The sequence below is a fragment of the Coregonus clupeaformis genome, chromosome 9, assembly GCF_020615455.1.
Source record: "Coregonus clupeaformis isolate EN_2021a chromosome 9, ASM2061545v1, whole genome shotgun sequence".
NCBI lineage: Eukaryota > Metazoa > Chordata > Actinopteri > Salmoniformes > Salmonidae > Coregonus > Coregonus clupeaformis.
Window position 1 is genome coordinate 5116715 of NC_059200.1, and position 72089 is coordinate 5188803.

Genomic DNA, 72089 nt, shown 5'->3' on the forward strand with positions numbered 1-72089 from the left:
GCTTAAAGTGGTCCTATGGACAGATACTCCAATCTCCGCTGTGGAGCTTTGCAGCTCCTTCAGGGTTACATTTGGTGTCTTTGTTGCCTCTCTGATGAATGCCCTCCTTGCCTGGTCTGTGAGTTTTTTGTGGGCGGCCCTCTCTTGGCAGGTTTGTTGTGGTCCCATATTCTTTCAATTTTTTAATAATGGATTTAATGGTGCTCCGTGGGATGTTCAAAGTTTCTGAGATTTTTTTATAACCCAACCCTGATTTGTACTTCGCCACAACTTTGTTCCTGACCTGTTTGGAGAGCTCCTTGGTCTTCATGGTGCCGCTTGCTTGGTGGTGCCCCTTGCTTCGTGGTGTTGCAGACTCTGGGGCCTTTCAGAACAAGTGTATATATACTGAGATCATGTGACAGATCATGTGACACTTAGATTGCACACAGGTGGACTTTATTTATCTAATTATGTGACTTCTGAAGGTAAGTGGTTGCATCAGATCTTATTTAGGGGCTTCATAACAAAGGGGGTGAATATATATGCACGCACCACTTTTCCGTTATTTATTTTGCATAATGTTTTGAAACAAGTATTTTTTTTCATTTCACTTCACCAATTTGGACTATTTTGTGTATGTCCATTACATGAAATACAAATAAAAATCCATTTAAATTACAGGTTGTAATGCTACAAAATAGGAAAAATGCCAAGGGGGATGAATAATTTTGCAAGGCACTGTATATGCTCCCACAGTTGACAGTGCATGTCAGAGCAAAAACCAAGACATGAGGTTGAAAGGAATTGTCCGTAGAACTCATAGACAGGATTGTGTCGAGGCACAGATCTGGGGAAGGGTACCAAAAAATTTCTGCAGCATTGAAGGTCCCCAAGAACACATTGGCCTCCATCATTCTTAAATGGAAGAAATTTGGAACCAGGGGAGGTGACCAAGAACCCGATGGTCACTCTGATAGAGCTCTAGAGTTCCTCTGTGGAGATGGGAGAACCTTCCAGAAGGACAACCATCTCTGCAACACTCCACCAATCAGGCCTTTATGGTAGAGTGGCCAGACAGAAGCCACTCCTCAGTAAAAGGAACACGACAGCCCGCTTGGAGTTACCAAAAGGCACCTAAAGGACTCTCAGACCATGAGAAACAAGATTATCTGGTCTGATGAAACCAAGATTGAACTCTTTGGCCTGAAGCCAAGCATCACGTCTGGAGCAAACCTGGCACCATCCCTACGGTGAAAACCTGCTCCAGAGCGCTCAGGACCTCAGACTGGGGCAAAGGTTCACCTTCCAACAGGACAACAACCCTAAGCACACAGCCAAGACAACGCAGGAGTGGCTTCGGGATAAGTCTTTGAATGTCCTTGAGTGGCCCAGCCAGAGCCCGGACTTGAACCCGATCAAACATCTCTGGAGAGACCTGAAAATAGCTGGGCAGTGTCGCTCCCCATCCAACCTGACAGAACTTGAGAGGATCTGCAGAGAGGAATTGGAGAAACTCCCCAAATACAGGTGTGCCAAGCTTGTAGAGTCATACCCAAGAAGACTTGAGGCTGTAATCGCCGCCATAGGTGCTTCAACAAAGTACTGAGTACAGGGTCTGAATACTTACGTAAATGTGATATCAGTTTTTTATTTCTAATAGATTTGCAAAAATTTCTAAAAACCTGTTTTGCTTTGTCATTATGGGGTATTGTGTGTAGATTGATGAGAAAAACAACAACAATTTATTCAATTTTAGAGTAAGGCTGTAACGTAACAAAATGTGCAGATTGTCACATTAAACATTGTTTATTCGTTTTCTGTTGTAATCTAATTTAATACTAAGTAGCACAGCTTAGTATTTTATTTTGTATTCTTGCATTTTGTATTTATTAAGGAACCCCATTAGCTGCTGCACATTAAGTGTGTTCCCTCAGGCCACTACTCTACTACCACATATCTACAATCCAAGATCCGTGTGTACGTGTGTGTAGAGTGTGTGTCTTATGTGTATGTGCCTGTGTGTGTGTCTCTTCACTGTCCCCGCTGTTGCATAAGGTCCCTGCTGTTCCATAGTATAGAGTGTGGAGCAGAGCTCATGGAAAACCACAGGTTCTGCTGGTTTTAGCAGTCAGTCATCTCAGCAGTTTTTACAGGTAGCTTCTATACTGAACAAAAATATAAAGGCAACATGTAAAGTATTGGTCCCATATTTCATGAGCTGAAATAAAATATACCAGAAATGTTCCATACACACAAAAAGCTTATTTCTCTATAAATAAAAAAAATCACAAATTTGTTTACAAACCTGTTAGTAAGTATTTCTCCTTTGCCAAGATAATCCATCTACCTGACAGATGTGACATATCAAGAAGCTGATTAAACAGCATGATCATTACACAGGTGCAACTTGTGCTGGGGACAATAAAAGGCCACTCTAAAATGTGCAGTTTTGTCACACAACACAATGCCAAAGATGTCTCAAGTTGAGGGAGCATGCAATTGGCATGCTGACTGCAGGAATGTCCACCAGAGCTGTTGCCAAATAATTTAATGTTAATTTCTCTACCATAAGCCTATGCCCTCCCAGGCCCACCCATGGCTGCGCCCCTGCCCAGTCATGTAAAATCCATAGATTAGGGCCTAATTTATTTAAATTAGATTTACTTATATGAACTCAGTAAAAATCTTTGACATTGTTGCATGTTGCATTTATATTTTTGTTCAGTGTAAAAACACTTTAAAAAATGGCTGTGTAGGCTTACCGCGTGACTTTTGATTTATTGATTCAATTTCCAATTGGCATCTAATTTACAAATTTAGACTAGCTAGAGGGTGACCTTGCACTTTCTATAACGGCCTTAACCTTCCGTGACATTTATCCTTGAAAAGGTACTGTATGTCTTATCTTACAAATCCAGGCACAAATTATATTTTGCATGTTTTTATTGATATGTCAACCACAAGAATAATTCTGGAAGAGGGTTAGAAAAGTAGGCAACCAACAAACACAAATGGAAAGCAGAACACTGTGTCATGTTGATAAAATAGTGATATGGCTTGAATCATTTAGAAAACGAACAAATTGTAACCAAAGTATTAAGCCACAATTTATTTCACACTAGTTTCATGAAGAGGAATGGGATTTGGAAAGAAAGAAAATGCAACAAAACAACCCTGCTGGTTTATCAAAATGTGGTGCAGTAAAAAACAACAACAGTCTCAACACAAAACATTTAAATATCAAGGCCAGTGTATGAAAAATATTTACAAACCCTTTTCATTAAATTGAACGAAATAGCAACAAAAGTACCAACAATTGCATAATTTGGTCTCACAGTAGACAGTCAAGTTTTCAGGCTGTCAAGCCACCGCTTGGAGAATTATAGCCACTACCTTGTTACAAACAACGAGCCAGCATGTGATTCCAACACCACCTGAAACACAGGCACAAGAGCAGGTGAATGAATAATCATTATATTACCAATTAGATACAGAGAGATATAGTCCCAGAGACCAGATCAATGTAATCTAACCTCATTTAAATAGGTAAATGTTCAAGATTCTCAAAATCACAGATCAAGCTAAACAACTTAAATCATAAAGATTTGACAAATCCACCGGCAGGGATTTAGAAGTGATCCATAGGTATTACTGTTCTTAGAGAAACAGACTTTATGATTTAAACAGAGCTGAGGAAACATCTGCTCTCTTTGAGCTTTAAAACAAAACAGACATTGAGTTGAATGGATTGAGTTGAATGGGTTGAATAGCACAAACACAATCCTCATTTACATCCATTACTGTTCAGTTATATCAACAGTAGGGGTATCTGCATACCTAAAGGAAGCTACAGGTGCAAAGTATTTGTATTTATTATGGATCCCATTTGCTGCTGCCAAGGCAGCAGCTACTCTTCCTGGGGTATAGCAAAATTAAGGCAGTTATACATTTTTAAAAACATTACAATACATTCATAACAGAATTCACAACATATTAAGTGTGTACCCTCAGGCCTCTACTCTACTACCACATACAGTGAGGGGAAAAAGTATTTGATCCCCTGCTGATTTTATACGTTTGTCCACTGACAAAGAAATTATCACTCTATAATTTTAATGTTAGGTTTATTTGAACAGTGAGAGACAGAATAACCACAACAAAAAAATCCAGAAAAACACATGTCAAAAATGTTATAAATTGATTTGCATTTTAATGAGGGAAATAAGTATTTGACCCCCTCTCAATCAGAAAGATTTCTGGCTCCCAGGTGTCTTTTATACAGGTAACGAGCTGAGATTAGGAGCACACTCTTAAAGGGAGTGCTCCTAATCTCAGCTTGTTACCTGTATAAAAGACACCTGTCCACAGAAGCAATCAATCAATCAGATTCCAAACTCTCCACCATGGCCAAGACCAAAGAGCTCTCCAAGGATGTCAGAGACAAGATTATAGACCTACACAAGGCTGGAATGGGCTACAAGACCATCGCCAAGCAGCTTGGTGAGAAGGTGACAACAGTTGGTGCGATTATTTGCAAATGGAAGAAACACAAAAGAACTGTCAATCTCCCTCGGCCTGGGGCTCCATGCAAGATCTCACCTCGTGGAGTTGCAATGATCATGAGAACGGTGAGGAATCAGCCCAGAACTACACAGAGGATCTTGTCAATGATCTCAAGGCAGCTGGGACCATAGTCACCAAGAAAACAATTGGTAACACACTACGCCGTGAAGGACTGAAATCCTGCAGCGCCCGCAAGGTCCCCCTGCTCAACAAAGCACATATACAGGGCCGTCTGAAGTTTGCCAATGAACATCTGAATGATTCAGAGGAGAACTGGGTGAAAGTGTTGTGGTCAGATGAGACCAAAATCAAGCTCTTTGGCATCAACTCAACTCGCCGTGTTTGGAGGAAAAGGAATTCTGCCTATGACCCCCAAGAACACCATCCCCACGTCAAACATGGAGGTGGAAACATTAGGCTTTGGGGGCTTTACTATTCTTAGGTAGGGGAATAACTTTTGCTTCCCTCCAGGCCTGAGGGCACACACTTTCTAGTAGGCTTAAATTGAAGATATGGCAAATAGGAGTGGCAATATCGTCCGCTATTATCCTCAGTAATTTTCCATCCAAGTTGTCAGACCCCGGTGGCTTGTCATTGTTGATTGACAATAATACTTTTTTCACCTTTTCCACACTTACTTTACGGAATTCAAAATGACAATGCTTGTCTTTCATAATTTGGTCAGATATACTTGGATGAGTAGTGTCAGCGTTTGTTGCTGGCATGTCATGCCTAAGTTTGCTAATCTTGCCAATGAAAAAATAATTAAAGTAGTTGGCAATATCAGTGGGTTTTGTGATGAATGAGCCATCTGATTCAATGAATGATGGAGCGGAGTTTGCCTTTTTGCCCAAAATTTCATTTAAGGTGCTCCAAAGCTTTTTACTATCATTCTTCATGTCATTTCTCTTTGTTTCATAGTGTAGTTTCTTCTTCTTTTTATTCAGTTTAGTCACGACTTCTCAATTTGCAGTACGTTTGCCATTCGGTTGTACAGTAGTGTAGGCTATATACTGTACAGTAAGTTCAGTTATCCTGAAATATCAGAGCAAAATCACCTAGCCAGTCCCTGTGCGTCTGAAATAGCACCCTATTCCCTATATAATATAATAGTCCCGTGTAGCTCAGTTGGTAGAGCATGGCGGTTGCAATGCCAGGGTTGTGGGTTCGATTCCCATGGGGGACTAGTATGAAAATGTATGCACTCACTACTGTAAGTCGCTCTGGATAAGAGCATCTGCTAAATGACTAAAATGTAAATAATGCACTACTTTGAAGAGTGTCCTTTGGTCAAAGGTAGTGCACTATATAAGGAATAGGGTGCCATTTGAGCCTAAACCCCTGCTGGTGTTAAAGCCCCTCTCAGGGCAGGTGCTGTAATCGGTTTTACCTGCTACTCCAGATGGGAAGGCCACCATTCGCTCTAGAGGAGAAATCCACTTACTGGGCAGGACCGTCACTGGGTCAGCATAGTACTTCCAGATCAGAGAGATCATTAGCACAGCCTGGGAGAGACGGAAGGGAAGGGGATGGGAGGGACGTCACTCTCTGCCACTTGCTCCCATTGGACTGTTCATCTGTCAGTCATCATCCACAGTCCCAAATCTCTATTAAATATTTGCATAGTTTCCTATTGCAAGATTGTGAAATAATCCTAGCTACTATGAAAATATACCAATAAATGTTTAAAAAAATAAAAAATAAATCAGCTCTAGGTCACTTACCTGCAGAATATAGTACACTATGTTGACGACCCATTTGATTTTGGTCTGCTGACCAGTTCTGGATTTAACTGAGGGAAGAAAAGAAAATACAAACTTCAGACAACAAACTGATGACTTGGTGTGGTTTCCCCACATGGAGACAATGTATCACAATGGGACTGTAAAGGCGTCCGCAGGTTTCCCATCCGAAACTGTTTGGAACAGTTTGTGCATATATTATGACGACATTTTGTGACGTTTTTGTTCGTTTTGGTCTTCGGCAAGGGTTTCTTCTGTTCGTGGACACAAAAACATTTGAGGCGAGCCGAAATCTACGCCCCTTCGTCGGTGATTGGTCAACAGTAGGGATTCTTCAGTGAAGTGTTTGTCATTCAACGAGAGACATTGTTTTCATGCACACTCGTTCGGTTCACCTAGCCGATTTCGGCTACGTGCCAGCTGAACCGAAGCATGCGGAAGGCAAAAGGCATCAGCTATGCTAGGCGAACCAAAATAGTGTGCTCACATACTCCCTTAAAAGACCTTCGCTTGAAAAACTAGAAAAAAGCAGCAATAGTACTGTTTGTCCATCTTGAGATGCCTTAGCCAGTATACGCTGCCTCAAAAGAGTCCGAATTAATCTAAAGATAACTCAAGAAATCGGTCATTAATTTTAAAGTTTTTGCAGAGATCTTAGTCGCACAATTTTACATCTAACTAAGATGTTTGGTGCAGTATTTGTCAAGTGACAAAATTTGCATGATTAGTCTCTCGTTGAATGACAACAAACACTTCATTACTATTGACCAATCACCAACGAAGGGGCATAGACTTCGGCTACCAACTTTGGCTCGCCACAAGAAAAACATTTGTGTGCACGAACAGCCAAGAAAACCCTTGCCGAAGACCAAACCGAACAAAAACGTCACTAAACTATCATCATAATATATACACAAACTTTTCCAAACTGTCTTTAAGGCCAGCAGGTGAGACTGTACGACAGCTGGTTAGAAGGGGTTGAAAGAGACAGAGTGACAGAGAGATCAGCAGAAGTGTTGCCCCTCCTCAAAGAAGCTTTGGTCAAGCCACTGGAAGTGTCTGACATCAAGGTCACCTTCATCCTCCTCCAGCTCTACCCTGAGGATTATGGGACATTTCTAATTCAAAACCCTCCATGGATTCATACCGATAGCTGCATTCACTTCATCACTATAGCCAACTACCCTAAAGATATGAAAACTTCTCCTGAAAATGATTTCCCTGTGCCATTGTCCTTGGATTATGAATTTGAAATGATAGGAGTGGTAGAGTTACTGTATCTGTGACTCCAGTGAGAACAGGAATATGCTACCAATACACATTTCTTTTAAGGGTAGAATGTGCTGTATGGGGTATAGTACGAACTACTTAAAATGGCCTCTACGAGTATATACAGTGCCTTCAGAAAGTATTTACACCCCTAGGCTTTTTAAAAACATTTTGATGTGTTACAGCCTGAATTTAAAATGGATTACATTTAGATGTTGTGTCCAGTGGCGGCTGGCCGATAGAGGGCGCTAGGGCGCCGCCCCCTTAAATAAAATTATTTTAAAAAATAAAATACAAAATAAATAAAAATAATAATAATAATAATAAAAACATCAGTATGTCAATATTTGTGTGTTTGAAATATGGAATGCACACAGTAATGTGTGTAAGATATGATAGAAAATCATATTCGCAACCTTTCCTCTGCCTGTCAAACGCCTCGTCAGCTCTGGGCGATACAGAAAGTGCCCCGAGGAGGCGGGTCTACGTAGCAGTTAAGCCAATTGCTAATTTAAGATATGAATGTATGACATAAAATGTAGCCAATCAGCGATCTTAAATCGAATCCAAGGAGGGCGATTATTTTATCGCCCCAAGCTCGCCCCTGATAAAATAAGGACCGGGCTCCAGTGGCGCCATTTTTACTAGACGACAATGGCGAGCGCAAACGTTACTCCTCCAAGACCCAACCCCTAACTCGGTGAAATCTCTCCTCCAAGATCCGTTTGAGAGGAGAACTTTGTCAGAGAAAGTTTGGGTGAAAGAGCTGGGCCCAGATCAACCTGACCTCTCAATCAGACAGCAGGCTAGCGAGAAAGGGAAGCAGTATATGCGCGGCTTCTCCCGTAGCTGGTACACCAGGAAGGCTTGGCTAGCTGGGTGCACTGATGCTAATGCTTTATTTTGCTTTCCGTGCTTGCTTTTTAAAACGACGGGGTCAGATTCAGCATGGACAGGTACCGGAGTGAGGGATATGAAGCACCTGTCAGAGAAGGTAAAGAAACATGAGAACACCAGGGCACACATGGACAACTCTGTAAAGCTAGCTGTATTAGGAAGGGTGAACATTGCTACGCAGCTGGATGACGGCCACAGGATTGCGGTGAGGAAACACAATGAGGAGGTGGATAAAAACAGGCACATTCTATCCAAAATTATCGATTGTGTGAAGTTCTGTGGGGCTTTTGAGTTGGCCTTGCGTGGGCACGAGGAGACTGACTCCTCGGACAACCCCCGGCATTTTCCGGGGCTTAGTGGATTTTGTTGCCTCCCTCGACAGTGTGCTGGAGGAGCACCTGAAGACAGCTACCGTTTTTAAGGGCACGTCAAAGACGATACAGAACGAGCTGTTGGACTGTATGCTGTCAGTGCTTAAGGATTACATCCTGGAGGAAGTAAAGAGTGCTGATTTTATCGCCATTCAAGCTGACGAGACGACTGACGTTTCCACCCACTGCCAGTTGGTGCTTGTGATACGCTACATCGATGCTAAAAGTAACGTCCAAGAGCGTTTTTTCGAGTTAATTTTGATCGAGAACGCAACCGCCGACACCATCGCTACAGCGCTGCTGGAGAGGCTCAGCACCATACTCTCACATGGACAAAAGGCCAAACTTATTGCCCAGGCTTACGACTGAGCAAGTGTGATGAGGGGAGCCACCGGCGGAGTGCAGCGTAAAATAGTGGATGTGTACGAAAATGCGCACTACGTCCACTGCTATGCACATCAGCTGAACCTCATCATGCAGCAGGCTACTTCACGCATCCCCAGGATCGGCACTTTCTTTTCCGACCTTGCAGGATTTTCTGCTTTCTTCTCCAGGTCTCCCAAGCGAACCACCGTGCTTGACGAAGTGGTTGCGCATAGACTCCCCAGAGCCTCTACAACACGGTGGAACTTCCACAGTCGCGCTGTAAACACTGTGTACGAGTACAGGGATGACCTCCTAACGTGTTTCCAGACCATCAGAGACTCTGGGAACTTTGATGCCCCGACTGTCAGAGAGGCGGGGGGCTTTGTGAGGATGCTCGAAGACGAGGCTTTCTGTTTTTTCCTGGCACTGTTCCACAAGATCATGCCAAATGTGGACATGCTTTTCAGCCAGCTGCAGAAGAGGAACATCGACCCTGTCTTCATTAAAGCACTTGTCCAGAGGTTCACAGACAGCATGCTAACAATCAGGTAAATAACTATATTTACTATTGGCTGATAAAGATGTTGTTAGAAAGATGAATAGTTCACTTACAACAGTTTAAAAGCCTAAATGTGTCTGGTCATCAAAGTGAGTGATTATCATAGAGCCGTCACAATTATATTTGTTTTAGTATTTTAAAAGGAAAGAGAAGACACAATCAGACGTTGATAATAATGCAGGAAAGTACTACACAGTTTGTAATAATTATTCAGGTGTCCACCAGGTCAATTTCTAGAAGAGGCCTAGTTGTTATTGAAGATTAACTTTATTGCTAAGTGCACAGCAGAACAAAATGATGTTGCATCCCTCTCACAAATGTAATAGAAAAAGGCTTTAAAACGTAATAACATCAGTTAATTATGTACATCACAGGTTAAAAGCAGTTACTAGACATAGTTTGTGTGTATATACACACTATCTGTCTGTCTGTCTGTCTGTCTGTCTGTCTTTGTCTGTTATATATATATATATATATATATATATATATATATATATAAAAGTCACTGGTTGTGTGTTGAGGGGGAATTACAGTGAGTTAAGAAGTCTGATTGCAAGTTATCAAATTAAACTTAATTTTTTGGACCCAGGGCCTCAATTCCCTCTTTGTGTGGGGACAGCGCATCTGACGAGCAGCAACAGCCCATCAAGCGACGGAGGATGCTGGGACCAGGAGAACAACAGAGGTTGGCTATAGAGGTAAGTTGTGATGTAATTGTCAGTGTTTCCCCCTAGAACTTTTTTCAGGCCTGGTAGTATGTAGCCAAAACCCTGAACAATCAGCACCTTGGTAATCATATACTTGAGTTGGACATAGGCATGTGTCAGTCAGGATCACTTGCATCAACATAGCTTAATTGCAAATTAAAGCTGATGATGTATCTTTTACAGGTATGTGATACCATCCTGAGTCATGCCAAAGAGAGGTTCTCCTTCACCCAGCACCTCATCAGCGCAACACTATTGCACGGAGAGTTGTTCCCACAACACAGTGTGAAGTTCCCCGATACAGCGCTTGAAACAACCGTGGAGGCGTACCCCATGTTGAACAAGGCCAAGCTCAAAACCGAACTGTCCCTCATCTATGAGAACAGTGAGTTCAAGGCTTGTAGTTGTGCAGTGCCCCTGTACCAGTTCTTCATGGAGAACAACCTTCAGAGCACTTTCACAGAGACTGCCAGCCTCCTCAAGATCCTCATCACCACACCCATGACAACTGCTGAGTCAGAAAGGTGCTTCTCTACACTGAAAAGGATCAAGACCTTCCTGAGAAACAGCATGACACAGGATCGCCTGAACGGCTCTGGCCATGCTCTCCATGGAGAAGAAACTTGTCAGGGACATTCCTGACTTTAATCAAAGGGTCATTGAGAGGTTTGCCACTCAGAAGGACAGACGGGCAAAATTCCTGTACAAATAAGATGACAGACACACACACACAGAGCAGCTCTGGCCGCATGTTTCTTTGTATATAGTTGACCTTAGCATAAAAAATCCAGTTATATATGGTACTCTAGAAAGTCTTAATAGTGTCTTTGCTAATATTACTGTATATATGTTGTTTTGTATCAATTAATTGTTGCAGTTCTGGAGCACATTAACAATTAGTCACATTTAGTATGATCATAAAATACTGTATGCTATTCTTCCAGTCAAAGGTTTGAGTTCATCCACTTGATATCCATTTCTATATTATACATCCTTTTATACAGTGTAAGATTTCCTATAAACTTTATAATAATTTCATGTTATTGTCCACTTTCCACTCTGTTCTGACAGCATGCCTGTTGCATTGCCTGTTTACTACCAATGGTGAAAAGTTCACTTTAAATGCAAATGAAAGGCTTGGGTTTGTGTAATATGTTTTTGTGTAAGAATGCCTCAACTTTTTAATATTGGCATTAAATAATTACTGAATGTTTCACTGAGCACTGCTGTCCTGCAGTTTGTGTTAAAATATATCGCGATGGTTACAGGAAAAAAAAAGTATGGCACAGCCCCACCGAGAATATTTTTCACCAGCCGCCACTGGTTGTGTCACTGATCTACAAACAACGCCCCATAATGTCAAAGTGGAATGATGTTTTTAGAAATGTTTACAAATAAATAAAAATTGAAAAGCTGAAATGTCTTGAGTCAATAAGTATTCAACCCCTTTGTTATGTTATGCGTAATGTACAAATGTGCTTAACAAGTCACATAATAAGTTGCATGTACTAACTGTGTGCAAGAAAGGTGTTTAACATTAATGACTACCCCATCTCTGAAGTTATTAAGTACACTTTGGATGGTGCATCAATACACCCAGTAATTACAAAGATACAGGTGTCCTTCCTAACTCAGTTGACAAAGAGGAAGGAAACCGCACAGGGATTTTCACCATGAGGCCAATGGTGATTTTAAACCAGTTACAGAGATTAATGGCTGTGACAGGAGAAAACTGAGGATGGATCAACAACATAGCAGTTACTCCACAATACTAACCTAAATGACAGAGTGAAAAGAATGAATCCTGTACAGAATAAAACATATTCCTAAACATGCATCCTGTTTGCAATAAGGCACTACTGCAAAATACAGTGGGGAAAAAAAGTATTTAGTCAGCCACCAATTGTGCAAGTTCTCCCACTTAAAAAGATGAGAGAGGCCTGTCATTTTCATCATAGGTACATGTCAACTATGACAGACAAAATGAGAAAAGAAAATCCAGAAAATCACATTGTAGGATTTTTTATGAATTTATTTGCAAATTATGGTGGAAAATAAGTATTTGGTCAATAACAAAAGTTTCTCAATACTTTGTTATATACCCTTTGTTGGCAATGACACAGGTCAAACGTTTCTGTAAGTCTTCACAAGGTTTTCACACACTGTTGCTGGTATTTTGGCCCATTCTTCCATGCAGATCTCCTCTAGAGCAGTGATGTTTTGGGGCTGTCGCTGGGCAACACAGACTTTCAACTCCCTCCAAAGATTTTCTATGGGGTTGAGATCTGGAGACTGGCTAGGCCACTCCAGGACCTTGAAATGCTTCTTACGAAGCCACTCCTTCGATGCCCGGGCGGTGTGTTTGGGATCATTGTCATGCTGAAAGACCCAGCCACGTTTCATCTTCAATGCCCTTGCTGATGGAAGGAGGTTTTCACTCAAAATCTCACGATACATGGCCCCATTCATTCTTTCCTTTACACGGATCAGTCGTCCTGGTCCCTTTGCAGAAAAACAGCCCCAAAGCATGATGTTTCCACCCCCATGCTTCACAGTAGGTATGGTGTTCTTTGGATGCAACTCAGCATTCTTTGTCCTCCAAACACGACGAGTTGAGTTTTTACCAAAAAGTTCTATTTTGGTTTCATCTGACCATATGACATTCTCTCATACCTCTTCTGGATCATCCAAATGCACTCTAGCAAACTTCAGACGGGCCTGGACATGTACTGGCTTAAGCAGGGGGACACGTCTGTCACTGCAGGATTTGAGTCCCTGGCGGCGTAGTGTGTTACTGATGGTAGGCTTTGTTACTTTGGTCCCAGCTCTCTGCAGGTCATTCACTAGGTCCCCCCTGTGTGGTTCTGGGATTTTGCTCACCGTTCTTGTGATCATTTTGACCCCACGGGGTGAGATCTTGCGTGGAGCCCCAGATCGAGGGAGATTATCAGTGGTCTTGTATGTCTTCCATTTCCTAATAATTGCTCCCACAGTTGATTTCTTCAAACCAAGCTGCTTACCTATTGCAAATTCAGTCTTCCCAGCCTGGTGCAGGTCTACAATTTTGTTTCTGGTGTCCTTTGACAGCTCTTTGGTCTTGGCCATAGTGGAGTTTGGAGTGTGACTGTTTGAGGTTGTGGACAGGTGTCTTTTATACTGATAACAAGTTCAAACAGGTGCCATTAATACAGGTAACGAGTGGAGGACAGAGGAGCCTCTTAAAGAAGAAGTTACAGGTCTGTGAGAGCCAGAAATCTTGCTTGTTTGTAGGTGACCAAATACTTATTTTCCACCATAATTTGCAAATAAATTCATTAAAAATCCTACAATGTGATTTTCTGGAATTTTTTTTCTCAATTTGTCTGTCATAGTTGACGTGTACCTATGATGAAAATTACAGGCCTCTCTCATCTTTTTAAGTGGGAGAACTTGCACAATTGGTGGCTGACTAAATACTTTTTTTCCCCACTGTATGTGGCAAAGAAATTAACTTTTTGTCCTAAATCAAAAGCATTATGTTTGGGGCAAATCCTACACAACATATCACTGAGTACCACTCTTCATATTTCAAGCATGGTGGTGGCTGCATCATGTTATATGCTTGTCATCGGCAAAGACTAGGGAGTTTTTTAGGATAAAAAGAAAAGGAACAGAGCTAAGCACAGGCAAAGTCCTAGAAGAAAACCTGGTTCACTGGGAGACAAATCCACCTTTCAGCATTACCATAACCTAAAACACAAAGCCAAATATACACTGGAGTTACTTACCAAGACAACATTGAACGTTCCAGAGTGCCTTACTTACAGGTTTGACTTGAAAATCGGCTTGAAAATCTATGGCAATACTTGAAATGACTGTCTAGCGAAGATCATTAACCAACTTGACAGAGCTTGAATTTTAAAAAGAATCATGAGCAAATATTGTACAATCCAGGCTCTTAGAGACTTACCCAGAAAGACTTAGCGGTAATCGCTGCCAAAGGTGATGCTAACATGTATTGACGCAGTGAGTTGAATACTTATCTAATCAAAATATATTAGTGTTTTATTTTTCCTTTATTTATTTGTTTCTTCCACTGTGGCTTGTGGAAGTGTTGTGCTGCTGAATGGTATTTTGTGTAGATTGTTGACAAAAAATTACTATTAAATCTAATTGAATTCTACTTTGTAACAACAAAATGTGGAAAAAGTCAAGGGGTGTGAATACTTTCTGAAGGCACTTTATCAGTTCCATTTGGACTGAATAACGGCCCTGTATTTGGTCGGCACTGTGGAAGTGGTGTGCTGCTGAATGGCACTTTCTTGAAATGGGCACGTTCTTGAAATGGAGCCCCTTTCCTTCCTCTCTCTTTTACTGTCAGGGGCTCAAGAGATTAAGCGGGAAAATGTTAAATGGTGAGTGACGTGAGAGAAAGCTGATGGCAACAGGCTGCAGCTGTGCAGATGCCCCCCAAGTGAACACTCGGAGCTATTACCCTCCCTCTTAACATACAGTGAGTGTACAAAACATTAAGAACACCTGCTCTTTCCATGATATAGCTTTCACCTGGTCAGTCTATGATCCCTTATTGATGTCACTGGTTAAATCCACTTCAAATCCGTGTAGATGAAGGGGAGGAGACAGGTTAAATAAGGATTTTTAAGCCTTGAGACAATTGAGACATGGATTGTGTGTCAAATCAAATCACATCACATTTTATTGGTCACATACACATATTTAGCAGATGTTATTGCGAGTGTAGAAAATTGCTTGTGTTCCTAGCAACCAACAGTGCATTAGTATCTAACAATTCACAACAACACACACAAATCTAAAATTAAAATAATGGAATTAAGAAATATATAAATATTAGGACGAGCAATGTCGGAGTGGCATTGACTAAAATACAGTAGAATACAGTATATACATATGAAATGAGTAAAACAGTATGTAAACATTATTAAAGTCTAGACTAGTGTTCCATGTCTATGTACATAGGGCAGCAGCCTCTAAGGTGCAGGGTTGAGTAACCGTGGTGGTAGCCGGCTAGTGATTGCTATTTAACATTCTGATGGCCTTGAGATAGAAGCTGTTTTTTTAGTCACTCGGTCCCAGCTTTGATGCACCTGTACTGACCTCGCCTTCTGGATGATAGCGGGATGAACAGGCCGTGGCTTGGGTGGTTGATGTCCTTGATGATCTTTTAGGCCTTCCTGTGACATCGGGTGCTGTAGGTGTCCTGGAGGGCAGGCAGTGTGCCCCCGGTGATGCGTTGGGCAGACCGCACCACCCTCTGGAGAGCCCTGCGGTTGTGGGTGGTGCAGTTGCCGTACCATGCGGTGATATAGCCCGACAGGACTATGCATCTGTAAAAGTTTTAGGGGCCAAGCCGAATTTCTTCAGCCTCCTGAGGTTGAAGAGGCGCTGTTGCGCCTTCTTCACCACACTGTCTGTGTGGGTGGACCATTTCAGATTTTCAGTTATGTGTACGCAGAGGAACTTTAAGATTTTAACCTTCTCTACTGCGGTCCCGTCGATGTGGATAGGAGCGTGCTCCTTCTGCTGTCTCCTGAAGTACACGATCAGCTCCTTTGGTTTGTTGACGTTGACGAAGAGGTTATTTTCCTGGCACCACTCCGCCAGGGCCCTCCGCTCCTCCCTGTAGGCTGTCTCGTCATTATTGGTAATCAGGCCTACCACTGTTGTGTAATCTGCAAACGTGATGATTGAGTTGGAGGCGTGCGTGGCCACGTAGTCATGGGTGAAAAAGGAGTACAGGAGGGGCTGAGCACACACACTTGTGAGGCCCCTGTGTTGAGGATCAGTGTAGTGGAGGTGTTGTTTCCTACCTTCACCACCTGGGGGTGGCCCGTCAGGGAGTCCAGGGTCCAGTTGCACAAGGCGGGGTTCAGACCCAGGGCCCCGAGCTTAATGATAAGCTTGGAGGGTACTATGGTGTTGAACGCTGAGCTATAGTCAATGAACAGCATTCTTACATAGGTATTCCTCTTGTCCAGATGGGATAGGGCAGTGTGCAATGCGATGGTGATTGCATCGTCTATGGATCTATTGGGGCAGTATGCAAATTGAAGTGGGTCTAAGGTGTCAGGTAAGGTGGAGGTGATATGATCCTTAACTAGCCTCTCAAACCACTTCATGATGACAGAAGTGAGTGCTACAGGGCGATAGTCATTTAGTTCAGTTACCTTTGCTTTCTTGGAACAATGGTGGACATCTTGAAGCAAGTGGGGACAGCAGACTGGGATAGTGAGAGATTGAATATGTCCGTAAACACTCCAGCCAGCTGGTCTGTGCATGCTCTGAGGACGCGGCTAGGGATGCCGTCTGGGCCGGCAGCCTTGCGAAGGTTAACATGCTTAAAAGTATTACTCACGTCGGCCACGGAGAACGAGAGCCTACAGTCCTTGGGAGCGGTCGCGTCGGTGGCACTGTGTTATCCTCAAAGCGGGCAAAGAAGGTGTTTAGCTTGTCCGGGAGCAAGACGTCGGTGTTCCCTTTGTAATCCGTGATTGTCTGTAGACCCTGCCACATACGTCTCGTGTCTGAGCTGTTTAATTGTGACTCCACTTTGTCTCTGTACTGACGTTTTGCCTGTTTGATTGCCTTACGGAGGGAATAACTACACTGTTTGTATTCAACCATATTCCCAGTCACCTTGCCGTGGTTAAATGCGGTGGTTCGCGCTTTCAGTTTTGCGCAAATGTTGCCATCTATCCACATTTTTTGATTTGGGTAGGTTTTAATAGTCACAGTGGGAACAACATCCCCTATACACTTCCTGATGAACTCAGTCACCATGTCCATGTATACGTCAATGTTATTCTCAGAGGCAACCCGGAACATATCCCAGTCCGCGTGATCAAAACAATCTTGAAGCATGGATTCCGATTGGTCAGACCAGCGTTGAATAGACCTTAGCACGGGTACTTCCTGTTTGAGTTTCTGCCTATAGGAAGGGACGAGCAGAATGGAGTCGTGATCTGATTTGCCGAAGGGAGGGTGGGGGGAGGACCTTGTAGCCATCCCGGAAGGGAGAGTAACAACGGTCGAGAGTTTTTGAAGCGTAATTACTACAGGCAATGTGTTGATAGAACTTCGGTAGCGTTTTCCTCAAATTTGCTTTGTTAAAAATGCCCAGCTACAATAAATACGGCCTCAGGATATGTGGTTTCCAGTTTGCACAAAGTCCAGTGTAGTTCCTTGAGGGCCGTCATGGTATAGGCTTGAGGGGGAATATACACGGCTGTGACTATAACTGAAGATAATTATCTTGGGAGGTAAGCACACACACTTGTCATTTGATTGTGAGGTATTCTAGGTCAGGTGAACAAAAGGACTCGAGTTCCTGTACGTTATCACAAATCACACCATGAGTAGTTAATCATGAAACATACACCACTGCCTTTCTTCTTTCCGGATAGTTCTTTATTCCTGTCTGCGCGATGTACTGAGAACCCAGCTGGCTGTATGGACGGGGACAGTATATCCAGAGAGAGCCATCATTCCATGAAACAGAGTATGTTACAGTCCCTGATGTCTCTCTGGAAGGAGATCCTCGCCCTGTGCTCATCTACTTTATTGTCCAGGGACTGAACATTAGCAAGTAATATACTCGGAAGCGGTGGTTGGTGTACACGCCTCCTGAGTCGGACTAGAAGTCCACTTCGAATACCTCTTCTCCACCGGCGGCGTCTTTGAGCAGCCTCTGGGATAAGTTAAATTGCCTTGGGGGATATGATCAAAGGATCGAATTTGGGAAAGTCGTACTTCTGGTCGTAATGCTGGTGAGTTACCGCTGCTTTGATATCCAAAAGTTATTTCCCGGCTGTATGTAATAATACAAAAAACGTTCTGGGCTAATAATGTATGAAATAACACACACAAAAAATATACAGTGAGGGAAAAAAGTATTTGATCCCCTGCTGATTCTGTACGTTTGCCCACTGACAAAGAAATGATCAGTCTATATTTTTAATGGTAGGTTTATTTGAACAGTGAGAGACAGAATAACAACAACAAAAAATCCAGAAAAACGCATGTCAAAAATGTTATGAATTGATTTGCATTTTAATGAGGGAAATAAGTATTTGACCCCCTCTCAATCAGAAAGATTTCTGGCTCCCAGGTGTCTTTTATACAGGTAACGAGCTGAGATTAGGAGCACACTCTTAAAGGGAGTGCTCCTAATCTCAGCTTGTTACCTGTATAAAAAGACACCTATCCACAGAAGCAATCAATCAATCAGATTCCAAACTCTCCACCATGGCCAAGACCAAAGAGCTCTCCAAGGATGTCAGAGACATGATTGTAGACCTACACAAGGCTGGAATGGGCTACAAGACCATCGCCAAGCAGCTTGGTGAGAAGGTGACAACAGTTGGTGCGATTATTCGCAAATGGAAGAAACACAAAAGAAATGTCAATCTCCCTCGGCCTGGGGCTCCATGCAAGATCTCACGTCGTGGAGTTGCAATGATCATGAGAACGGTGAGGAATCAGCCCAGAACTACACGGGAGGATCTTGTCAATGATCTCAAGGCAGCTGGGACCATAGTCACCAAGAAAACAATTGGTAACACACTACGCCGTGAAGGACTGAAATCCTGCAGCGCCCGCAAGTTCCCCCTGCTCAAGAAAGCACATATACAGGCCCGTCTGAAGTTTGCCAATGAACATCTGAATGATTCAGAGGAGAACTGGGTCAAAGTGTTGTGGTCAGATGAGACCAAATTGGAGCTCTTTGGCATCAACTCAACTCGCCGTGTTTGGAGGAGGAGGAATGCTGCCTATGACCCCAAGAACACCATCCCCACCATCAAACATGGAGGTGGAAACATTATGCTTTGGGGGTGTTTTCCTGCTAAGGGGACAGGACAACTTCACCGCATCAAAGGGACGATGAACGGGGCCATGCACCATCAAATCTTGGGTGAGAACCTCCTTCCCTCAGCCAGGACATTGAAAATGGGTCGTGGATGGGTATTCCAGCATGACAATGACCCAAAACACACGGCCAAGGCAACAAAGGAGTGGCTCAAGAAGAAGCACATTAAGGTCCTGGAGTGGCCTAGCAAGTCTCCAGACCTTAATCCCATAGAAAATCTGTGGAGGGAGCTGAAGGTTCGAGTTGCTAAGTGTCAGCCTCGAAACCTTAATGACTTGGAGAAGATCTGCAAAGAGGAGTGGAACAAAATCCCTCCTGAGATGTGTGCAAACCTGGTGGCCAACTACAAGAAACGTCTGACCTCTGTGATTGCCAACAAGGGTTTTGCCACCAAGTACTAAGTAATGTTTTGCAGAGTGGTCAAATACTTATTTCCCTCATTAAAATGCAAATCAATTTATAACATTTTTGACATGCGTTTTTCTGGGTTTTTACCATTAAAATTATAGACTGATCATGTCTTTGTCAGTGGGCAAACGTACAAAATCAGCAGGGGATCAAATACTTTTTTCCCTCACTGTATACAGTGGGGGAAAAAAGTTTTTAGTCAGCCACCAATTATGCAAGTTCTCCCACTTAAAAAGATGAGAGAGGCCTGTAATTTTCATCATAGGTACACGTCAACTATGACAGACAAATTGAGAATTTCCTTTCCAGAAAATCACATTGTAGGATTTGTAATTAATTTATTTGCAAATTATGGTGGAAAATAAGTATTTGGTCACCTACAAACAAGCAAGATTTCTGGCTCTCACAGACCTGTAACTTCTTCTTTAAGAGGCTCCTCTGTCCTCCACTTGTTACCTGTATTAATGGCACCTGTTTGAACTTGTTATCAGTATAAAAGACACCTGTCCACAACCTCAAACAGTCACACTCCAAACTCCACTATGGCCAAGACCAAAGAGCTGTCAATGGACACCAGAAACAAAATTGTAGACCTGCACCAGGCTGGGAAGACTGAATCTGCAATAGGTAAGCAGCTTGGTTTGAAGAAATCAACTGTGGGAGCAATTATTAGGAAATGGAAGACATACAAGACCACTGATAATCTCCCTCGATCTGGGGCTCCACGCAAGATCTCACCCCGTGGGGTCAAAATTATCACAAGAACGGTGAGCAAAAATCCCAGAACCACACGGGGGGGACCTAGTGAATGACCTGCAGAGAGCTGGGACCAAAGTAACAAAGCCTACCATCAGTAACACACTACGCCGCCAGGGACTCAAATCCTGCAGTGCCAGACGTGTCCCCCTGCTTAAGCCAGTACATGTCCAGGCCCGTTTGCTAGAGTGCATTTGGATGATCCAGAAGAGGATTGGGAGAATGTCATATGGTCAGATGAAACCAAAATATAACTTTTTGGTAAAAACTCAACTCGATCGTGTTTGGAGGACAAAGAATGCTGAGTTGCATCCAAAGAACACCATACCTACTGTGAAGCATGGGGGTGGAAACATCATGCTTTGGGGCTGTTTTTCTGCAAAGGGACCAGGACGACTGATCCGTGTAAAGGAAAGAATGAATGGGGCCATGTATCGTGAGATTTTGAGTGAAAACCTCCTTCCATCAGCAAGGGCATTGAAGATGAAACGTGGCTGGGTCTTTCAGCATGACAATGATCCCAAACACACCGCCCGGGCAACGAAGGAGTGGCTTCGTAAGAAGCATTTCAAGGTCCTGGAGTGGCCTAGCCAGTCTCCAGATCTCAACCCCATAGAAAATCTTTGGAGGGAGTTGAAAGTCCGTGTTGCCCAGCGACAGCCCCAAAACATCACTGCTCTAGAGGAGATCTGCATGGAGGAATGGGCCAAAATACCAGCAACAGTGTGTGAAAATCTTGAGAAGACTTATAGAAAACGTTTGACCTGTGTCATTGCCAACAAAGGGTATATAACAAAGTATTGAGAAACTTTTGTTATTGACCAAATACTTATTTTCCACCATAATTTGCAAATAAATTCATTAAAAATCCTACAATGTGATTTTCTTGATTTTTTTTTCTCATTTTGTCTGTCAGAGTTGACGTGTACCTATGATGAAAATTACAGGCCTCTCTCATCTTTTAAGTGGGAGAACTTGCACAATTGGTGGCTGACTAAATACTTTTTCCCCCCCACTGTATATACTGCAAAGTTGCTTCGGAGCTAGAAGCAGAGCTGCCATGTCTGTCGGTGCCATTCAGAGTGTGAATGGGCTACATTTACATTACATTTTAGTCATTTAGCAGACGCTCTTATCCAGAGCGACTTACAGTTAGTGAGTGCATACATTATGGCCCCATGTGGGAATCGAACCCACAACCCTGGTGTTGCAAACGCCATGCTCTACCAACTGAGCTACATCCCTGCCGGCCATTCCCTCCCCTACCCTGGACGACGCTGGGCCAATTATGTGCCACCCCATGGGTCTCCCGGTCGCGGCCGGCTTCGACAGAGCCTGGCTAGACAAAATATTTAAGTGCCTTTGAACGGGGTATGGTAGTAGGTGCCAGGTGCACCGGTTTGTGTCAAGAAGCTGCTGGATTTGTCACGCTCAACAGTTCCCTGTGTTTATCAAAAATGGTTCACCACCCAAAGGACATCCAGCCAATTTGACACAACTGTGGGAAGCATTGGAGTCAACATCCCTGTGGAATGCTTTCGACATCTTGTAGAGTCCATGCCCCGACAAATTGAGGCTGTTCTGAGGGCAACTCAATATTAGGAAGGTGTTCTTAATGTTTTATTCACTCAGTGTACATGTGCCTAGTCCCCAATAGAGAGATGGAGCAAATTGTACAGTAAAAAGTTTTCCCGCCTACTAAACCAGCTAAGAGAAGGGAGGGAAACAATTGGTGATATTCACAACTTGTGCAATACCTCCGCCATGTCTCATTATACTAATAGTGTTTATGGTAAATATTCTGTACATTGAATTTTGTGAAAATCAAAAAGTTTGGGAAACAATGCATACTTGTCTGTGTGGACTGTAGATTAATCAAATATATTGGTTATGTTGAATAAGGTGTTGTGTGAGGCCTTTTGGTGTAACATTTCTAGAACATGTACATACACGATCATAGTGTTGAGAGGGGTAGAGACAGAGACATAATGCCATCCACTATTACCATAAGTCTTCAACTTGTCCGTCATCTTGTTGATCTTGCGCTCGAGCCGTGCGTACCTGGCGAACTCGTCCATCATGTTGATGGAAGAAAGCTCCTTCTTCATGGCCTGAATCTCTGCCCTCATCTCCACCTCATCTTCCACATTCTTCTGGAAAACTTTGGACAGCTTCAATAGAAGAAGAATACAGCCAAAAATATCAATCTAAAGGTTTCTAAGCATGTTATACACGAGGTGCATTCTGATTCACTTTACTACTGGGCAGTGACTGGCTGGGGTAGCCTGCTTAACAGTGAACTATGCAGTAAGGTATCATCACAGGGAATTATGTTATCAAGCTGCAGGGTGCTAGCACAAAATAAGTGCAGGAATTAGCACTGATCCATGGCAAATTAGCCATGATAAGCTGTTCAGGAGTCTTATGGCTTGGGGGTAGAAGCTGTTAAGAAGCCTTTTGGACCTAGACTTGGCGCTCCGGTACCGCTTGCCAATCAGTAGCAGAGAGAACAGTCTATGACTAAGGTGGCTGGAGTCTTTGATAATGTTTAGGGCCTTCCTCTGACACCGCCTGGTATAGAGGTCCTGGATGGCAGGAAGCTTGGCCTCAGTGATGTACTGGGCCGTACGCACTACCCTTTGTAGTGCCTTGCGGTCGGAGGCAGAGCAGTTGCCATACCAGGCGGTGATGCAACCAGTCAGGATGCTCTCGATGGTGCAGCTGTAGAACTTTCTGAGGATCTGAGGACCCATGCCAAATCTTTTCAGTCTCCTGAGGGGGAATAGGCTTTGTCGTGCCCTCTTCACGACTGTCTTGGTATGTTTGGATTGCATCATGTTAGCTCCCCACTCATGCTGCACAGAAGTTAACACACTTGAATAATGCGACACAGCATGTAGAAATTTAACTGTTAATTACTGTTCGCAAAACAATGTCCATACAGGCTAGAACACTTTACAATGCAACAAGATACTGGTAGCTTCCAGCTTTGTAGGCTACCTTTCCTTGCTAGCTGACAGCTAAAGCTAACATTTACATTTTACATATTTAGCAGACGCTCTTATCCAGAGCGACTTACAGTTAGTGAGTGCATACATTTTTCATACTGCCCCCCCGTGGGAATCGAACCCACAACCCTGGCGTTGCAAGTGCCATGCTCTACCAACTGAGCTACAGGAGTCAAACATCAATTCACTACCCTAGTACTTTGTTTGTGATATTATGCAAACCATAACCAAAAATGCTTCAAAGCTTCTCTCTCTCTCTCTCTCTCTCTCTCTCTCTCTCTCTCTCTCTCTCTCTCTCTCTCTCTCTCTCTCTCTCTCTCTCTCTCTCTCTCTCTCTCTCTCTCTCTCTCTCTCTCTCTCTCTCTCTCTCTCTCTCTCTCTCTCTCTCTCTCTCTCTCTCTCTCTCTCTCTCTCTCTCTCTCTCTCTCTCTCTCTCTCTCTCTCTCTCTCTCTCTCTCTCTCTCTCTCTCTCTCTCTCTCTCTCTCTCTCTCTCTCTCTCTCTCTCTCTCTCTCTCTCTCTCTCTCTCTCTCTCTCTCTCTCTCTCTCTCTCTCTCTCTCTCTCTCTCTCTCTCTCTCTCTCTCTCTCTCTCTCTCTCTCTCTCTCTCTCTCTCTCTCTCTCTCTCTCTCTCTCTCTCTCTCTCTCTCTCTCTCTACTCTCTCTCTCTCTCTCTAAGATTATCTATAGCCTCTGTTGCTCCGATGGGCCGCTCCCCTCTTGCCTTTTGAATGACGTCATTACTGATTAAAGCGACAGAGCACATTTTTATCAAAGAAGCTACTTCTAAGTAAATGTTGTTGATCAGTACAACAAATAAGTCCCAAATGTAAGGGAAACAAATGTCACCTGTAGCCCCATGAAATCAGCCAAAACAAGCTCCACAACTTAATGCATTCACTTGTATTGTGGATAGGCCCTAAGCTACATCTTGATTTACCCATCTCAATAGAGATGTACCATTCAAATACCATTATGTTATGTATTTATATTGGTCAAAACAAAGTAAAATGTATTGTATAATTTATTAATGAATGCATACAATAATTGACAGAGCAGTAGCAGAGTTTATCTGTCTGGATCAAGTGCCATTCGATTACTTTAGCTAATATGCCTTTTTTTGTCAAGGTATCGAGTGTCAATTATATATTTTAAACCTGGTATCGGTAACTAAGTCAAAATGCTGGTATGGTGACAACACTATTTGCGACTGTGGCCTACTATGTGGGCAACACAGGATTTGGTGTTTGTGGATCTGACAAGATTTTACATTAGTTTAAATGGTGCTTATGGAGAAAACTCACTTGAATCCATATCACTTTGTCATAGCACTAAACCCATGAGATATGCACAGCAGACTCTGCTTGTCCATTATACATGTGATGTTATTTTCCAGATTTCAAACTCAAATTTACTACATACCCACATCTGGCATTTATCGTTATATCACGGAAATGTCATATTTTAGACTGCAAACGCTTATGGTGCTAAAAAGAGCAAGGGAGGATTGAGTCAAATAAACTTATAGCGCAGATGACATAGTTGTGGTGAGAGGGAGATGAGCACAGTCACCACCAGCCATTAAATGCCAGCGGGTCTTTGTCAATCTCTCCCAGTAGGAGAACGAACATCATGTCTCTGTGCTAAAATGTTACAGATAAACATGCCGACGCAACTTAAAAGTTTGAACACACATTTACCGGTACAACTGGGCTACAATTTCTAAACAATGTTACCGCATGAATGGCATACTCACATAGGAGGAAATTGAAGGTAACAACATTTTGACGAGGTTGCACAAGACCACAGACCCTAAAACCAGCAACCAGACGTACACAGTCGCCATTTTCCTTTGATTATTTACAATAGCCGTCGCTAGGGAAGCACACCCCCTTCACTTTCTACCCGATGTAGATTTTTTTTTTTTACTGAATATGTTGTATTTTTGCCTAGTGAAGTTGGCCTGTCTATTTATTTTCCAAAAAAATAGCCTACATGTATCAAAATAATGCATTATGTTACTTTTTATTCTGATCAAATGGGGTATTGTGTGTAGGGAATGTCTTCATATGTGGAGCTTGCCTTTTTAACCAACATTTTGGCAAAACAATATGAAGAGTGTGTGTCGTGGTTCCCCACCCCCTCATCGAAAGGCAAATAAATATAGATCTGATTGTTATGTAAAGATATACACACAGGTATCTCGCTATGATTTGAAAATGTGTTGACGACTCCTAAAGCCAATCAATGGCCAGGGGCGGAGAGTGGCTTGTCGGTCAGGTTAGTGCTATAATGAATTGAGAAGGGGGAGGGGGGGAATCCAATCCGGTTTGAGCTAGTTTTGTTCCAATGGAACATTAACGTCTCGCTACGCTGTAATAGAACGCACTGTTTGAATCTTATACCGAACAGTATTTTTCTTGCTCCGTTTTGGAACATTGCCCTCTTTTTTTCTTTTAACAAATACGCAAAACAGCCATGCCTAAAAGGAGCAAAGTAAGTAGAATATGTATTTATTTTTGTGTAATTTGATAGATAAAAACGCAATTGCATGAAATGCATTTCTTTTTGCACGTACAATTGTTTAAATGTAGCCGTAAATGTAAGTTGTTTTGGATCGCTTCGCTGCAACATTGTTGCACTGCTGTTGTGTGCAGTCAGGAGTTTAAAATGTATCACTCTGTTTTGATTTGGGAAGTGGCGGGTTTTCTTCGTCTTATCTCTTTCACGATGTGATTTTACTCTTCGAACATTGACTGGTTAAATGATTGGTGCTTAATATTTACCTTATCAGATCTATTGTAAATTGGGTGGGGGGGTTGTCACTTTTTTCATGGTGGTTGTTTAAAAAATGTGACATTTACCTATAAAGACAAAGAGGTGTAGGTAGTTAACTATGTCGTGAGATGGCTATTCTCCAGAAATAAAGTTGGTGACAATCTTTTAGGCAAATACGACTGCACTTATTGTAAAATAACATTTAATTGTAATTGCATTCCATGTATCCTTTTGACATAGTGCAATATCATTCATATATAATTTAGTTGTTGGGATATATGTTCAACGCACGGTGGGCTGTATGGTATGCAGAAGACTGCTTCTAGGGTTCTTCAAAAAGGGCACAAAGTCGTGTGTCATGGCTGCCCTTGTGAGGAAGACAAACACTGACGACGTTTTTCTTGCTTTGCAATATCAAAATTCATAGTTACAACGTAATCTGCTTAAAAGTTCACACATGCAACACGCTGCATCGTTTAGAATGTTTGATTGTGTGGTTTAATTTTGTGTGCCCTTCGTTTTGTTGTTGGTTCGAGACATTTCTGAGTTATGCAATGGCGATTCGTCGACATCACAGCGCCGCTCTTGTTGCTGGGGATTTTAGTAGATTCTGTAACCATTTGGAGAGTCGCTGAGGATCTCGGAGAGTTCGAAATTCGAATGAATGGCGGGAACGCACAGTAGACTGGCTTGTCGGCGTAGAGGAGGAGGACAGTAATGTTGCTTGGCAAATTTCCATATACCACTAGTGAATGAATGCGTCCGGAGGAGGCGGAGTCGGTATTCCCCTCTCAGTAGAGAGCACAAGCAGCATGGAGAAAATCGTAATTGCATACTCCTCGCGTCCGGTCTCCTTCTCAAAACCCATTGGAGGAAAAGGTCAGAAGGGCGGGACCTACGGCTTTTTCCATCCAATGGTGTTTGAGAAGGAGACTAGGGTCACGCAATTGAGATCTTCCCAAGGTAATAATCATTGGCAAGTCAATTGGTACATTACTTAAATGACTGAAGCAAGTTGAAACTATTATATACTGTATCTGTATTAGGTAGTTCATGACGTAAATGGAACAAACGAGCAGTTATATCTAGACTGTGCCCATAACACCATTGCCTCCTTACGCCCACTTTGGATTACACAATTTCCCTAATACTAATGGCATTTAAACTGACCCTCCCCCCAGTAAAACCCACCTAACACGGTTGCCCTGCTGAGCTGTCACTAACATTTGTCTCTCCTTTTATCACAGGCAAACGCTGATGCTGAGGCAGCAGAGGTGAGTGATTTAAGGTCTTATTCAAATATTATTTTATCAATGCACTCTCGCTGGTTCTTTAAGTATTTAAATGTTCAGAGTACAATTCCATTGCTTTGCCACCAGAGGTCAGCATCAACCCATGTCAAAATCTGCTCCAAATAATTGCTATTTTCTTCTGAAATATTTTGCAGCCCAAGAGGAGATCTGAGAGATTGGTAAACGTGAGTATATTACACACCTTTTTAGACACTTAAATTTAAGATACAGACAATTTCAGCTAAGAATCACTCGCTAAAACACCTTTAATTGCAGAAACCCGGCCCTCCAAAGGCAGAACCCAAGCCAAAGGTGAGGAAGTGCTGACATTTAACACATTGTCAAATGTACATTTAATAGTAAATTAAGTGCAAATAAGGACTGTTTCTTAACATATTTAAAATATATATAATATACACACACAGAAGGAGAAGGCAGTACCTAAGCCCAAGAAGGCTAAAGAGGTGAAGAAGGCCGCGCCTGAGGAGAAGGAGGTGCCCGCAGAGAATGGAGAAGCCAAAGCTGAGGAAGAGGTAAGGGGCTGATGGGATATGTAGGCATTTCCTCTTACAGATAAATGGAAAAAACAATATAATTGATGCGCATGGCATGAGGATATGGTGCTCTCAATTTTTTTGTGCTTTAAAAAAAATCTGCTATGTTTTGATTTTCAGGAACCAGCCACAGAAGAACCTGAACAGAAGGAAGAGGCAGCAGAATAACATATTTTATCAGTGCTCCCTATTCCTCTTTTTCTTGTACAATTCAGGGGAATATTTTTATCGACTATTTTCTAAATGCAAGTTTTTTAGTAGTTTGATTGTAGAAACACATTTTTTTATGAAACAACAAATACATTTGGAGACGGATTTCATCACATCCCACATTTTTACATTTCCGGAACAATTACGGTTATTGTAAATGTCAAAGGTTTTTATTTTTGCCGTGGGGAAGGGATGGGAATGGGCCAGGTTGCTGCATCAAGAACATGCAAGCACGTTGTTTACAGGATCCGGTCAAAACAGAGAGCTTGCCTGAGAGACTAACATTCCATAGGCTATATGAGGGACGGTATTTGTAACCTGTATTGTGTGGTGGGGATGAATTACTAAAGGGGCAACACATTGTTTTATTGTTTATAATGAGATGTTTTAGAATGTTTGTAAGCTGTGTTCCATATGTTAACTATTGTACTCATGCCATTTTTTAAAACCATTCTGCTTAATAAACCTATTCCCTAGCACTGGAGTTCCTCCCTATCAGGCTTGTGCATTGCGTGTATTTGGTTTTGTCTCTGTTCTGTGATAGCATTGCAATAAATGTGGACAGCTGCTGTTTAAAAGGTTTTCAAACTTTCTATATGCAGTGTGTAATGGTACATTGTGAATGGAATTCTGTGTTCTTAGCCAAGCTAATGACATAAGTGTGAAACATACCATTGATTATGGTTCCTTGGATGCTGAGAAACTGTACATCCACTTGAGCTGTCAAATACACAAACCAGCAATATTCATGTGGGTTTTGGGTATCGAGTACAGGTGTACAGTTCTTGTATTCTTTGTTTATAGATGTATCTGTGTCATGATTGGTATAAACAAACCAATAAAAATGTGGTTGTAATTGTTTGACCTTTTCTCATTGTGTGACAGACATACTATACAGTATTTAAGATATGATAGTTCTGATTGACCACAAATACATATTGCAGTAGCTAAAGAAGAAACCCATTCCAGTTCTGAGACTGACATGGCAACAGCTAGTATCTGTCGTCGATATGAAAAACAAAAATACATTATAATTTAGTTAAATAGCAACTGCCCCTAAAAAGCAACTTCTAGTTTTGAAAGTGGTCCATGCCTATGTCGCATCTATGAGTCAAACATTCATTCTAGTGTCAAAATTAACAACAACTTGTAAATAGGATAATTTTGGGAATAAAGTCAGTCTCGTCCAAAACGGAATGAAGGTTACCGTTAGTCTTCCTTGGGTTGGGTTTATTTCAATCCAGTCCACAGCAACACCCAAGTAATCATACATTTGGAGCCAGGGGCGGCCTGTTCAATAGGGCGATATGGGCGACGCACTGCCAAACGGGAAAAGGAAGGGATTTTTTTTCTAATCAATTATATCACGGCAACAGTAGTTATCAGTGTTGTAATCTATACGTCTGATCTGCCACAGTGCCACACTGCCACTAAATGTCGAATCAGGCTAAAGTCGTGCTTCAAATGGCTCCCCCCCCTTTTGGGGCGATTTCAGTCAGGTTGAAAATCGCCCAGAAGTCTGTCATAGACTCCCATGTAAAATCTATTTTTTTCAAATTTCAGAGCCTTCAATACAATCTCAATGGGTGTCTGTGGGCTTGCACTTACGCGCTTTCGTCATCGTTACGTAACCATGAACGTAACTGAGAAAAGAGCGGATTGTTTGAAAGAAGTTCCTTTTTGTCGGCGAACAAATGAAGATAAATTGGCAACGAAACAATTAGGACCTCCCAGACCAAATTTAATAATTCAACAGGTTTCTACTAAAGGCGGAAAGTCCTACACCCGAGGATTTTCCAAAAATTGGTCTGAAACGAAAAAAGACATTGCCACTCACTCAACTGGATGAGGGATACAGGCTAGCTGTCCGCCGCCACAACGATGAGGTTAGTGTTGATAATCACAAGTTTACTGGAGAACTGAGACCAAGTAGAGACTTTGGACAGGGTGGATATGGTATAATAAAGGCAGTTTATTCAGAGGTAAAGATATCTGGAATCGCGTTCACGGACCCGTTCGTCAAACTCTTAGGGAGCTATAAATTAAGCCCCATTACTTACCATATCAGATAAGAGAAATTGCTGCAGCTACATATATTTTACATCCTGGCCCTACATAGTTCACTATTTGCATCACTTACCAAAATATTACATGTGGTCATATATGCTTGGAAAGTGGAGATGCCATAGAACGTCAAAAAAGTAAACATTGCTGGAGACACATTGCCGTTTTGGAGAAGACATCGCGTTTGCTAGCGAAGAGATTTGTTGTGGCAAATGAACTTGGGCTGGGAATTGCCAGGAACCTCACGATAAGATATATGCATCAGCATTGCGAGTCTCATGATTCTATACGTATTGCGATTCGATACTGTGATTTTATTGCGCACCATATGTCTGTTGCAGAGGGATCAGAAAGCCATGAGAACGAGTTTTGATCAGTCATGGAAATAAAAGTGCTGAAAACAAATTGGCTCCCAATGTGAAAAGATTGAGAACAAGCTATGAAGGAACAATAATGGTGTTTTGGTGCAGGTACAGCCAACTAGCGCTAAAATATTGCGATATTGTCAATACAGTATATCGTAAAGTATCACTATGTAACTCGATTTCTTTCACCCCAATCCCTCAAATTAACGGATACGTGTAATAACTGAATTGTTTGCCCCACATTTAGCTAAGATGATTAGCTAGCCAGCTAAAATGTTTTATTTAGTTAGCAGTCGCGATCTACAATAGTTTACTGTCAATAACATGTCTCCAAAAATGACGTGGTGTCTCCAATTGTGTTGACATTTTACAATTGCGATGCGCATCCATGAGTATCCACTTTCTGTAGCTCAGCTGGTAGAGCATGGTGCTTGTAACGCCAAGGTAGTGGGTTCGATCCCCGGGACCACCCATACACAAAAATGTATGCACGCATGACTGTAAGTCGCTTTGGATAAAAGCGTCTGCTAAATGGCATATTATTATTATTATTATTATTATCTGAAGAGAGCCCCAAAACATTGTGTGCAGACATTTTATGCAATAAATGAAGTAGGTTGAATCTAGTAGTTCTGATCTTCTGATTGGTCCTGATGAGTTGGGCGAGGTCCCCTCCAGGCTACTGTCACTGTTGCATTGGCTCTGAGTCGGGTTCTCTGTCTTCAAATGTTCAGCCTAAGAGAGGGGATTTTTGTGTGTGTGTGTGTGTGTGTGTGTTTAACAGTGATGATGTGTGTGTGTGTGTGTGTGTGTGTGTGTGTGTGTGTGTGTTTAACAGTGATGATGTGTGTGTGTGTGTGTTTGTGTGTGTGTGTGTCCTCAGAGCAAGAACTCGTGAGTTGGAAGAACTGAGAGGCCTATGGCGTGGGTGTTGTCCTTGGCCACCTGCTGACAAGGCTGACAAGATAGGACCCTTTTGTCCATTGTTATTGGATAGGAACAGAACTTATAACCAGCTCCTGACCTAAATAGATCTTAGCACAACATTTTACTCAACATATCATATTCCATATTCACTATAACAAATATATTTACTACGACATTAGCAAGAACCGCCACATCCTCAGCTGGCTAATCCAGTGTGTGAAGTTTTGCGGAGTGTTTGAGTTAGCTTTGCGAGGCAAAGATGAAACTGAGGGCTCCACCAACCCTGGTAAGCCAACACTTTTGAGATCAGTCAATAAATGCTTCTGGTATTGACTTATATGCTGCCCCTGTCTTCATGTTGTTGCTGGACATATCTTTTTTAAAATGTGTGTAGGTCACCTAAATCATCAGAAAAATTGCCCCTCCTGAGAATTTTTTCAGGAGCCGCCACTGTTTGGAGCACAGCTGCACTTTGGTTTGACATTTGATATCCCTATGGGGCTAGTTAAGGACCATCAGTAAATTACACAATGTACATGGGACAATATTTTAAACTGTCAATAGCTCCACATTTCAATGACAACAAACCAACTATAAATTGTAGAAATGTATATTTAAATATTGAAAGCATTTAATGAGACAACTAAAGGATGTGCAACATGAAAATATTGTCCCATTTACATTGTAATTTATTGACAGCCCACAACTAGCCCCAGAGATAGGCTATCTAATGTCAAACCAACTTTGCCATGGTGGAACACTAGGCTAATGATGCTACTTGGCAAAAAAAGTTGGCTTGCTTTAGCTAGCCTAGGCAACTTGAAGACACAGACCTGGTTAGACAGTTTCAAGTTATCTAGAAGGGTGAGTGTCTGTCTACTGTTTTGGCAGAGTGAATGTACAACCCTTACTGAAAAAACAGGCTTCTGGCAAACAGTTAATGCAAATTTGCGGCATGCTCATATTTTCACATGCAAATTAGTTGTGGCAAACTGTTGCGGTAAATTTGCTGCCAGCTCATATGTTCACATGTAAATTAGTTTTTGGGAAAACTGTTGCGGTAAATTTGCAGCAACTTCGGAAAACAATTCTGGGAAACTTGTGGCGAACATTCTACTGTTTGCTGCAAATTTGCTGCAAACTCAGTATGAATATGTAAATTAAATCAGGTTTTTGGCTACTGTGTGTTAACAACATTGAAATGTATCTACATGAACCAAATCACATATAAACTTTAAATGAACTTACTTCTCATAGAAAAGACTAAACATAATAAATGTAGTAAATATACTAAACGTATTCAATGTCTTAGATAAAAACACATCTAATACAACTTGAAATCATCAGCATGGTAATGAAGAAAAGAGCAAAGTATGGATATTTCCCAAATACTATTTAATATTTTGATGTAGCTACAACATTTACATGAGAGAAATGTGAATACGATGGTGCTGTTGACCTTTAGGATGTTTAAAGGGCAACTACAACATTATTTACATGAGCCAAATGATAACTGAGCAATAGATTTCAACCAATCAAAGTTTAAAAGATGAACAAAATTATAATAATTAAAACAAAAGCTAAATCCAACCCAGTTCAGAACTATCGCCTTTTTGAGTGAACTTTGGAGATGGCGGCCTTGTGGAAGTCCTTCGTCCAAATGTTGTTGAATGCATGCACTGAAACAATCAGAAAAACAGAAGAATAAAAACAGGATACTGAAAACATTTTATTTTGGCATCTTAAAAAGGTAGAAATTGAGTTATGCCTAATATGGAAATTTATATAATTTTTCCAAAATTAATTAGTTACACAAAAAAATGCTGTGTTAAAAATAACCCAATTTGGGTCATTTCGAAAACCCAGCACTGGGTCAATATTGGTCAAACACAGCGCCTTGGGTTGAGCGCTTGACCCAGCTGCTGGGTTAACACAACCCAGCACATTGGGTTGGGGGATTGATCCAGCAGCTGGGTAATTGTTAATGTAATCCTTGGGTTACTTTCAGTGTAATCCTCTTTTTCCTACACAATCAAGATACAATTGTCACGTCCGTTGTGTAAAGGATCGGACCAAGGTGCAGCGTGGTATGCGTACATAGTCGTTTATTTCAAGAAACACCGACAAAATAACAAAATCCAACAGAACGTGACATTCAAGAGGCTAAACATCCAACGAGCCAAACAGAAACAAGATCCCACAACATAGGTAGGCAAAATGGCTGCCTAAGTATGATCCCCAATCGTGCCATGGATCATCACTGGAGGCTTCGTGCCATGGATCATCACTGGAGCCCGGCAAGTGCGGGGCACTGGCCCATGACGCACTGGGCTGTGGACACGCACCACTGGTTTGGTGCGAGGAGCAGGTACGGGACGCACCGGGCTGGCGATACGCACCACTGGTTTAGTACGAGGAGCAGGTACGGGCCGTACAGGACTGGAGACACGCACCACTGGTTTGGTGCGAGGAGCAGGTACGGGGCATACCGGGCTGGCGACACGCACCACTGGTTTAGTGCGAGGAGCAGGCACGGGCCGTACCGGGCTGGCGACACGCACCACTGGTTTGGTGCGAGGAGTAGGTACGGGGCGTACCGGGCTGGCGACACGCACCACTAGTTTGGTGCGAGGAGCAGGTACGGGCCGTACCGGGCTGGGGACATGCACCACTGGTTTGGTGCGAGGAGCAGGCACGGGCCGTACCGGTCTGTGAAAGCGCACTGGCAGCACAGTGCGTAAATCTGGCGCATAGCCTGGTGCCTGCACGGTCACACACTCCTCAAAGCGAGTGCGGGGAGTTGGCTCTGTTCTGAAACCTGGCTCCACCAGCCTCTGCTCTAAGGACTGAGCTCTCTGCTGCTGGAGGGTTAACTCCTCTCTCAGCTCCTCCTGTTGTCTGGCCAGCTCCTCTCTCCGTGCATCCACTGACTTCTTCTCCCTCCCTGTGTGCCTCTTGCAGCGCCTCCCTCTGAAGGGAGCTCTCCTGCTCTCTCTTAGCTAACAGCCCCCATAAGGTAGTTATCTCCTCTCTCAGAGTGCTGAGCTGCATGTCTTGGAGGGCCTCTATATTTAGCGGCCTCCTCTTCCTCCACAGTCAGCCCTTTCAGAGCCTCCTTCTGCTCCGTGTGCCCCCCAAAAAAATGATCTTGGGGCTGCCTCTCATGCTTCCTTCGCGGTCGGCACCGATCCTCTCCTGCCTGGGCTTCTTCCTTCACCCAGGGTCCTTTACCGGCTAATATCTCCTCCCATGTCCAAAATGTCTTCCCCACCTATGTCCAGGGTGTCTGCTCCTCCTGGCCACGCTGCTTGGTCCGTTGGTGGTGGGATCTTCTGTCACGTCCGTTGTGTAAGGGATCAGATCAAGGTGCAGTGTGGTATGCGTACATAGTCGTTTATTTCAAGAAACACCGACAAAATAACAAAATCCAACAGACCGTGAAGTTCAAGAGGCTAAACATCCAACAAACCAAACAGAAACAAGATCCCACAACATAGGTAGGCAAAATGGCTGCCTAAGTATGAACCCCAATCAGAGACAACGATCGACAGCTGCCTCTGATTGGGAACCACACCCGGCCAACATAGAAATAGATACACTAGAATGTATCCAAATCACACCCTGAACTAACCAAACAGAATACAGGTGATCTCTAAGGTCAGGGCGTGACAACAATGTTGAATGTCAAATAATTAATTTGTATTGCCTGCATTTCAGAACAGTGGCGGCTGGTGAAAAATATTCTCGGTGGGGCTGTGCCATACTTTTTTTTTCCTGTAACCATCGCGATATATTTTAACACAAACTGCAGGACAGCAGTGCTCAGTGAAACATTCAGTAATTATTTAATGCCAATATTAAAAAGTTGAGGCATTCTTACACAAAAACATATTACACAAACCCAAGCCTTTCATTTGCATTTAAAGTGAACTTTTCACCATTGGTAGTAAACAGGCAACGCAACAGGCATGCTGTCAGAACAGAGTGGAAAGTGGACAATAACATGAAATTATTATAAAGTTTATAGGAAATCTTACACTGTATAAAAGGATGTATAATATAGAAATGGATATCAAGTGGATGAACTCAAACCTTTGACTGGAAGAATAGCATACAGTATTTTATGATCATACTAAATGTGACTAATTGTTAATGTGCTCCAGAACTGCAACAATTAATTGATACAAAACAACATATATACAGTAATATTAGCAAAGACACTATTAAGACTTTCTAGAGTACCATATATAACTGGATTTTTATGCTAAGGTCAACTATATACAAAGAAACATGCGGCCAGAGCTGCTCTGTGTGTGTGTGTCTGTCATCTTATTTGTACAGGAATTTTGCCCGTCTGTCCTTCTGAGTGGCAAACCTCTCAATGACCCTTTGATTAAAGTCAGGAATGTCCCTGACAAGTTTCTTCTCCATGGAGAGCATGGCCAGAGCGTTCAGGCGATCCTGTGTCATGCTGTTTCTCAGGAAGGTCTTGATCCTTTTCAGTGTAGAGAAGCACCTTTCTGACTCAGCAGTTGTCATGGGTGTGGTGATGAGGATCTTGAGGAGGCTGGCAGTCTCTGTGAAAGTGCTCTGAAGGTTGTTCTCCATGAAGAACTGGTACAGGGGCACTGCACCACTACAAGCCTTGAACTCACTGTTCTCATAGATGAGGGACAGTTCGGTTTTGAGCTTGGCCTTGTTCAACATGGGGTACGCCTCCACGGTTGTTTCAAGCGCTGTATCGGGAACTTCACACTGTGTTGTGGGAACAACTCTCCGTGCAATAGTGTTGCGCTGATGAGGTGCTGGGTGAAGGAGAACCTCTCTTTGGCATGACTCAGGATGGTATCACATACCTGTAAAGATACATCATCAGCTTTAATTTGCAATTAAGCTATGTTGATGCAAGTGATCCTGACTGACACATGCCTATGTCCAACTCAAGTATATGATTACCAAGGTGCTGATTGTTCAGGGTTTTGGCTACATACTACCAGGCCTGAAAAAAAGTTCTAGGGGGAAACACTGACAATTACATCACAACTTACCTCTATAGCCAACCTCTGTTGTTCTCCTGGTCCCAGCATCCTCCGTCGCTTGATGGGCTGTTGCTGCTCGTCAGATGCGCTGTCCCCACACAAAGAGGGAATTGAGGCCCTGGGTCCAAAAAATAAAGTTTAATTTGATAACTTGCAATCAGACTTCTTAACTCACTGTAATTCCCCCTCAACACACAACCAGTGACTTTTATATATATATATATATATATATATATATATATATATATATATATATATATATATATAGACAGACAGACAGACAGACAGACAGACAGACAGACAGATAGTGTGTATATACACACAAACTATGTCTAGTAACTGCTTTTAACCTGTGATGTACATAATTAACTGATGTTATTACGTTTTAAAGCCTTTTTCTATTACATTTGTGAGAGGGATGCAACATCATTTTGTTCTGCTGTGCACTTAGCAATAAAGTTAATCTTCAATAACAACTAGGCCTCTTCTAGAAATTGACCTGGTGGACACCTGAATAATTATTACAAACTGTGTAGTACTTTCCTGCATTATTATCAACATCTGATTGTGTCTTCTCTTTCCTTTTAAAATACTAAAACAAATATAATTGTGACGGCTCTATGATAATCACTCACTTTGATGACCAGACACATTTAGGCTTTTAAACTGTTGTAAGTGAACTATTCATCTTTCTAACAACATCTTTATCAGCCAATAGTAAATATAGTTATTTACCTGATTGTTAGCATGCTGTCTGTGAACCTCTGGACAAGTGCTTTAATGAAGACAGGGTCGATGTTCCTCTTCTGCAGCTGGCTGAAAAGCATGTCCACATTTGGCATGATCTTGTGGAACAGTGCCAGGAAAAAACAGAAAGCCTCGTCTTCGAGCATCCTCACAAAGCCCCCCCGCCTCTCTGACAGTCGGGGCATCAAAGTTCCCAGAGTCTCTGATGGTCTGGAAACACGTTAGGAGGTCATCCCTGTACTCGTACACAGTGTTTACAGCGCGACTGTGGAAGTTCCACCGTGTTGTAGAGGCTCTGGGAGTCTATGCGCAACCACTTCGTCAAGCACGGTGGTTCGCTTGGGAGACCTGGAGAAGAAAGCAGAAAATCCTGCAAGGTCGGAAAAGAAAGTGCCGATCCTGGGGATGCGTGAAGTAGCCTGCTGCATGATGAGGTTCAGCTGATGTGCATAGCAGTGGACGTAGTGCGCATTTTCGTACACATCCACTATTTTACGCTGCACTCCGCCGGTGGCTCCCCTCATCACACTTGCTCCGTCGTAAGCCTGGGCAATAAGTTTGGCCTTTTGTCCATGTGAGAGTATGGTGCTGAGCCTCTCCAGCAGCGCTGTAGCGATGGTGTCGGCGGTTGCGTTCTCGATCAAAATGAACTCGAAAAAACGCTCTTGGACGTTACTTTTAGCATCGATGTAGCGTATCACAAGCACCAACTGGCAGTGGGTGGAACGTCAGTCGTCTCGTCAGCTTGAATGGCGATAAAATCAGCACTCTTTACTTCCTCCAGGATGTAATCCTTAAGCACTGACAGCATACAGTCCAACAGCTCGTTCTGTATCGTCTTTGACGTGCCCTTAAAAACGGTAGCTGTCTTCAGGTGCTCCTCCAGCACACTGTCGAGGGAGGCAACAAAATCCACTAAGCCCCGGAAAATGCCGGGGTTGTCCGAGGAGTCAGTCTCCTCGTGCCCACGCAAGGCCAACTCAAAAGCCCCACAGAACTTCACACAATCGATAATTTTGGATAGAATGTGCCTGTTTTTATCCACCTCCTCATTGTGTTTCCTCACCGCAATCCTGTGGCCGTCATCCAGCTGCGTAGCAATGTTCACCCTTCCTAATACAGCTAGCTTTACAGAGTTGTCCATGTGTGCCCTGGTGTTCTCATGTTTCTTTACCTTCTCTGACAGGTGCTTCATATCCCTCACTCCGGTACCTGTCCATGCTGAATCTGACCCCGTCGTTTTAAAAAGCAAGCACGGAAAGCAAAATAAAGCATTAGCATCAGTGCACCCAGCTAGCCAAGCCTTCCTGGTGTACCAGCTACGGGAGAAGCCGCGCATATACTGCTTCCCTTTCTCGCTAGCCTGCTGTCTGATTGAGAGGTCAGGTTGATCTGGGCCCAGCTCTTTCACCCGAACTTTCTCTGACAAAGTTCTCCTCTCAAACGGATCTTGGAGGAGAGATTTCACCGAGTTAGGGTTGGGTCTTGGAGGAGTAACGTTTGCGCTCGCCATTGTCGTCTAGTAAAAATGGCGCCACTGGAGCCCGGTCCTTATTTTATCAGGGGCGAGCTTGGGGCGATAAAATAATCGCCCTCCTTGGATTCGATTAAGATCGCTGATTGGCTACATTTTATGTCATACATTCATATCTTAAATTAGCAATTGGCTTAACTGCTACGTAGACCCGCCTCCTCGGGGCACTTTCTGTATCGCCCAGAGCTGACGAGGCGTTTGACAGGCAGAGGAAAGGTTGCGAATATGATTTTCTATCATATCTTACACATATTACTGTGTGCATTCCATATTTCAAACACACAAATATTGACATACTGATGTTTTTATTATTATTATTATTATTATTTTTATTTATTTTTTATTTTATTTTTTTAAATAATTTTATTTAAGGGGGCGGCGCCCTAGCGCCCTCTATCGGCCAGCCGCCACTGTTTCAGAACATACATCACAGCACGTCCACAATGTAGCATAATATACTTTTTAAAATAGCAAATTGAAACAAAGCCCTATTGTCTAAATATGTGTTATTTCATAATATACGATTTCATAAGATAGGACTGATTGTTAAAATTGACTTATAGTTCATAAACCTAACAGTCCAAACATCAGACTAAAGCCTCAGCTGAACTTGATGTGCACACAGATTGTAATCTGAGAAAAACAAAGCATGCGTGTGTGAGACATAGTCTGTTTTAAGTGGTATTAAAACAGATCTGTCTATCAGACAGTGCCAGAGCTAATCAATAGATTAGCACATTCACTGACACACTTCAGCTATCTTAGGCTATCTTAGGTGACAGCACACACACACACACACTGTTTTGCCATACAATAATGGTCTACATTTGGGTTGAGTCAAAACATTGTTACAATTGTAAAATATTACTTTTGAAGGTCACTACTAAGGACATGGGCTAATGACTCATTACTTAATAGCTATATTTCATTCATAAAGCACTTTTCACAATCCCCAAAATGTAACAGTTGTATTTAAAATAAATTGTTGTGATAGAATGAAAGAGTACCAGAATGCACTTCAGCCCAGCTTGAACAAAAAATGTCATTATATATTAATCATACAAATATATGAAGATTTATGTGCAACAGTAGTTGAACTAAAGGCAAACAAGCACATACCGTACAGTAGGCAAACATGCATTAAAACAAACAAAAAGTCAATTTAACAGAGCTATAAATAATGCCTTAAGAGCATATTAGCATTGGAATATGAAGGGGAAAGGGCCTACCTAGTCAATTGCACAACTGAATGCATTCAACCGAAATGTGTCTTCCGCATTTAACCCAACCCCTCTGAATCAGAGAGACGCTCATGGCTCATACATACACTACCAGTCAAAAGTTTGGACACACCTACTCATTCAAAGGTTTTTCTTTATTTGTACTATTTTCTACATTGTAGAATAATAGTGAAGACATCAAAACTATGAAATAATACATATGGAATCATGTAGTAACCAAAAAAGTGTTAAACAAATCAAAACATATTTTATGTTTGAGTTTCTTTAAAGTAGCCACACTTTGCCTTGATGTCTGCTTTGCACACTCTTGGCATTTTCTCAACCAGCTTCATGAGGTAGTCACCTGGAATGCATTTAAATTAACAGGTGTGCCTTCTTAAAACTTAATTTGTGTAATTTCTTTCCTTCTTAATGCATTTGAGCCAATCAGTTGTGTTGTGACAAGGTATACAGAAGATAGCCCTATTTGGTAAAAGACCAGGTCCATATTATGGCAAGTACAGCTCAAATAAGCAAAGAGAAACAACAGTCCGTCATTACTTTAAGACATGAAGGTCTGTCAATACGGAACATTTCAAGAACTTGGAAAGTTTCTTAAAGTGCAGTCGCAAAAACCATCAAGCGCTATGATGAAACTGGCTCTCATGAGGACCGCCACAGGAATGGAAGACCCAGAGTTATCTCTGCTGCAGAGGATAAGTTCATTAGAGTTACCAGCCTCAGAAATTGCAGCCCAAATAAATGCTTCACAGAGTTCAAGTAACAGACACATCTCAACATCAACTTTTCAGAAGAGACTGTGTGAATCAGGCCTTCATGGTCGAATTGCTGCAAAGAAACCACTACTAAAGGACACCAATAAGTGTTTCTTGCTTGGGCCAAGAAACACGAGCAATGGACATTAGACCGGTGGAAATGTGTCCTTTGGTCTGGAGTCCAAATTTGAGATTTTTGGTTCCAACCACTGTGTCTTTGTGAGACGCAATGTGGGTGAACAGATGATCTCCGCATGTGTATTTCCCACAGTAAAGCATGGCGGAAGAGGTGTTATGGTGTGGGGGTGCTTTGCTGGTGACACTGTCTGTGATTTATTTAGAATTCAAGGCACACTTAACCAGCATGGCTACCACAGCATTCTGCAGCGATACGCCATCCCATCTGGTTTGGGCTTAGTGGGACTATCATTTGTTTTTCAACAGGACAATGACCCAACACACCTCCAGGCTGTGTAAGGGCTATTTGACCAAGAAGGAAAATGATGGAGTGCTGCATCAGATGACCTGGCCTCCAAAATCCCCCGACCTCAACCCAATTGAGATGGTTTGGGATGAGTCGGACCGAAGAGTGAAGGAAAAGCAGCCAACAAGTGCTCAGTATATGTGGGAACTCCGTCAAGACTGTTGGAAAAGCATTCCAGGTGAAGCTGGTTGAGAGAATGCCAGGAGTGTGCAAAGCTGTCATCAAGGCAAAGGGTGGCTATTTAAAGAATCTCTAATATAACATGTATTTTGATTTCGTTAACACTTTTTTGGTTACTACATGATTCCATATGTGTTATTTCATAGTTTTGATGTCTTCACTATTATTCTACAATATAGAAAATAGTAAAAATAAAGAAAAACCCTGGAATGAGTAGGTGTGTCCAAACTTTTGACTGGTACTGTACATTGATCTATTAATCCACAAGAACACAAACACATCAAACACGTGCTTGCTCCTGTCACTTCTCACACTACATACAAGAGTATTGTTCAGTGGAAAAAAGACATGCTCGCAACAGTCTTACTGCGGGGGATTCTGTTCCTGGCAGCTGATACACTGTGGTCTATAGGAATTACCATGCTGGGGCACACAGTCTGGGAAAGTTGATATCAAACACATAATAGGATTTGAAGCACACATCCAGTGCCCCAAGCAATGTACCTTGCTCCAATGCCTGTCCACTAATGACTAAACACCTGTGAGCAGTCCCCAAGAGCCAACACTGTCACGATCGTCATATGGAACAGACCAAGGCGCAGCGTGATGAACAAACATACTTTAATTAGTTAAAGTTTAAACACAAAACAAGAAACGACTCGTGACGTCCAACGGTATCAATGACCGAACACGGAACAAAAACCCACAAACACAAAGGGAAAACATACAGTTTAAATATGGCTCCCAATCAGAGACAACCAGCCAACAGCTGACACTCGTTGCCTCTGATTGGGAGTCACTCAGGCAAACATAGAATTAAACAACCTAGAACCCCCAACATAGAAATAAACCACATAGAATGAACACACCCTGGCTCAACATAATGAGTCCCAGAGCCAGGGTGTGACAGTACCCCCCCCTAAAGGCGCGGACTGCGACCGCGCCTCAACTAAACAAAACAGGGGAGGGCTGGGCGGGCATACCTCCTCGCGGCGGTTCTGGCTCCGGCCTTGACCACCACCCTCCAATACACCCCCATAGCGCCCCTGGTCCAGTCTGGCCCGCCCGGCTGGAGCAGGACTGGACTTAGCAGGAGCGGTTAGCTTCAGCTCCATAGTGGAGCAGTTGACCGGTACCTTACCAGGCACCGGTGACCCAGGCACGGGTTGTGCTGGACTGACGACGCGCACCCCTGGCTTGGTGCGTGGAGGAGGAACGGGCCTTACCAGGCTGACGACGCGCACCCCCTGGCTTGGTGCGTGGAGGAGGAACGGGCCTTACCAGGCTGACGACTCGCACCCCTGGCTTGGTGCGTGGAGGAGGGACGGGCCTTACCAGGCTGGACGACTCGCACCCCTGGCTTGGTGCGTGGAGGAGGAACGGCCTTACCAGGCTGACTTCTCGCACCCCTGGCTTAGTGCGAGTGGCAGGAACAGGCCGGGCCGGGCTGGCGACGCGCACCGTATACTTGGTGCGAGTGGCAGGAACAGGCCGGGCCGGGCTGGCGATGCGCACCGTATACTTGGTGCGAGTGGCAGGAACAAGCCGGACCGGGCTGGCGACGCGCACCGTAGACTTGGTGCGAGTGGCAGGAACAGGCCGGGCCGGGCTGGCGACGCGCACCGTATACTTGGTGCGAGTGGCAGAACAAGCCGGGCCGGGCTGGCGACGCGCACCGTATACTTGGTGCGAGTGGCAGGAACAGGCCGGGCCGGGCTGGCGACGCGCACCGTAGGCTTGGTGCGTGGAGCAGGGACAGGTCGGGCTGGGCTGGCGACGCACACCGTAGGCTTGGTGCGTGGAGCAGGGACAGGCCGGACTGGGCTGGCGACGCACACCGTAGGCTTGGTGCGTGGAGCAGGGACAGGCCGGACTGGGCTGGCGACGCACACCGTAGGCTTGGTGCGTGGAGCAGGGACAGGCCGGGCTGGGCTGGCGACGCACACCGTGAAGCTTGGTGCGTGGAGCAGGGACAGGCCGGACTGGGCTGGCGACGCACACCGTAGGCTTGGTGCGTGGAGCAGGGACAGGCCGGACCGGGCTGTGGAGACGGATAGGAGGCCTGGAGTGAAGAGCGGCCACAACCCGTCCTGGCTGAATGCCTACCCTCACACACTCTGTGTGAGGCATCCGCACAGGACGTACAGGGCGGTGTACCCCTGGCCTGGTGGCCTTCTGGATCCGCCCCTTTTTTGCCTCCGTCAGCCCCGTCGTCCATGCCGTGTGCCCCCCCCTAAAAAATTTCTGGGGTTGCCTCTCGACCGTCCGACGACGACCCTGATCACGCCGTTGCTCCTCTCTCCGTCGCCTCTCCACTGTCTCACTCCATGGCCGGCGATCCATCCCGGCCAGGATTTCCCCCCAAGTCCAGGACCCTTTACCGTCCAATATCTCCTCCCATGTCCAGGCTGCCTGCTCCTGGACACGCTGCTCCTCTTTCGCCAGGGCCTTTCCCGGCGCTTCCTCCCATGTCCAGCCCAAGGGCTGCCCCTGGACACGCTGCTTGGTCGTTGCATGGTGGGTTTTTCTGTCACGATCGTCATATGGAACAGACCAAGGCGCAGCGTGATGAACAAACATACTTTAATTAGTTAAAGTTTAAACACAAAACAAGAAACGACTCGTGACGTCCAACGGTATCAATGACCGAACACGGAACAAAAACCCACAAACACAAAGGGAAAACATACAGTTTAAATATGGCTCCCAATCAGAGACAACCAGCCAACAGCTGACACTCGTTGCCTCTGATTGGGAGTCACTCAGGCAAACATAGAATTAAACAACCTAGAACCCCCAACATAGAAATAAACCACATAGAATGAACACACCCTGGCTCAACATAATGAGTCCCAGAGCCAGGGTGTGACAAACACAAATGGGTACGGTCTGGTCACCTCTGACTGGCACAGGTGCTCAACCATGTTGGTCCCAACCTGATAGATAAAAATCATTAAATTTTAGAATATGGATGGAGGCATACTGGCAATGCCATCACACACACACAATATATTTTGTATACTATAGAGCCATTTACACATCAATATAAACACCCAATCCCTGTTTGATGCCTTAATCTTCCATTCATTTGGGGCTGAGGCTAATAGGTTAATTTACACAACAATGTCTTGGAGTGTACAGTTATGCATAACAGATTTTGGAATCCTGTTCCTTTCATTCAAGGTTTACAAATACTATCATCTAATTGTCCCATCAATCTCCCTATGCCTATCCACTATTTAAACGTACAGGCTGCAAGTCAATGAAGGACTTTTTGGTCTCTTCAAAGCTGGGTCGGAATGTCTTCCTGCCAATCTTGTAGACTGGTGTTGGGAGGACCACCGGCAGAAGTCTCAAAGCAATGTCAAATTGTGTATCTGGAGAGAAGAATGTTTAGTGAATAACTTGATTGTTTCAGGCTAAAAATGAATGAGCATCTGAGGCACCACCAGCAGGGTCATTTCAAACTATACTTGCACTTCGATGAGAAGATCTTGGGTCTGCTTCTCTCGGCTGGCGAAGCAAAGTTTTTTGTCCTTGAAGACCACGATCCAGTTTTCAGAGTTTCTCTGAGCAGTCCGGATTTAAAATGGTCCTGAGCAATCTGTAGTAAAGCAGACAATTAATTTTTCATTGCAGTTAATCAACCATTAGGCTCCCGAGTGGCGCAGTGGTCTAAGGCACTGCATCTCAGTGCTTGAGGTGTCACTACAGACCCCCTGGTTCGATTCCAGGCTGTATCACAACCGGCCGTGATTGGGAGTCCCATAGGGCGGCGCAAAATTGGCCCAGCGTCGTCCGGGTTTGGCCGATGTAGGCCGTCATTGTAAATAAGAATTTGTTCTTAACTGACTTGCCTAGTTAAATAAAGGTAAAATATATATTTTTTAATTAGTATGGCAAAATCAATGGCATGTGGTTAATCAAAATTCTATCTAAATGAAAACAATACAAATCTAAAAGTAACTGCCATTGCCAATATGTAAAAATAGCCTACATAAAGCCAACAAATAAAAACAATGCAGCCCGCAGGTAGAAAATAAATATATGATACAAATATGATAAAAATAAATATCTTTCAAATCACATTGGCTACGCATGGTCTGTCTGCAAGGAACTTGAAACATTGTATCAACTATTAACTTGGTCCGGCCCAAAGCTTGTGCTAGCAAATGTACAACCTATAAAATATGATGTGTGCTAGCAAACTTGCAACCTATAAAATATTCTATGCCCTCAGAGTTTCCATGCCAGTGAGCTCCGGACAGACATACACAGCTGTAGGCTATTTGCACAAGGAATAAGAAGTAATCAGGTAGGCCAAATGTATGACATTTCCATAAATAAATGGAATGAAATAAACAACAAGTGTACCCGAGGTTGTGCGCTCTGCAAACAACGTGTCCACTCCCACAATGACAACGGTAAGACTGTAAAAAGCATATATTGAATGCATTAACAGAAATTACCGTAACCAAACAAACATTGTAGATTAGAAATTATGGGGCCTCCGAGTGGCACAGCGGTCTAAGGCACTGGTGCTAGAGGCGTCACTACAGACCCGGGTTTGATCCCGGGCTGCATCACAAGCGGCCGTGATCGGGAGTCCCATAGGGCGGCGCACAATTGGCCCTGCGTTGTCCAGGTTAGGGGAGGGTTTGGCCGGGGGGGCTTAACTTGGCTCATCGCGCTCTAGCGACTCCTTGTGGCGGACCGGGCGCCTGCAGGCTGACCTCGGTCGTCAGTTGAACACTGTTTCCTTCAAGCTGGCTTCCGGGTTAAGCGAGCGGGTGTTAAGAAACATGGTTAGGCGGGTCATGTTTCAGAGGACGCATGACTCAACCTTCACCTCCCGAGCCCGTTGGGCAGTTTCATGCGATGAGACAAGATCGAAAAGGGGGTAAAATACCAAATATGGTCATTAACGGTAAATGTACTATTGGTGAAACTGGTGTGCCATCACTGCGGCCTCCGCAATGGATTAGTCCACTCAGACAGGCGTGAATCAGATAGGTGTCTCGTGTGCCATACATAAAAACTCAGTCGACCAACAGCCTATGACCAAACAATCGACAAGTCGACTAAATGGGGTCAGCACTAGTTGATAATGAAGGGGGCTGTGCTTTCACTGGTTGGCTCTACTCTGTCTTTCTCACTCAAACACCCACACGAAGAGTGGCAACCCGTCAATCAAGGCAGTTTGAGCCCCACCTGTTTAGCAAAAAAATAAATATACAGTACCAGTCAAAAGTTTGGACACACCTACTCATTGAAGGGCTTTTCTTGTAGAATAATAGTGACAATGTCAAAACTATGTAATAACACACATGGAATCATGTATTAACCAAAGAAGTGTTAAACAAATCAAAATATATTTTATATTTGAGATTCTTCAAAGTAGCCACCCTTTGCCTTGATGACAGCTTTGCACACTCTTGGCATTCTCTCAACCAGCTTCACCTGGAATGCTTTTCCAACAGTTTTGAAGGAGTTCCCACATATGCTGAGCACATGTTGGCTGCTTTTCCTTCACTCTGCTGTCCGACTCATCCCAAACCATCTCAATTGGGTTGAGGTCGGGGGATTGTGGAGGCCACGTCATCTAATGCAGCACTCCATCACACTCCTTATTGGTCAAATAGCCCTTCCACACAGCCTGGAGGTGTGTTGGGTCATTGTCCTGTTGAAAAACAAATGATAGTCCCACTAAGCGCAAACCAGATGGGATGGCGTATCGCTGCAGAATGCTGTGGTAGCCATGCTGGTTAAGTGTGCATTGAATTCTAAATAAATCACAGACAGTGTCACCAGCAAAGCACCCCCACACCATAACACCTCCTCCTCCATGCTTTACTGTGGGAAATACTCATGCGGAGATCATCCGTTCACCCACACCGCATCTCACAAAGACACAGCGGTTGGAACCAAAAATCTCAAATTTGGACTCCAGACCAAATTACAAATTTCCACCAGTCTAATGTCCATTGCTCCTGTTTCTTGGACCAAGCAGGTCTCTTCTTATTATTGGTGTCCTTTAGTAGTGGTTTCTTTGCAGCAATTCAACCATGAAGGCCTGATTGACACAGTCCCCTCTGAACAGTTGATGTTGAGATGTGTCTGTTACTTGAACTCTGTGAAGCATTTATTTGGGCTGCAATTTCTGAGGCTGGTAACACTAATGAACTTATCCTCTGCAGCAGAGGTAACTCTGGGTCTTCCATTCCTGTGGCGGTCCTCATGAGAGCCAGTTTCATCATAACGCTTGATGGCTTTTGAGACTACACTTGTGTCACGACTTCCTCCGAAGCTGCCTCCTCTCCTTGTTTGGGCATGCTTCGGCGTTCGTCGTCACCGCTCCTCATCTCATCATTCCATTTGTTTTGTCTTGTTTATTACACACACCTGGTTCATATCCCTTCATCAGTACCTGTATGTATGTTCCCTCTGCCCCCTTGTCTTTGTGTGTGATTGTTTATTGTGGAGGTTAGAGAAGCTCGGTGGAGCTCCTTGTATTTTGTATTGCTGGGATATTTCCCTGTTTGCCTTGTTGTTTCCAGTGCGCCTGTTTTGCACACTGGAGTGTTTTGACGCATTACTGCGTAACTCTGTGTTTCGGAATAAATCCTATTACTCTGCGATTTACCCTCCTGCGCCTGACTCCTTCGAAATCACTCATCACAGAATCACACACCAAGACATGGAGTCAGCAGGAGAGGAGCACATGCCTGGAGTCATGGCGCAGGTCCGGGAGCATTCTACGATGCTAGCCAGCTTGGGAGAAGCGATGGATCGGGTTCTCCAGGTCGTCCAACGCCTGGAGAGGAGAGGACCCGATCTTTCGGGACCAGCTGAGCGACCGGATCCAGCCACCTACACCCCAGCACCCAGAGGGATTCATATATCCCGACCAAGGGTTTTGACGGGACAGCTGCCCGCTGCCAGGGATTCCTCCTGCAACTGGATCTATACTTCTCGACCATCAGCCCGGCTCCATCGGAGCGGGAGAAGGTGTCCGCCCTCGTCTCCTGCCTCTCGGGGAAAGCCCTGGAGTGGGCCAACGCGGTCTGGAGCGAAGGAGGAGCCGCGTTGGACAACTACGGGGAGTTCACTCGCCTCTTCCGGGCCGTCTTCGATCACCCGCCCGAAGGTAGAGAGGCAGGCGAGCGGCTGGCCCACCTGAGGCAGGGGACGAGGACCGCGCAGGACTTTGCCCTGGAGTTTCTTACTCTAGCAGCTGGGTCCAGGTGGAATGAGCAGGCCCTCATCGACTTCTTCCGGTGCCACCTGCAAGAGGACGTCCGAAGGGAGCTTGCCTTGTTGTTTCCAGTGCGCCTGTTTTGTCACCACGTTGTCCTTCAATCAACTGGTGGACATCTGTTGGCTTCTAGAGGACGTCCTGGTAGGGGCCTGCCCGTTTCACCCCCCCCCCAACCCGGATCACAAGATGATGGAGATGGTTGGTGCGGCGATCCGGGAGAGTGGAGGGTGACAGCGCCAGTGTCACTCTTGTGGCACGAGAGGACATTCTACTGCACGCTGTTCCAGCGTTCTTTTGGGTCTGGAGGCGGCAGGCAGGGCACTCTCGCGTCACCCCAAGTATTGAACACCCATACTCGTTGAGAGCCCTCTGCTGTGCACTGTACCCTACACATCCACTTCCCTGATTACACGGTAGTTCCCCAGTGTAAGGCGCTGGTCGATTCAGGCGCAGCTGGGAACTTTATGGACAGGTCGTTAGCACATAGTCTAGGTATTACATTGGTTCCCCTATCCATTCCACTCCCCATCAGAGCACTTTACAGTTGACCATTAGGGTCCGGGTTCGTTAGGTGTTAGATTAATTTGTATTTTAAGAATAATTACTAAAGGATTTCACCCCAAATACAGTATAAATGTATGAACGGTGTTAAGAGTTATAATGTAGTGGCAACCCACTAACAGAGGGGGGCGGGACTAAACATTCCAGGGTGAAGGGGACTGAGAAAACGGGTTAAAAAAAGCCTCCTAAAGGTGGGCGGAGCAAAGTGCCTTTGTGTGTCAAGGGGTATAAAGCTGTATGTCTGGGTTTTGGCGGCAGAGCTCTCCATGAATAAAAATACAGATCATTCTTGCTGGTTGTAGACCTTGAATCATTTATGATTAAAACCAGAGCCTTACAACCCCTGGTAATGATTCAAGCTTAGGTTGAATTAGAGATAGAAATTCTCATGACATTAGGGAAGTTACCGAACCAGTCACTATGGTTACACATGAGACCCATAGAGAGCAAGTCACCTTTTTTATTATTGAGTCTCCTGATTTCCCTGTTGCATTGGGTCTTCCCTGGTTAGCGCTACACAACCCCACCTTTTCATGGTCGCAGATGATTCTCACGGAGTGTCAGGGTAGGTGACTAGCTGTTTCCGTTGGTGCAACCATGGTGGAAAGTCCAGACACTACCTCCACCGTGTGCATTCCCCCCGAATACCTCGATTTGGCGCACGCATTTTCCAAAACGCAGGCGACCAAATTACCACCTCATCGGGTGGGGGATTGCGCGATAAACCTCCGGGTAGACATGGAGTCATGTGTATCCCCTGTCGCAGGCTGAAATGGAGGCGATGGAGACATACGTCTCCGAGTCCCTGCGCCAGGGGTTCATACATCCCTCCACTTCACCCGCCTCCTCGAGTTTCTTTTTTGTGAAGAAGAAAGACGGAGGTCTGCGCCCTTGCATTGATTACCGAGCACTGAACAAGGGGACAATATGTAATAGTTATCCTCTACCCCTCATTCAATCTGTGACCAAGTCAATGCATGGGGTGCGCTTCTTCACAAAATTACATCTCCGGAGTGCGTACAACCTGGTGCGTGTCCGAGAGGGGGACAAGTGGAAGACAGCATTCAGCACAACCACGGGGCATTACGAATACCTGGTGATGCCGTACGGTTTGATGAATGCTCCATCCGTCTTCCAGTCCTTTGTGAACGAGGTGTTTCGGGACATGCTTGGTCGCGGTGTAGTGGTCTACATCGATGACATTCTGGTGTACTCTGCTACGCGCGCCGAGCATGTGTCCCTGGTTCGCAAAGTGCTGGGCCAACTGTTGGAACATGACCTTTATGCCAAGGCAGAAAAGTGTATGTTTTTCCAACAGTCCGTCTCCTTCCTCGGATACCGCATTACCACCTCAGGTGTGGAGATGGAGGGAGATCGCATTTCAGCCGTGCGTAATTGGCCGACTCCAACCACGGTAAAGGAGGCACAGCGCTTTATTGGCTTTGCCAACTACTATCGGAGGTTTATCCAGGGCTTTGGCAAGGTCGCAGCTCCCATCACCTCTCTGTTAAAAGGTGGGCCGTCCCGGCTCCGCTGGTCTGCTGAGGCTGACAGGGCCTTCAGTAACCTGAGGGTTCTGTTCACCTCAGCCCCGGTACTGGCCCATCCCGATCCATCACTACTGCTCGTAGTGGAGGTGGATGCGTCCGAGGTAGGGATAGGCGCTGTCCTATCTCAATGCTCGGGCATGCCACCCCAAGCTCCGCCTCCGTGCCTTCTTCTCCAAGAAGCTCAGCCCGACGGAGCAGAACTACGACGTTGGTGATCGGGAGCTGTTGGCTGTTGTCCGAGCCCTGACCGTGTGGAGGAACTGGCTCGAGGGGGCGAAACACCCTTTCCTCGTCTGGACGGACCACCGTAACCTGGAGTACATCCAGGCAGCGAGGAGGCCGAACCCTCACCAGGCCAGGTGGGCACTATTCTTCACCCGGTTTGATTTTACACTGTCTTACATCCCGGGTATGAAGAACGTGAAGGCAGACGCATTGTCACGGCTGTACAAGGAGAGGCCCATAGACAACACCCCCATAGTGTGGGCGATGGACGCGGACATAGAGTGGGCGTTACGCACAGAGCCATCTCCACGTCAGTGCCCAGCTGGGCTGCAGTACGTGCCGTCTCTTGTCCATGACCGTCTGATCTATTGGGCACACATGGCCCCCTCCTCTGGTCACCCAGCTATTGGTCGTACAGTGCGCTTTCCTGACCGGAAAGTACTGGTGGCCTACCTTGGCTAAGGACGTGAGGGTGTATGTCTCCTCCTGCTCGGTGTGTGCCCAGAGTAAGGCACCTAGGCACCTCCCAGTGGATAAGTTACAGCCCTTACCAGTTCCACAACGGCCATGGTCCCACCTGTGTATTGACTTTCTCACTGATCTTCCCCTCTCTCAGGGTAACACCACCATCCTGGTCATTGTGGACCGCTTTTAAAAAGCCTGCCGCCTCCTTCCTCTGCCCAGTCTCCCCACGGCCCTGCAGACTGCGGAGGCCCTGTTTACTCACATCTTCCAGCACTACGGGGTGACAGAGGACATAGTGTCTGACCGAGGTCCCCAGTTTACATCCAGGGTCTGGAAGGCGTTCATGGAACGTCTGGGAGTCTCGGTCAGCCTGACCTCTGGGTTTCACCCCGAGAGTAATGGACAGGTGGAACGGGTGAATCAGGATGTGGGTAGGTTCGTGAGGTCCTACTGCCAGGACCGGCCGGGGGAGTGGTCGGTGTTCTTGCCATGGTTCTGGCACCGTGGCATCAGAGCCAGACCGAAGCGCTTGCGGTGGATGACTTGTTTTGGCGCGTGGAGGAGACGTGGAGCGCTGCTCACGTTCACCTCCAGCGCGCCGTGCGTCACCAGACGACCAACGCTGACCACCACCGCAGTGAGGCCCCGGTCTTGGTACCGGGTGATCGGGTCTGGCTCTCGATCCGAAATCTGCCCCTCCGCCTGCCCTGCCGGAAGCTGAGCCTGCGGTTTGTGGGGCCGTTCAAAGTCCTGAGGAGGATAAACAAGGTTACATATAGGTTATTACTCCCTCCAGATTACCGTATTAACCCCTCGTTCCATGTGTCTCTCCTCAGGCCGGTGGTGGCAGGTCCGCTCCAGGAGTCTGAGTTGCGGGAGGTTCCTCTGCCCCCTCTGGACATCGAGGGGGCCCCGGCGTACTCCGTCCGTTCCATCCTGGATTCGAGGCGTCGGGTGGTGGGCCTGCAGTACCTCGTGGAGTGGGAGGGGTACGGTCCGGAGGAGCGGTGCTGGGTTCCGGTGAGGGATATCCTCGATCCCTCCCTATTGCAGGATTTCCACTGTCGCCATCCAGCTCACCCTGCTCCGCGTCCTGCTTCCTACGAAGCTGCCTCCTCTCCTTGTTCGGGCAGGCTTCGGCGTTCGTCGTCACCGGCCTTCTAGCCACTGCCGCTCCTCATCTCATCATTCCATTTGTTTTGTCTTGTTTATTACATACACCTGGTTCATATCCCCTCATTAGTACCTGTATAAGTGTTCCCTCTGGCCCCTTGTCTTTGTGTGTGATTGTTTATGTGGAGGATAGCTAAGCTCGGTGGTGCTCCATGTATTTTGTATCGCCGGGATATTTCCCAGTGTGGCTTGTTGTTTCCAGTGCGCCTGTTTTGCGCACTTGAGTGTTTTTACGCATTACTGCTTAACTCTGTGTTTCGGAATAAATCCTGTTATTCTGTGATTTACCCATCTGCGCCTGACAACTTCGAAATCACTCATCACAACTTGAAGAAACTTTCAAAGTTCTTGAAATATTCCGTATTGACTGACCTTCATGTCTTAAAGTAATGATGGACTGTCGTTTCTCTTTGCTTATTTGAGCTGTTCTTGCCATAATATGGACTTGGTCTTTTACCAAATAGGGCTATCTTCTGTATACCCCCCTACCTTGTCACAACACAACTGATTGGCTCAAACGCATTAAGAAGGAAAGAAATGTCACAAATTAACTTTTAAGAAGGCACGCCTGTTAATTGAAATGCATTCCAGGTGACTACCTCATGAAGCTGGTTGAGAGAATGCCAAGAGTGTGCAAAGCTGTCATCAAGGCAAAGGGTGGCCTCAAATATAAAATATATTTTGATTTGTTTAACACTTTTTTGGTTACTACATGACTCCATATGTGTTATTTCATATTTCAGTGCTTTCTGTGGTGGTGGGGCAGCCAGCGGAAAATATGGAGCGTAGGGGTTGGTAATGTTTTTTAGTTGCGCCGTGATTAGCTCAGTGTTCTGTCACTCATGGGGATACTACGTCACTGCAAAATCTCAGGGGAGAGCTCGAAAATTCAACCCCTTGGGTGCTGCCATAGATATGCATTAGAAGCATCCATCCAAGAAGTGGCAAGGTCATTGGCCACAGATAAAATGACGTCAAATCACGTTATATCTACAGAAGCTTTGATTGGACTGATTATGTCAACATCATACTTTCAAAATCAAGCAGTCATCATCATGAATCAAGTAGAAAAATCTACTGGCAAATCCTTTTCAATCCTTGTCATATGAAGATAAATTATAGATGTATCAGTGCTCATCGACCATGGGACATAAACATTACACAACAAGTTGGTACGAGTCTTCGAAAAAGCCACTTGTAGGTCCCGGTATTCCTCCGGGATAGGGACGTTTAAGGCCTGGTCTGGACTTTCCATGGAGGTGGCACAGATAGACACCGAGAGACACCTCCCCTGGCCACTGACCAGTCTAGGAAATTACCTGCAGCACCTGAGTCCACTAGTGCAGGACCAGGATAATCCGGGAAGGTAACAGGGAGAAGGACGGGCTGGGTGGACAGAGAGGAGCAAGGCATGTCCATGCCTACCTATATTATTAAGGTGCAGGGGCGCTCCTCGGCCTGTCGCTTCCTTGCCTGGTTCTCCTTCTGGGACAGGTGTTCCAGAGGTGGTCCGACTCCCCGCAGTAGGAGCAGAGACCCTGTTGACGGCGGCATTGACGTTCCTCTGGGGGAAGGTGCATCGTGCCCACCTCCATGGGCTCAGTCTCGCTGGAGGTTCCTGGGAGAGACCCGAACCCCTGGGATGGGCGGCGACGGGCACGCAGGAGATTATCCAGGCAGATGGCCATGGCGATGAGCTGGTACAGTGTGAGGTCCTCATCGCAACAGGCCAGCTCGGTCTGGATGTCCGCCTGTAGCCAGCTGTGGAAAACCGTCAACAGGGCCTGGTCGTTCCAGCCAGTGGACACAGCCACCGTCCGGAAATCCAGAGCGTACTCAGATGCTGTCCTGGACCCCTGGCGCAGACGGAGGAGACGCTCACCTCCCTCTCGGCCCTCTGTTGGGTGGTCGAAAACGACATGGAAGAGTTGGGTGAAGCACTCATAGGACTGTACTTCTGGACGTCCCTCTCCCAGACGGCGTGCACCCACTCCAGAGCCCGGCCTGTCAGCACTGAAAGCACCAAGGTCACCTTGTCCCTCTCAGACACTGTCCCGGCATGACGTGCAAGGTGGATGTCACACTGCAGGAGAAACTCCCTACAGTGAGCTGGGGTGCCGTCAAACCGCTCCAGGAGGGGCAGGTGGACGTTGCTGATCGGACTGGATGATGTAGATGGTGGTGGGGTGGCTGGAACGACCGTAAGGAGCCGGGAAGGTGGAGGTGTAGCCTGCAGTTGGCGTATGGTCCGGGTCACCTCCTCCATGGCAGTCCCGAGGTGCTCCAGGCACGAGTCGCTCCTACAGCAGAGAGGTCGGGATGTCCTTCTGCCTCCTGTTTTCTTTGGTCGGTCATTCTGTCGCAAGTGTAGAGAGGAGTAGGCAGGAGGCAGTCGCAGGTTTAGAACTACAGAAATTATTAAAGCACCATAGCTTAAAGCCGGACAAAACCCACAGTGCAAAAATATAAAGTTCTCAGGAAATAGTAGGAGAGATTCCTCCTAGGAAAACAAGAAACATATACAATGACCGACAAAGACAAAATACAGTGATTAAGTGGGGATTGGAACCAGGTGTGTGTAATGATGACGAGACAAGTCCGGGGTTGATGAGTGAAGGGCGTTTGCCAGCAGCAGGTTCGGCAGCAGCTAGAAGGCCGGCGACGCCAAACGCCTGAGCTGGACAGGAGGGGGAGCGAAGGGTGGTGTAACAATAACAGTTTGTGGGCACCATTTGTCGCCTTTATAGTGCAATTAATGTATTGTTTAATCTTATGTTGTGTTGTGCAGTGGCTTTGCTGGCATGCACCTAACATTTGGGGGGAGAGTTTGCCCCACCAAGATTTACATGCTAAAATTGCCCCTGCACACGCACTGCCACACCCAGCCCCCAAGCGCCGCCCCCTTCTATTACAATGGTTTGATTTTCAAATCAAAACAATGAGAGGTCTCAACCCGAGAAAAAAAAAAATAATTTGAGAGAACCAATCCAATCCTGTTGCACAATTTATGAGCGAATATTGCATTAACAAACAGCCTCCTTTCCAGACCAGTGTGGTCACAGCTCTCCCTGCGCTGTGAGTCACTTGGGTCGCGTCAGCCAGGCTAGTTAATCACAGCAAACAGAATCAAATTCAAGTCTAATGTTTTTGTAAAAAAATTAATCCACCATGCCTGGAGTAACCCGCAGACGCGGATACTCTCTGACTATCTTGACTGTCTTGGCCCCATTCTGTCTGGTCCACTGAGCCCTCTGGATTGCGATCTCCTTCCTGTACTCCGCAACTTGGTTTGCCGGCCAGATGTCATCTGGGCTGCCCTATCACATTTGACTGTTGTGAGCACAAAGTACTCAATGAATGATACATTCCTTTTAATAATCAGTTTTCAAAATACACAACAAATCTTTCAACATATACCTGGCAAGACCTGGCTACTGCTCAAGCTTGGTGTGTCGCTTGGTGTGTCCACAGTCCTTTGTATGAGAGGTGCGGGGGGCTGCCTTAATGACATCCACGTCTTCAGCGCCTGGGGAGCAGTTGTTGTTAGGGGTTAACTGCCTTGCTCAAGGGCAGAACGGCAGATTTCAGTTACTGGCCCAATGCTCTTAACCGCTAGGCTTAACCGCTAGGGGGGAGACTTTAAGAGATAGTTTCACCCACATTTCTAAATTACATACTTTGAGGAGGGAAGGGTTGATAAGCCAGGTCAAATGGTTGAACAAAGGCAAGGGAGTGAGGAAAGAGCTAAATGAATAGGGGCGGCAGTAGCTTTGAGGTTAGAAAGGCAAGTCGATTACGGCGAGTTATCGGTTCGAACCCCTAGCTTCCTGCAGGGAGATCTGCAGCGAGTGATCCGGAAGTCAGAGGGTTACCAGCTACAATATCTCTGTATACTACCTACTGCTGTTGTGCCCTTGAGCAAGGCCCTTTACCCCTAAGTGCCCATGAGCTGCTCCCAGCCTGTGATGTGTGTGTTGTGTGTCAGGTTGGTCACTGTGACAGAATATCTGTAATAAAGCAAGTATGGTAAAATTAAGGCCAGACTATCTATGGTAGCTGTGCATGTAATGTACAGTATCTAGTCCCAAAGTGGCTGCATGGTTCTAAGATGATCTGGTGAAGTTAAGTCTTTCAGGTTTCCATTAAGGTTGTACTATTGGTTATCGATTACAATGTGGAAGACTTAGATGCTGTTTTACACAGGGTCAATGAAAATCAGTGTTTTCCCCCCAAAGCTCTGTCCCCACTCTCAAAAACGAATTTTTCAGTTTGACTTACCCTCAAACTTTGGAATCAAAGAGGACAGGTTCCACTCATTCATCGTTTCCTTTACAAAGCTGTCTATTGGCCTTGACCTCTGCATTTAAGTGCAGAAATTAAGAAATGTTAGAAACATAGCTAGCTAGTTATACTAACTTGGCTACATCAAACTTAAGGTAAACTCTAACGTTAGCTAGCTAACAGAATTTGCATCCATCCTCAACTTCACACGTCTGACTAAAGCTGCCACTGTCAGAAACCATTGAAAACCAGTACAGTAATGCTAGCTAACTCACTCAATCACTATGCAAGCATGAGATAAGCCTGACAAATAGCTTGATTAAATTAACCTTGATGAAGAAGTAAAATCCAGCTATGGTAATTTAGTAACTTATTTAACCTGAATGACAATCACACTCATAACTCGAAAGGTTTGTTACTTACCATTTTCACGGCTTTCAGTCAGACAAAACACCCTTAGTCTGTCAAATAACGTTAGCCGTTTTCCACTCAGTCGCACTAAAAGTCTTATAAGTTGCCACGTCTCGCCATTTGCTCACGTTCTGGTGGACTTCACGGGTTGGTGGAGGGAGGATTAACCCCCTGGCTGGGTCAAATATCCATAACCCAACCTTAATAACCCAGCACCAGCAACCCAATCTTGCTGTTTTTATAGAAAACCACCCAGCAATTGGGTCATTCAAACAAGCCAGCATTATTTTGAGTGTAACTTACATCTCAAACCCATACATGCAAGAAGCCTTGACCTGTCTGGTGCACACATATTTCTCTGTCCTCACTCAGTTTGATTGAAGGCTTCAATCTGTATTTCTGCCTTGTAACTGATTGCTTCTAGAAAGAGGGAAGGAACAACATATGATCAAGATGAGCTAGCAACTAGTTTAAAGCAATGAAAGATCTAATTGTTATGAGAATAATACATGCATTTCCTTACATTATCAATCATGAAGACAATACACTCAGTTATTACTAAAAGAAAGCGTTATGAGTGAGTGTTGATCCTCCTACCAATACAGCCTCTTCTAACACAGCGGGTAGGGTACATTATCCATCTGCAAAAGTGAAGTTTTGTGACACTAGCATATTGACATGCATATTGGTACTAAAAGACAGCAAAGTATTCACCTAAAAATAGTGTTTTTAGGCAAGTCATTAGTTAGCTAGCTACCTATCACATTAATTGTGCAAAAATATGATAGCTAACGTTAGCTAGCTAAGCGCTAGCCAGTCAGTGGTGCTGACAGATTGAAACTGGTATCAACAAAATGTGTTTCACTCTATCCCATAAAACATGACATTGCTAACTAGGCATCATTTAGCTAATAAAATGTTAACGTTTATTAGGAAGTTTAATTAACCAGACAACTTTGGCATGTAGCTAGCTAGATAGTTTGGCTTCCATTTTCCAACAGATTTTTCTAACCCCCCTGATTGGTCATCAACGATGACTGGTCTTGGAACTCATGTGTTCACCAGAAACTGATTCTGTTAAACTGTTAAACACCCACATTAAACCACCCACCAAAGAGAACTCTCATTTGGCTTCAGTCATGGCTGCTGCATTTCTTAATGACCAAGCCGAATAAACGCGGCCATATCAGGAAGTTCAGCCCCCCCCCCCCTTTAAAGACAGGTGTCAAATTCATTCCATGGAGGGCCGAGTGTCTGCGGGTTTTCTCTCCTCCCTTGTACTTAATTGATCAATTAAGGTCACTAGCAAGAAACTCCCCTCACCTGATTGTTTAGGTCTTAATTGGATTGGACACAAATTGAAAGGAAATAAAAAAACAGCAAACACTTGTCGGCCCTCCATGGAATGAGTTTGACACCCCTGTGAGGGAGCTCAGACACAGAACAAATACATTAAGTAGAGCTGCAAGGAAGGAACAATAGGCTAGCACATTCAATCATGTTGATCTAGCTGAGGTAGATACTCCAGGCAGTTGCACATAGGAGCAGATATGGATTTGACCTTTCACCTTTCCTGACCTAAATAGCAAGAGTAAAACTGACCTTAGATTAATATTTAGGGAAGATTTCCCTCTATACCTCGATGTTATGTGTATAGGACCCCAGTAAACAAAGGGGTATACTTTTACAGAGGGTTCCACTACATTCAGCACCATGGACAGCACCCACACAGAAGCACAAGTCTGACACTCAGAGCAGAGGAGCCCATCCTGCTCTGATCACTGTGCAGAGCTTGAGAATGTGATAGATCAGGATTCGAACCTATGCACCACAATACATTGTTGTTTGCCCACTGAGTTAAAGCCTAGACATTCACTCAGGGACTCCTCAGGTCTCAGGCAATGTTACTCAGCACTTCAGAGCTTAGTTCACTGAAACACTTACATTACTAGCAGAACATAAATAAAGATGCAGATATTTAACAGATACAGGATTGCAGGCCTACATGTATACCGCCGATATACTAGCAGAGGAGAGGCCCACCCCCTCAGTCCTCTAAATTGAGTTAAATCTAAGGAAATCTAATTTAGGGATTGAGCAAACCGAATAAGAGGCAAGGGGAGAAGTCAGGCCCCCAGTGTCCGGTCTGGAGCGTGAAGTCACAAGCTCTGCTGGTTGGCTACTGCGTAGAAACCTAGCGGTGGAAAAAACCCTGGTCTGCCCTAGAAAGCCTATGTAAATTACGTTAAAATGTAGACAGCGTTTTGGGCTCTAAAGGTTATGATCAAGTCCGATGCCCACTGTGAATTATTTTAAAGTTTGCTACAAATCGAGATATTTAATTAAATAGTGATCCATTCTGACTACTACATTTGTAGTCACACAGGACCACGTACTGACACAGACCAATCATGGGCCTATGAGGAGGCTCCCAGTTGACTCTCTCAGGCAGGATGATAACGACTACATCGACCATGATCCTTTGCTAGTTATGGCCACATTCACCATGATCCTTCGCAATTTTTTTCATTCAGTAATATGGCACACTTCAAATTCAAATACTTCCGGCTTCATGCACCATCGGGAGTTTTCCATAGGAATATGTGGATGACGCAAGCGCTATCTACTGGTTTTAATGTCTATGGGAGAAATGTGCGGGTCAAAAGACAAAACTGTTGACAGTCAAAATTTAAGAGTCCTGGCCTAACATACTACTTACCCGTCTTCATCTGCTGTTGTAGATAGCTTCTTAGTTCTCACCATAAACGTTAGCTAGCTACGAAAACAAAACCCAGGAACCCACAGCTAGCTAGCTACACACCCAATCCGGCAATATTCATTCTTCACAAGCACTCACATCCTTCTACACACACCAGACCAATGACTGTATCTATGAATGGACAAAGCCATTGGTCACGTGACACCATTCATTCCTATGTGAAGACTTAATAGAGTACCACAGTATGATTAATAATGCCCATAAAACTTAGCGGTCAAACACGGAAATGGTCTAAATAGTTTTTCTACCATTCATTTTTTCCCATAGGGGATTTTATACTTAACAAAAATATAAATGCAACACGAAAAGTGTTGTTGCCATGTCTCATGAGCTGAAATAAAAGATCCCAGAAATGTTCCATATGCACAAAAAGCTGATTTCTCTCAAATGTTGTGCACAAATTTGTTTACATCCCTGTTAGTGAGCATTTATCATTTGCCAAGATAACCCATCCACCTGACAGTTGTGCATATCAAGAAGCTGATTTAACAGCATGATCATTACACAGGTACACCTTGTGCTGGGGACAATAAAAGGCCACACTAAAATGTGCAGTTCTGTCACACAACACAATGCCACAGATGCCTCAAGTTTTGAGGGAGCGTGCACTTGACATGCTGACTGCAGAGCTGTTGCCAGATAATGCAATGTTCATTTCTCTACCAACGTTGTTTTAGAGAATTTGGCAGTACGGCCAACCAACCTCAAAACCGCAGACCACGTGTAACCACGCCAGCCCAGGACCACCACATTCCGACTTCTTCACCTGCGGGATCGTCTGAGACCAGCCACACGGACAGCTGATGAAATTGAGGAGTATTTCTGTCTGGAATAAAGTCATTTTGTGGGGAAAAACTCATTCTGATTGGCTGGGCCTGGCTCCCCAGTGGGTGGGCCTGGCTCCCCAGTGGGTGGGCCTGGCTCCCAGGTAGGTGGGCCTATGCCCTCCCAGGCCCAGCCAGGACTGCGCCCTTGCCTAGTCATGTGAAATCCATAGATTAGGGCCTCATTTATTTATTTCAATAGACAGATTTTTTTATTTGAACTGTAACTCAGTAAAATCGTTGAAATTGTTGCATGTTGCATTTATATTTTTTGTTCAGTGTAAAAACCCTTAAAATAAGGGCTGTGTTTCGTGTAGGCTTACTGGGTGACTTTTCGATAACTGTGTAAATCTCTCTCGGACAAGGTAACTTTGATCAATATATTTGCCTGTATTTACCCCCCCAAAAATGAAACGCTAATTAGCTGCTAATGTGGCTATCATACAGAGTTCAGAAAGTACTCGCACTCAAAACCATGAAAAGGAATAACCCAAGGAGGCCGAGATGCAAAAAATTTAATAAGGGCTGTGTTTCGTGCTCGAAATAATACAAAAAGTGAAAGTGCAAGGTGATCTATAAAAAATAAAAAATAAATGGAGCATATGTTTCTGGCCTTACGACAGCACTGGTGAAGGCATGAGGCCAAAAAACATATGCTCAGTTCCTTTTTTATTTTTTATAGAGCAGATTATAGAGCACCTTTCTATCATACAAAACTACAAATGCCTCTCAAGCTTCACATCACTCACCAGGGCCATGATTATCTGGACGAGACTACTGAATAGAAGCAAAGGTAAGAATCTCTAGATTAACTATTTCATGTTATTATTTTTATTTGTATTATTATTAAAACAACAACAATACAATACATAGACAATAAGGATGACCGCTCCCATCAGTGGGTGCTCTGGTCAGTGCAGAGCTCGTGAGGGTAGTTGAGTGGTTGGGCTCATGGAGCGGTGCTTGAGAGCTGCTCTGGCGCTCCATGTCCTTTCCAACAGCTGCTCCAAATTCGCTCCATTCATTAAAATCATATTTTAACCAACACCCATCTATTTTTGTGACTATCTGGACTCCCCATTTAGTTTGGAAGTATTGAAACCAAACCATATGGATTTGAATGAAAAGTATTTGAATATACATGAAAAGGTGAATGTAAGAAGCGCACATAATTTCAAATAGGCTACATGTCATATTAAACAGCATGTAAACAATCTAAACAGGTCAGGAGCAAGACAGGGAGCCTAATGCTCCGTGTACATTAGCACACTGTAAATTGCCGCGTCCCGCTTCAGCCACCCAGAGTGGCTCGCTTGTGGGCGTGCTGGCAGCGTTTGGCAGCATATAGCAGCACGTTCGACTGTGGGTCAATAATTCAGCATAGCAAGTTTGTATGAAGGTCTGGTTATTCACAGGTAAATAGTGTTAAGTTGCGTCAATTCAAATCTGGTATTAGGAACAAAAGAGGTCAATACACGTCTTCTAAATCGACTAGTATTTTAATTAATGCAAACCACTTCAATGGTAAATATGATGTTCGTATATACGGGTCCACTGAAATACCACGCAGGGCACTCAGAGAACTGATCCATTGTTCTGAGTTCTTCTTCAAATACTCTGACAGAGATAGTTCCCGCTCCCTGCTGGCCAATCAGAGTAGAGACTGAGCGTGGTTTAGACTTACTCAGCCAATCGTTGGCGCACAGGCTAGTCCCAGACCCTTGGCGCTCCACTGTTGCACACTGTTGCCAGGCATAAGTTTGTTATTATCACAACCTGTAGAGTCATCACCCATAGACACTGTTCCCCTGTACCTACATCCTTGGACGGTTCACAGATCACAAAGAGGCAGTGTTCGTGTCTGTGAGAAATACAAGTCTTATCTCATCCTACCCCCTAACGTTCCTCACATGATTCACAGCTTGTTATGTGAAACAATTTATATCAGTACAGTACAAACCTTTTATGTTTAATCATTAATGCATTCTTTCTAAGCTAGTCATCACATCTAGATCCCCACAATAGTAATATGCTCTAAACCGCTCTGGTAACAACCAAACATTGCTGCCCTGTTTCTAATAGTCCACATGGCTGGGAGAACCTATTCAAGTAAGTAAATATATTTTGAAAATGTAAAAGAAACGATGTATTATTAGCTAACTAGCTACAGTGCATGCTAACTCAATTGAGATGCTAACGTAGCTAGCTAGCAATCTAGCCACTTTACATACTGTACAGATAGCTAGCTAAGTGAATTAAATTTAACTTAATATTAGCTAGCTATCTTGATTTATTTATCACTGTAAAAAACAATCTCCAAATGCATTTGTATATAGCTAGCTAACAGCCATGGATGAGGGTGAAAGGATAGCAGCCCCATCTGTCAAAGTGAGAGAGTAGGCTATTCTGGATAGGGCAGGTACTTTTGTGTAGTTCCAGTCCCAAGAAGTGAGATTGGAGATAATAGTAACATAATATTCAGTACGGTCTAATTTGAGTATAATGAAGTCTGTATCTTGTGAGGTTATCTGTCCTCAGATACAGAGAACTGTGAAAGCCTGTCTGCAGTTGAAGAGGTCCCAATGAAGAGCAGTGGTTCTCAGTCATTGTCCTGGGGACATTTTTGTTTTTGCCTTAGCATTATACAGCTGATTCAAATGATCAAGTCATCATCAAGCTTCAAGTGGTATTTATGTATTCATTTGTGATGCTATCCTTGATGTGATCCTGCTATTGTCACATGCTACACATGCACGTGTGTGCACATGCATCTATCTATCCAATGTTATCATGATTTGTTATAAGGGATATTATACTTTAGTAATCCACCATGACCTGGTGATGTAAAAGTCTAATAATGACACTCTTCCATATTCCTAATGATACCTTGTAACTGGAGATTCCTTCAAAACGATTGCCTACAGTTACCGTGTAGGGCACTGCAAGGTTGGGTGACCAGGGCCATCTGGGACTGCCTCCTGGGGTAATTCAGGCGTGTGAAGGCTACCTGTGTCCTGCATAACTTCATGAGGATGGACACGAGGACCAGGAGAGGATCTGCAGCGTGCCGTCGTGTGCCAGAGGAGAGGTCTACTGCTCTGCAGGATGTTTCAAGGATGGGGGCCAACAACGCAGCATGGGAGGCAATCCATGTGCGGGAGATCGTCACCTCCTACTTCTTCAAAGAGGGTGCTGTTCCCTGACAACACCATAGACTACACTATGCACAACCAAATGCTCTTTTATGAGCCATCCACATTGCAATAAGGGTATTCTTCCATTTACTTAGCCATGTCCTTTTGATTTCTACTTTTCAGGTGAGGGTGCTGTTCAGGTAAGGGTAATGTCTGTACAAAAACAAAAAAGGCTCTTTTAAGAGTTAGCCATATTGAAAACATTTAGAACAATTAGACACCCTTTAACCCACACCTACACACTTGTGTATCAATCTGATTGATGGGTTGTGTAGTGCAGTAAGCAGGCTCAGGTGTATAGCTGTGGCTCCTTCCACCTTCAAAGAATAGGCAAGAGGACCAACCATGGAGAATAGTAAGACACTTCATTATTTCTATTTATATGACTATGCTATATTGTTTGTCCTCATGTGTCTGTGCATGTTTTTCAGTATAAAGTACTCTGAAGCCACTTAGTGTGGACACCAGGGGAGACCACGCACACAGATTCCTGTTGAACATTCTCTTTAACTACCTTATTTTCTCAATAACAGTCTCTCTCCTTCACTTCATCCCTCCCCCCTTCTCCCTAAATCCTCTAGGTTATATCAGCAGTGTCGGGTGAACCCTTCCCACATCTGAACTGGCTAACACAGAGGGCACAGCATGATCAGAAGTGAGAGGTTACTTGGTCGGGTCAACAGGAAGTATTATTAAAGAGATGCTTTACATTGAAATACAGAGAAATGTAGTAGTCCCAGAGTTAATGATACAAGGTCAGTTTTGCATTTCACCTCATGATTATGATGAGTGACAGTGTTAGAATAAAAAAAACAAGGCTTAATCATGCTCTCTCTCTCTCCATCTGTCTCTCGTCTGCAGGTATGTTTTGATGTGTGAGAGGGTGCCAACCCCCAATGCCATCATCACCATCTTACCCGCTCTTAAGATAACCTTTGGGCCAATTGGGGGCCCAAGGCTCTTAGGAGACACTATTATGTAATTGTGATGAACTGAGAGAATATTAGGGTAGCACTGTAATTCATTATTCATATGCTGTCTTCCCTGCTCTGTTCTTACCTCTTTCTCTTTGTCTTTTACACTCTTTCTTACACCTCTCTACCAGCCTCCTCGTTCTTCCTGTTTTTATAATGCACACCAGATGTGCATTGAAGTACAGATTGAACTTGTATTTAGAATATTATATTACTATTATAATATTTATAATACATGTATTATGTATAAAACTTGGATAATTAAGTTCTTTCAATAAAGCATTTCACATTCTCTACTGGTTGAAATTAAGTCTCATTTGATTAAATACTACACCTATCTTGTGTCCTCAGATCAATGCAGATGAAGGAATTTAGATAGTGAGATGAACCGGTTTTAGGAAGTGTAGTGTAGTTTTTAAATTCTGTTTCTGTATATATGAATTACAAAATCAGCCTTTAACTAGTTAAATCATGTTTGTAGTCTATTGCATAGTTACAATGTGTAACCATTGATGTCCCAGGACCAGGATTGGTAAACACTGTTGTAGTTTATAATTGTAATACATACATGGAGACACTGTTAATTAAAAGACTGGAGTTTGGTACTCCTGGTATTGGATATGACTGAAAAAGAATGTCTCACAGACATTCATACCTGAACTGCACCTTCATTTGCCAAGGTAAAGTACATGATCAGTGAATATATTAAAATGTACAGGCTACAATGTGGGGATCTCATGCATGGTAATAACTACATGTATATACGACTTGCATCCTTGGCACAAAGTTATATTATATTCTACTCAATCCATAGGCTTCATTAATGTCATTCAGACTGTTTTGAAGTTGATTCAACCGGCTATGATTCTTGAGGTTCATAGCTAGGTTCTGAATTAATATCTATACCAAACGTTTTAGGGTCCATACACAGATCGGCTACATAGCTAGCTACACATCCATAGGCATACAGGTATTTTTATCCTCCACTGCACAATAAGCAAGACAATAGTTAGCTAGCTACGTTACTTCAGCTGCATTGCATAGCAAATATCAGCAAGGTAAGCATACAAAATTGTACATTCAATTTGCAGTAAATGCTTTAGCTAGCTAGATTCTTTACATCCACTGTTTCACAAGACGACAGCCTGGTTTGCTGGTTGTCCCTAAAACATTAAACAACCAGAATTACAATTCAATCCTAACGTCACAACGCCAATAAAGCTAACCAGCTAATGTTAGCTAGTCAGCTAGCTTGCTAAATAGCAATTTTCTTAAATTACGTTTATGACAAAAAAATATGCATAATCGTTTGTCTCTACATTAACTAACATATTCCTCTCAACTGTAGATTTTTTTTCATGATTCGTTATGACGTTATAATTACTTCTTCTTCTTCTTCTTTATTGAGGTTTAACGGCGGATGGCTCCAATTTCTTGCATTACCGCCACCTAGTAGACTGGAGTTCAACTCCCTTATCTTTCCTTGAAAAATAAAATAAACCAAAGCAAAGAAATATCCTACCATCTTACACTACACTCACACCTTCAACACTACAACTAATAATTAACCTCACCCTTCTCCACTGTTTAAATACACTCACTCCTACCTCATACCCTCAACCTGAATTGATGGGACATCACCACTTAACACTTAACTCTTCTGCTGTCAAGTCTCGCACACCCAAATATCTCTCTGTATTAAATCATTATAGTCTATAAATTGCGCATATAGGCTGTGACTTACTTAGAATTAAATACAAATTCAACAAAAAATTACTTATTAGTGCCTTTGAATTCATTTTTAGAAACACGAGATTGGCCAGTCTGTGGCTTCAGGCTCATGCGATTGTGCCTGGAGAGCAGGCCAGCTGCGGAGAATACCCTCACCACACTTGCAGAGCCACTGGGGATGCTAAACACACTTTTGGCCACTCTTGCCTGGCTGGACAGAAATGCAGAGTTGTTTTTAATTTTTTCTATAGGTAGGCCTAAAGGTTTTTAGGCAAAAAACGATCAAAACCGAAAGCTCCATGAACGTGGGAATATGCCAAGCCTATTGTGCCAAAAACAATTATGGCCTGTTGTATAGATAACAGAACAAAAATGAACGAAACATTTAAGAGATCTGATTTTTAGTTTATAAATACTTTGCTACATTGACACAGTTATCTATCCACCTCGTTCCTTTCTTTTAGCATATGCACGTAGTAAGTACACCATCATTCGGGATACCTGTCTTTTAAGATTCCACAATGATTATTTAGTTGTGGACACTACATCACCACACTTCCTCTCTTGCTCTTGGTCCTCATCTTTGTAAGTTACCTTGATTTAGCACCTGTGTGTTTTATCGGTTTCTTTATAAAAATATTTCTGCTGGAACGCATACTATGGGTGGGTGTTGCTATGGTGACCAATGATCTAAGATAAAGCGGGGATTTGCCTAGAAGTGATTTATAGATGACCTGGAGCCAGTGGGTTTGGCGACGAATATGTAGTGAGGGCCAGCCAACGAGAGCATACAGGTCACAATGGTGGGTAGTATATGGGGCTTTGGTGACAAAACGGATGGCACTATGATAGACTACATCCAATTTTCTGAGTAGAGTGTTGGAAGCTATTTTGTAAATGACATCGCTGAAGTCAAGGATCGGTAGGATAGTACGTTTTACGAGGGCATCTTTAGCAGCATGAGTGAAGGAGGCTTTGTTGCGAAATAGGAAGCCGATTCTGAATTTAACTTTGGATTGGAGATGCTTAATGTGAGTCTGGAAGGAGAGTTTACGGTCTAACCAGACACCTAGGTATTTGCCCACATATTCTAAGTCAGACCCGCCGAGAGTAGTGATTCTAGTCGGGCGGGCGGGTGCAAGCAGCGTTCAATTGAAGAGCATGCATTTAGTTTTAGTAGCGTTTAAGAGCAGTTGGAGGCCACGGAAGGAGTGTTGTATGGCATTGAAGCTCGTTTGGAGGTTTGTTAACACAGTGTCCAATGAAGGGCCAGATGTATACAAAACTGTGTCGTCTGGGTAGAGGTGGATCTGAGAGTCACCAGCAGCAAGAGCGACATCATTGATATACACAGAGAATAGAGTCGCCCGAGAATTGAACCCTGTGGTACCCCCATAGAGACTGCCAGAGGTCCAGACAACAGGCCCTCCGATTTGACACATTGAACTCTATCTGAGAAGTAGTTGGTGAACCAGGCGAGGCAGTCATTTGAGAAACCAAGGCTATTTAGTCTGCCAATAAGAATGCAGTGATTGACAGAGTCAAAAGCCTTGGCCAGGTCGATGAAGACGGCTGCACACTACTGTCTTTTATCGATCGTGGTTATTATATCGTTTAGGACCTTGAGCGTGGCTGAGGTGCACCCATGACCAGCTCGGAAACCAGATTGCATAGCGGAGAAGGTACGGTGGGATTTGAAATGGTCGTTGATCTGTTTGTTAACTAGGCTTTCAAATACTTTCGAAAGGCAGGGCAGGAAGGATATAGGTCTGTAACAGTTTGGATCTAGAGTGTCACCCCCTTTGAAGAGGGGGATGACCGCGGCAGCTTTCCAATCTCTGGGGATCTCAGACGATACGAAAGAGAGGTTGAACAGGCTAGTAATAGGGGATGCGACAATTTCGGCGGCTAATTTTAGAAAGAAATTGCCTAGCCCAGCTGATTTGTAGGGGTCCAGATTTAGCAGCTCTTTCAGGACATCAGCGATCTGAATTTGGGTGAAGGAGAAGCGGGGGGTCATGGGCAAGTTGCAGTGGAGGGTGCAGAGCTGGTGGTCGTGGTAGGGGTAGCCAGGTGGAAAGCATGGCCAGCCGTAGCAAAATGCTTGTTGAAATTCTAGATTATCGTAGATTTATCGGTGGTGACAGTGTTTCCTAGCCTCAGTGCAGTGGGTAGCTGGGAGGAGGTGCTCTTATTCTCCATGGACTTTACAGTGTCCCAAAACTTTTTGGAGTTAGTGCTACAGGATGCAAATTTCTGTTTGAAAAAGCTAGCCTTTGCTTTCCTAACTGATTGTATATATTGGTTCCTGACTTCCCTGAAAAGTTGCATATTGCGAGGGCTGTTCGATGCTAATGCAGTACGCCACAGGATGTTTTTGTGCTGGTCAAGGGCAGTCAAGTCTGGGGTGAACCAGGGGCTATATCTGTTCTTAGTTCTGCATTTTTTGAATGGAGCATTATTTTTTAAGATGGAGAGGAAAGCACTTTTGAAAAAAATCCAGGCATCCTCTACTGACGGAATGAGGTCAATATCCATCCAGGATACCCGGGCCAGGTCAATTAGAAAGGCCTGCTCGCTGAAGTGTTTTAGGGAGCATTTGACAGTGATGAGGGGTGGTCGTTTTGACCGCGGACCCATTACGGACGTAGGCAATGAGGCAGTGATCGCTGAGATCCTGGTTGAAGACAGCGGAGGTGTATTTAGAGGGTAAATTAGTCAGGATGATATCTATGAGGGTGCCCATGTTAACGGATTTAGGGTTGTACCTGGTAGGTTCCTTGATAATTTGTGTGAGATTGAGGGCATCTAGTTTAGATTGTAGGATGGCCGGGGTGTTAAGCATATCCCAGTTTAGGTCACCAAGCAGTATGAACTCTGAGGATAGATGGGGGGCAAGCAATTCACATATGGTATCCAGGGAACAACTGGGGGCTGAAGGGGGTCTGTAGCAAGCGGCAACAGTGAGAGACTTATTTCTGGAAAGGTGTATTTTTAGAAGTAGAAGCTCAAACTGTTTGGGCACAGACCTGGATAGTATGATAGAGCTCTGCAGGCTATCTCTACAGTAGATTGCAACTCCGCCCCCTTTGGCAGTTCTATCTAGACTGAAAATGTTGTAGTTCGGAATGGAAATGTATGAATTTTTGGTGGCCTTCCAAAGCCAAGATTCAGACACTGCTAGAACATCAGGGTTGGCAGAGTGTGCTAACGCAGTGAATAACTCAAACTTGGGGAGGAGACTTCTGATGTTAACATGCAAGAAACCAAGGCTTTACGGTTACAGAAGTAAACAAATTATAGCGTCTGGGGGGTAGGAGTGATACTTGGGGCTACAGGGCCTGGGTTAACCTCTACATCACCAGAGGAACAGAGAAGAACTGGTCTTCTAGTGCGTTGGGTACAGAGAAAGGGGGCAGATTTCCGGCCTTTGTAGAATAGATTCAGGGCATTATGTACAGACAAGGATATGGAAGGATATGAGTACAGTGGAGATACACCTAAGCATTCGGTAACTATGAAAGAGATAGCATCACTGGAGGTACCGATTGAGCCGGTCTCCGCGTGTATGGGGGGTGGGACAAAGGAGCTCTCTGAGGCTGGTTGAGCTAAACTTGGGGCTCTACAGTGAAATTGTATAATAAGAACTAACCCAAACAGCAATAGGCTAGGCATATTGACATGGGAGAGAGGCATAACGCAATCACAGGTGTTATTCGAGAGGGCTAAGACAACAACTGGTAATGGCGCCGAAAGTTTGGGCTGAGGCTAAACAGATAAACAGGATGGGGTAGCGTGTAAAGGACCAGTCCAGCAGGCATTAGCTGTGTAGTTGAGTGATCATAAGGTCCAGTGAACAGCACCAAGTAAGTCCGGGAGCAGATCGTAGGCTGCTAAAGCACAGGCGAGCAGGAGGCATGGCTGTTGATTGCGCGTGCTAGCGGGCCGGGGCTAGCAGATGGATCTTTGTTTTCGTCGCAACGGGAAGCCTGTTGAAACCACATCAGACGATTACGTCGGCAGACCAGACGTGATGGATCAGCGGGGCTCCGTGTCGACACTAGGAGGTCCCGTCCGGTTGACAGAGAGGTAGATAGCCGGGAGATGGGCCTGGCTCGAGGCTAGCTCAAGGCTAACTGGTACGTCGGGAAGTGGATATTAGCCAACAACAGCCATTCGGTTGCAGGTAGCTAGTTGCGATGGTCCGGTGTTAAGGTCCAGTGATTCCGGCAGAAAATCCGATATGCTCTGGGTCGATAGCATGCTGTGCAGACTGGCCGATAATTGTCCAGGCTAGATCTGGCTGGTAGGTAGTGCAGGCCACGGACAGTGGTGAAGACTGCTAACGGTGGCTAATAGCAAGTAGCTAGTTAGCTGGCTAGCTGGCTAGTTTCAGCCGTAGGTTCTTGATAAAAATAAAGAAATAATAGAATCCGTTCCACATTGGGTGAGGCGGGTTGCAGGAAAGTATATTTAGTTAAAGGGTGGAAAGTGAGATAGATATATACGAATAAAAGACAAAAAAACAAAAAAACAGGCTATTTACACGAGGACACAACACAATACACGACCGCACTACTATGCCATCTTGGATAACATCTTAGATAGCAGCATACAAGTTGACTACAAACGCATGCTGTGGCGGGCATGCCCTGAGCTCGTGGAGTGAGTGCTACTGGCCTGAGCTCGTGAAGTGAGTGCTACTGGAGCTCTACTGAAGCGAAATTGTAGCAGGTGAGAAGGCCGATGCTCCAGTCAAATTGAGCACGCTCCGCTCACATACTCTGGGTCAGTGGGTGCGCTCACCCCCACCCACCCCGAGATGCTGGCAGGGCGAAGCCCTCGCCCCCGGCCCCGGCCCAAAGGAATTTTCCAAGGGTGGGAAGGACCAAGCCCGACGCCCAGGTAGGCACAGAAGCGAGCGCACCCATAACCACCAGGACCAGCACACAAACCACTCACAGCATGGAACCAAACACAAAA

The 72089-nt window shown here is 44.4% G+C and overlaps 2 protein-coding genes across 2 annotated transcripts; one reads left to right on the plus strand and one right to left on the minus strand.

Moving 5' to 3' along the window:
- Positions 1 to 2907: 2907 nt before the first annotated feature.
- Positions 2908 to 25379, minus strand: LOC121573599 (guided entry of tail-anchored proteins factor 1). Its single transcript, XM_041885703.1, has 5 exons — positions 25267 to 25379; positions 22510 to 22675; positions 6270 to 6337; positions 5936 to 6050; positions 2908 to 3416 (listed from the first exon to the last, which is right to left on the minus strand). The coding sequence occupies exons 1-5, from the start codon at positions 25354 to 25356 to the stop codon at positions 3343 to 3345; spliced, it is 513 nt and encodes a 170-aa protein (XP_041741637.1). The 5' UTR covers positions 25357 to 25379; the 3' UTR covers positions 2908 to 3342.
- A 454-nt stretch (positions 25380 to 25833) lies between these two features.
- LOC121573600 (non-histone chromosomal protein HMG-14) lies at positions 25834 to 29205 on the plus strand. The gene is made up of 6 exons (XM_041885704.2): positions 25834 to 26006; positions 27536 to 27562; positions 27736 to 27765; positions 27857 to 27892; positions 28006 to 28113; positions 28255 to 29205. Exons 1-6 carry the CDS (start codon positions 25989 to 25991, stop codon positions 28300 to 28302), a joined length of 267 nt encoding a protein of 88 aa, XP_041741638.1. The 5' UTR covers positions 25834 to 25988; the 3' UTR covers positions 28303 to 29205.
- The last annotated feature ends 42884 nt before the right edge of the window (positions 29206 to 72089 follow it).

What these genes read in the sequence shown, in the direction of transcription:
- LOC121573599 (XM_041885703.1), bottom strand. Translation starts at nt 25,356, where the DNA reads ATGGCGACTGTGTACGTCTGGTTGCTGGTTTTAGGGTCTGTGGTCTTG. An exon ending in TACCTTCAATTTCCTCCTAT is followed by an intron (nt 22,676 to 25,266) that starts GTGAGTATGCCA and finishes CTTCTATTGAAG; the next exon opens with CTGTCCAAAGTTTTCCAGAA. An exon ending in GGACAAGTTGAAGACTTATG is followed by an intron (nt 6,338 to 22,509) that starts GTAATAGTGGAT and finishes TTCTTCCCTCAG; the next exon opens with TTAAATCCAGAACTGGTCAG.
- LOC121573600 (XM_041885704.2), top strand. An exon ending in GATCTGAGAGATTGGTAAAC is followed by an intron (nt 27,766 to 27,856) that starts GTGAGTATATTA and finishes CTTTAATTGCAG; the next exon opens with AAACCCGGCCCTCCAAAGGC. An exon ending in AGGCAGAACCCAAGCCAAAG is followed by an intron (nt 27,893 to 28,005) that starts GTGAGGAAGTGC and finishes ATACACACACAG; the next exon opens with AAGGAGAAGGCAGTACCTAA.